Here is a 72,089-nt window from a genome sequence, read left to right as displayed (position 1 = left end):
ATCTATTTATCTATCTATTTATTTATAGGTTGTGCAGACCTTATCTGAGTCTTTCACCCACTGTTTCTTTGGGATCCCACACACCTTTCAGTGACTGGATGTGCGTGTCATCACCTCTTTTTTATGGAATGTCATTTGTCATTAGCGGAATCACTAGCTGGGTTTCCATTACAATTTTCCACAAAATAAAAGCAATATTTCTACAATTTCAACAAAGTGCAATTGCTACTTGTAGGTGTTTCCATTTAAGAGTTTTTAGGTTTTGATGTGTGATTCTAGTAAAGTCCCATCTCACGATATGTCGTAATTCACGCAAAATACTGTATAGTTCTCGCAAGACGCCCGTTTAAGGAAGATGGAAGCACTGAGTTTCACACCAAACCTCCACAGTGTTGTCACTGTAGTGTCAGTTCATCTACTGCTATTGCAGAGACTGTCTGAAACAAAAGAAGAAGGGAACATATAATCGTCCAAAGGCAAAGTTCTTATTTATGGTAACACCCACACAGAATGGATTTCTGGGAGAGAATTGAAAATCAGGAATTCACCAATAAGTTGTGGATCCAGAATGACCCAAGCAACGTTTAATGAACTGTGTGATATTATTGAACCTCTGGTGGCACCAGACTTGTCCTGCCCTTGGGAAGCAGTTCCTCCACTAAAGCCAGTGTCTATTGGCCTGAACAAACTAGAACCACCTGTTCTGAGTACAGGGTCATAGGTCAGATATTTGGCTTGAGCAAAACCAGCGTGCACAGATGGGTGAAAATGCACAAAATGTGTTTCCATTACACTTTTGCACTCATGCTTCAGTGTCTCAAAAACCACCTTATGAGAGCGTAAAAACTTTTTTGTGATCTTTGACAGGTTTTGCAACATTTTTGTGTTTCCATTACCAGTTTTCTATCGCGCAATTTACATTTTGTGGATTTCTGAGGGTAATGGAAACCCAGCTACTGTTTGGTTCATCCGGTTTCGTTAAAGGAATGTGAGCTCTGATTGGACGTCTACATGGACATAGTAAGTGACAGTAATACACCTTAATCAGCCTTCGACCATTTGTTTCCTGTTGGAACCATTTCAGTGTGACACAAACAATGGAGTAGCTGACAAAAGTTTCACTCATATAAACCCAATCGACCCAGAAAACAGCAACATTTATCTGTAGAGAAATAACACTTATACTGTTGGATCTGCTTAGTGTTAGCTCAGCGATGCAAAGTTTGTCTCATTGGTTTGTTCTCTTCTAAAATTCTTCATGTCATTCCCTGGTCCCAGACTATTAGCTTGTGTTCAACATTTGCTCATTTAAGTGCCTTTTGTTTTAGTTGTGTCCTGTTGTCCAATAACTGGTTTATGTAAGCTTTTAGCTGATGTTCCTCTGGTTACATGGATGTATAGAATGTGTTTAATGCTACAAGTGTTACCATGGCAACACAGATGGAACGGTGTTCTCTGCCCCACTACTGTAGACATTTGGTAGTGCTCATATGTGGTGGACTCCATAAACCTCTTGCTCCTCCTGAAAATATAAACAGCTCATCTCTATGTAACAAAAACACAACAGTTTTCATTTTTGTGTGATAATACACTAATGAAAATGGAATTATAAATTTCATATTCCATTTATGCGGTGAGATTCACCTAAATTTATCTTCAAATGGTGTATGACGGACCTACATGAACACACATTTCCTGATGAAGTTAGAGTCATTTGATAAGGTAATTCAGTAATTCTATTTTGTCCACAAGTCTCTCACTCACTCTGTAGTTCATTAGACAGTTCACTGTGTTATACTGCTGAGTGTATGGTGAAAACCATTATACCCTAATCAGAAAGTACAAGTACACATATTTGAAGGGGATCATGTGAGGTATTATCTACGGGGTCAGCCCTATCTTCCCCAGTGCCAAAGTAGAGTTAACCCTAACCATAACCCTACATAGTAAGCCTGTAATGGTACACAAAATTTTCAGTTAGGTACGTTTTTGGTTTTGAAAGCCAAGGTTCGTTTTGTTTTTTTCAGTTCGGTACGGGAAGAAAGAAAACCCCTCAAAATGTCTTTAATGCATTTATTATGAATTTTTGAACATTTTCCCCCCAATTTTTGGAGACAATAGAATATAGAAAAACAGGAATAAAATAATTCTGCTGCTATAAATTAAATAGAAAATAAAATAAATTATTAATATGACTAAATGTATTTTAAACATTAGTATTGCACTTTTCCCTGAAAGGTAGTTTTGAACAAACAATAAAAATGAAATCACAGTTCTGCCAGTTCACATTCTACATTAAAATAACAACAACAACAAAAAAAATCCACATGAAGTGCAACATTAACAAGAGGACAAACTAGCATTCTGTTTAAACAAACTGAAGAGCAACATTGACAACAACATTAACCAAATTATTTATTTTAGGACAGCCAACAAACTGTTTAGGCCACTGTGTGTACTTGTGTGTGTGTGTGTGTGCAGGCTGTGATTTTTCAAAAATGGGGGGGGGTTGTCGGACCGGGGGCGCAGTTATATAGCTGGGAGTGCAGTCCATAACTAACGGAACTAACGCTGGTGTGAAACGAAAGTGAAACTAAATACTTTCAATGTCCACCTCCCAGGTTCTATATTCCCCTGTTATACAGTGTGTGTGACAGAGAGACACAGACAGAGCTAGAGTGTTTTAGAACTACTGTAGTTCATAAGGGCCAAACAACGTTCATCTTAATAACGTCTAACATAGTGATCCAAAACAGGACTGTAATGATGGTGGAGGGTCTTTGTCTCTTCCTTCCAGGTTCACATCATTTATTTATTTATTTATTTATTTATTATTTAACCTTATATCAGCTGCTATTTCGGGTCAATGTGCCCTTTCAATATGTCCGTGTGGAACTTGCGTGGATTTAAAGTTCCGCATCAAACGACGTCTTTCACTCCTTTTTCTTTTTCTCAACATACTGTGCCGTTTCGGTACAGCTGTGTACTGAACCAAACAGGTGCGTACTGAAACAGTTCGGTTCGGCATGTGTACCGTTACAGACCTACTACATAGGTATGTTCCCATATCTACAGCAGCATGAGCTTCTTCTTCTGACAATTCCACAATGCATCTGACATCTGAAAAATTCTGCCTGTCAATTATGACACATAATGATGTTGATAAAGTAAGTGCTGGGAATCCTCACTTCCTGCTAAATATAGAAAGAACTATGGAACATTTATCACAGAGGGAGTGGTGAATGAGTGAACGATGTAGGGATTCTGGACACAACACTGAGGGGCCGTTTACACGGCGTAGGATTCAGTCGACTCCGGGAAGATTTCATCGCGGATTAGCCTTCTGTTAACATGGAAACGGTGCCTAGAGTGCCTGAATCCAGAAACTTTTGATACCAGGGTCCAGGGTGGAATGTTATCGATACGCTCCGCATTTCAGCTCCGTGATAACGCGAATCGGAGCGTTCCGGGGTAAAATATGACGTCACCGCATGCGCGCGCAGCCAAGAACCGCCAGTTAACCCACTCCAGGCCAGTTGGTGGCGGTAATGCGCCTCCAAGCTGGTTTGCCAGCCTCTATGACACAATAAAGCTGCAGAAAAAGAAGGAACAACCACAACAACAATGGCCGGTTTCAGAACAACATACGTGCTGCTAACTGTGCTCAGTTTGCTGTCGCTTCTCCACCAAAAGTTAGACTTACTGCGTCTACACTCTTACCAGCGGAGACGCATTTCTTATATTCGCCAATGCCTGAGTCAATCCCTAACGTACCATCGAAGGAGGACAGTTAGGAGATCGCCAGCTACTGGTCTGGCATGGCCACTACAGCGTATTCAGCCGTCCTCGCGGACTCATGTTAACGCAGATCGTTATCATAGCGGCTTCGTCTTAACGCGGAATAATTTTATAACGCAAAGGAGAAATCTTTGCGGAATTAGATCCTAGTGTTGCCGTGTAAACGTACCCCTTGGCCCAATTCACCCCTTGGCCCTCCCCCTTAACCCTCCCCCTCCCTCTTGGCCCTTGCACTTGGCACTACCCCTTGAAATGAAGCTGCAAGAGGTGGGGTTGAAACATTCTCCAGTGAAATAAAACAACCCTTCCAGACCTGTTACATCATCAGCAGTCATCAACGCCACTATAATAAACAGATGCGACAACTTTGTTTCCAAAAGACTTCCCCATGCCATCAGCAGCTGTAACCATCTCTGTTCCATGGGCTTTGGTCGTCTGTTTGCGGCTATCAACCACAAACCACAGAAACGAGGTCTATAACACATTGAAACGGCATTAAGTGGATGATCAAAGGATTGAGTTGTTTACGGAGAAAATATGTACATTTGTGTGTTTCTTTCATCACCCCGCTGCAGTTTTTGGCTGTGTTTACCTCCATCTTGCCAACGATTTAAACAGAATTATGGGAGATTTCTCATACCCCTCTGTTTGTAGTGTGGTCCAGAAAAGTCTCCATTTCGAGGGTCAAACAGCCCTCCCCAGTAGCCCTTCCCCTCCGACTCACTGAGAATTGGGACACCCTTACCCCTTCATGTGAACAAGCAAAATGGAGGGGTAGGGGTAAAGGGTGAATTGGGACTGGGCTTTAATGATAACATATTTGTCTGTGCTCAATAAGATGTTAGAAAATTTTACATCAAAACCTATTAACAGAAGGATTACTTGACTTTCATCAGTTGATTTCAAATGTCAAAGTTTTATCCAGTTTCTTCTAATTATGTTAAGAACGTTTCCTCTTGAAGCTTCTCTGATCAGCTGTTACATGAACGTTCAACAGATAATTCTTGTGCTTCACTTGGAGTCAGAGAGAGAGCTTTATCACAGGTAAGAGAAATCAGACAGCTGAATCTGTGAGCAGATTGTGAGCAGATGGTGGATTAGTGTTTTGTATACGAGTACTGCTAAACATTACAAATGAGAAACAACACACACACACACACAAAACACAGTTTATGCAGTGCTTGAAAGAAGCTTGATCAGTGGCGCTGTGAGTCTTCAGTTAGATAAGTATGACAGCAGTCACTCTGTGCTTCCCACAGTAATCACTCAGGAGCAAAGTGTTATGTCTTCCACTGAATGGAAAATTGCCCAAGTGGAATATTCACTCCCACACACTCTGAAGCTGAATGCCTTGCCTGGGTGCTCAAGAGTCACAACTAAGGTCCCATTTGCATTTGATGGTCTCATTAAACAGCCCATTAGGGAGTCTCGCTGTGCAAACGGAAGGCTGTGTGTGGCAGTTTGTGTTTTGATGGCCGCTGGATGCGTCCTTGCATCGCTCTGCCATTTGCCCGTCAAAAGTGTGTGGTATTTCTCCTCCTAATAGAGCAGATCATTGGTCTGTCTGAGGTGCAGTGTGTTGTAAAGTCAGTGTTTTGACATTATCCTGTAGCCTCGTGTGTCTAACACTTATGATACCATCTAAGTTGAAAAGTCCATTTATGACCCAGCCACTTACTGGAGAGTGGAGCGTCACAGAACGCCAGTCAATGAGAGCGCAGCGTCACAGAACATCAACCAATCAGAGTGCAGCGCCACAGAACGTCAGCCAATGAGAGCGCAGCATCACAGAACATCAACCAATCAGAGCGCAGCGTCACAGAACGTAAGCCAAAGAGAGTGAAGCGTCACAGAACATCAGCCAATGAGAGTGCACCGTCACGGAACGCCAGCCAATGAGAACGCAGCGTCATGGAACACCAGCCAATGAGAACGCAGCGTCACAGAACCCCAGCTAATAAGAGCGTAGTGTAACAGAACGTCAGCCAATGAGAGCACACCGTCACAGAACGCCAGCCAGTGAAAATGCAGCTTCACAGAATGCCAGTTAATGAGAGCACAGCATCACAGAACATCAGCCAATGAAAGCGCAGTGTCACAGAACGCCAGCCAATAAGAGCGTAGCGTCACAGAACGTCAGCCAATGAGAGCGCAGCGTCACAGAATGTCAGCCAATGAGAGTGCAGCGTTTACAGAACACCATCCAATGAGAGTGCAGCATCACACAACATTAACCAGTCAGAGCACAGGATCACAGAACATCAGCCAATGAGAGCACAGCGTCACAGAACGCCAGCCAATGAGAGCGCAGCGTCACGGAACGTCAGCCAATGAGAGCGCAGTGTCACAGAACATCAACCAATCAAAGCGGAGCCTCACAGAACGTCAGCCAGTGAGAGCGGAGCGTCACACCACGTCAGCCAATGAGAGCGCAGCGTCACAGAACGCCAGCCAATGAGAGCGCAGCGTCACAGAACATCAGCCAGTGAGAGTGCACCATCACAGAACCCCAGCCAATGAGAGCGCAGCGCCACAGAACATCAGCCAATGAGAGCACAGCGTCACAGAACGTCAACCAATCAGTGTGCAGCGTCACAAAACGCCAGCCAATGACAGCACAGCGTACAGAACATCAACCAATGAAAGAGCAGCGTCACAGAACGTCAACCAATCAGTGTGCAGCGTCACAAAGCGGCAGCCAATGAGAGCGCAGCGTCACAGAACGCCAGCCAGATGTTCAGTTTAATGCATTTGCAACATTTACCTGGACATATGAGGCACTATATGAAGCAAATCCTGACTCACTACATGACATAGACTAACGCATGTGTGTTTTTCTTAGATATTTATATTTCAAGTTATTATTATTACTATTTGTCTTTTCTTCTTTGTGTTTGTGAGCCTGTGCATTATGTTAATTTATTTGTTTGGATGATTTTTCCTTTTGACATCTTGATGTTTGTTCACAATTTCTTGATGTTTTGTATACACATATATTTTCAATAAAGTTGGAAAAAAAAGAAGACTAATACATGCGAAAAATCTCTAGATATGCTTTGGATATAGTTGAAAGGGTAGCTCTGGATTCTTTTGTTTTGATAAAGTAAGACATGAAACAACTGTAATAGATAATGATTTATGATGGATTGAAAGAAATCAAACGCAGATTTTCTTACAAGCACGTACGGTGATGTTTGATGTTTATGAAAATGATGTCATGATCATGGTTTTAATAATAATAATAATAATAATAATAATAATAATACATCACACTTGTATAGCGCTTTTTTGGACACTCAAAGACGCTTCACAAACAAACAAAACAAAAAGAACAGAGAGAAAAAAAGTGGCTCAAGAAAATGCAAGTTTGAACAGGTGAGTTCTGAGTAGTGATTTGAAGTTTTGTATTGAGTCCGAGTTCCTGATGTTTTGTGGGGGTGTGTTTTAACAAGTATACACATTCTCAGAGAAACCAGATTTTGCAGGTATGAACATATGCATGTGGGCTGAAGTGACCTGGTTTGGGTGAGCGGTGGCAGAATACAGCTAACATGAAGGATTTAAATGCACATTATTTACCCTGACATGATGGTCCAACTTATCTGAAGTGAATGAACTTTAACCCATCTGTGGTTACTGTGACATTTTAGCTGCACAATGGGATGGGGGAAGGTGCAAGTGGAGGCAAAATGTCTTCAAATGAGAGAGTTTTTTGTGAGCGCTACCATGTTGCTGCCCTCCATTCAGGGGGGAGATTTCATCCGATAACAAAGTGGCACCTCTTTTTCTGGGTCAGTGCCTTCCATCGCATTCAGGAGCTGCTGACTCATCCACAGGGGGCAAAGTTCACCCAGGAGTCAAAGTGCACTTCACATTCTGCTATCCTACAAATAACAACCTTCAGCAGCTCAGAAATAAAGTATCTTTAGGTTTTCAATCCTCCTGAAAACCTTTTCCCCTAGAAGTAATTATATCCCGCTTCCTGGAGAGGAATAGCATCACAATTTTTGCACGTTGTCAACAAGTTATTCTCTATTTGATGCATAATTAGTCGCAGTAGCTTGCAGGCGTGTCTCCCCTCAGCCGCTGTGTGTCCTTCCTCTGTTAATAATGCAAAGGGATGGTGAAACTTTAATTTTCAACTTGAATGCATTTGCAGTAACTATCTGGTGTGCATTTCCTCTCCTCGCACAGTCAGGTCACTGCGCCTGTGTACAAACAAAGCGGAACTCTTTATACACTTAAAATTTGATAGCTCTTGTGAATGAACATAAACGATGTGATAGTGGATCCTATGAGACATCCTGACTGAAATACAACACTCAGGGAAGGCTGTGACATTTCGGATAACATTTAGAGACCTGCCTAATTAATATGAGTGCGGGTGAGTTTCCAAAGCCCGTCCACTTAGCAAATTCAAATATATTTGCCAATTAGCCTCCTCCAAAACCACTGCTCTCGTCGTACGCCTGACTTGCTCTTTTGTCATATGACCCTGCGCTGTGCTGCCCGGCGTGGCTCCTGTCACACATACAAACCCACATAATTGCCTTATATTTTATTCTGTTTTGGTAAAAGTAAGAAAGTAAGACTTAATTTATAAATAGCACTTTTTTTAACCCTTTCATGCATAGATCACTCCAGTGGACAGTTCTTCTCCAGCTGTTCTCTTGTATATTCATGGGTTTTGATGTTTTAGTTCCATATCAGCCAACACAGTGAACACTTACGCACCATCCCATACACTGACATTCAGACTATTACTGTAACTTTGCTGTTCTCGATAAACCTGACCTGCAGTAACATGTTTAAGCGTATATCAATTGTTATTTGTTAGACAAGAAGTTTTTTTTGCATATTATCTCCATGAAGTGAGTAATTACTAGCATTAGAATATGGTAAAATGTGAGAAGACATTAGATTGGCAGCATTAAAAATGTTTTTATTTCATTGTTTTCATATCACTTTCTGATATTGGGTTTTAAACATATGTTTCTTTTCTTCAAAAATTAAATGCATGGATATTTTTGTAACTCCATAGGAAAAAAAACTCGATCGCATTGTTTTTTTCATGCCTAAGGAGGAATAAAAACACTGAAGAAAAAAATCTTGACAAAGGTTCTCACAATTCATGCATGAAAGGGTTAAAACACATGGTTCACATAAAAGAAAAGATAAAACAAGAGACTGAAATGAATGTATGTGGAGTCTGTGTTCATGAAACAATTTGTACGTTCAACAAAAGCGGGGATAGTGTTGCATTAAATACTGGTTAATAATCTAATAGTGTTCAGTTAATGAAACAACAGCATTCCTACAGAAGTGGCTCTAGAAATGTTTACATGGGATGGCAGAAGGGGCAAGAGTTTTTGCATAGGGGTATGGGAGGACGGTTTGGGAATTCCCATATTTGCAGAACATAATTGGATACAAAAAAAAAAAAAAAAAATCCACAAAAATACTTTAAAGCTATTTAATTTATTATAATATATTGTATTATTGTCATTATACCCACGTGTTCTTAATACATAACAGGAACAAGACCACTGTGTAAACAAAGCGAAACTGTGGAGGTCTTACAAATTAAGTGTTGATATAAAACAGAAAATATTACAACTACTTTACAAGTAAAAGTTCTGCTCTGTAAGTAATTACCATAATTGTCCCTGAGCTGTTGTATACCAGTCAAATCAAACCTGTTCTAAATCACATTTGGTCAATTTATTGGTTGTTTCAGTGCTTTGAGAAGCTTGTGGAGATTATTGCATTTTATTTTTACACACGCAGTTTTAAGAACACAAACGTTAAGGCACTAAAGGCTCTCGACCCCTGTAGATCCGCCCCTGCATAGCTATAAATATATGATAAATTCCATTGAAAGTAGGACAAACATTCACTGGTAACAAATAATGAATCTTTGCGGCTGGAACTGATTTTTTAAATTCGCAATAAAAAATCTATACTTTATTTTATTCTATTTTAAAAGTAGTTATTTTTTGACTGCTTGCCATCGTTAAAAGTAGCTCAATACACTTTTTTGTGTATGTTTACATGTCTTACAAAACTAATTGCATTCTCATAAACCTCAGCTGTAATTTGTGCATTCTGTATAATTAGTTGTTAGCATGCTAACATTTTAAATTAAAGGGTGAACAATGTAAACACATGTTTATTGTGAAAGTATTGTCATTGTGAGCATACATTTAGTGCACACACATTTAGTGCAGCTGTGCCTAAATACAGCCTCACAGAGGAGGATGTATAGAGCTGTCTGTGGAAACTAGAGTTGCGACCCAAAATGAGTCGCCACTTGTCAGAGTAAAATACATGATAATAAAATGACATGTAAATTTATTTTCATCAAAGGCAGAAGAATTTCTAAATGTTAATCTCACCAAAGCTGTGTGAAATGTAGAGGGAAAAAAAAATCACATAAAAGATGAAAATTACAAACAGTAGATGCAAATAGATGCAAATAACGTGTGTCAAAAATGGTGTGAAAAACCCATGACAAAAACAATGTAAACTGTAAAATGTCAGTTTGTTTCATATCACAGATAGATGTGTGCTGCTGCCTGTAACTTTAAAGCATGTAATTCATCATTTTGACTATAGAAAAGTCTGTAAATATTTATTTATAGCAGTTCATGACATTTGGTTTGTGGTTTTGAGTCCCATCAATCATAAGAGAGTAATAAAATACATTTATTTTTTGGGTCTTGAGCTGAAAATATCTGGGAACCACTTATCAAGATTGTATTTGAATTGTATTAGTATTTGAACATTTTCAATTCCTTACAAATAAAACATGTTTTGTTGTCGTTATTATTGAAGTTTGTCTTTTCAGGGCATAAAAGACTACTTTTGATTGAGGACACTTGTGGCTGACACCTCAGCGCTGACATTTATATGAGTTTACCTTTTTGTTCTTGACAGCTGAACAGTTGTTTTCCATTTCTATGTGACATGTTATGGTGTGGCTGCAAACTTTCCGAATACATAAAAGGCTGACAATAGCTAGGTTAACACTCTTCCCACAGGTAGCCTAATGCTTCACGTATAGCACATTAACATTCAATCATGTTTTGGTACTGAGATATAGAAATGTAAGAGTTTTCAGTATTTTTACATTATAATAAATCAAATTAATCATAAAAAATGTTGTTACTATTTTTTTTTTTTTAATGTCATTAGAATATTATTCTTCATTAAGAGGTAATACATTATTTACAGATCTTTTGTATCATCTATTGATAATTCATGAGCAGTGATTTGAAGATGGTAGATGGTAGATATGGAAAATTGCTGATTAAAGTAAAGTAAAGTAAAGTAAAGTAAAGTAAACTTTATTGTCCCCTGGGGGAAATTCATCTTGGGCACAGTGCTACATATCACTGCTTCACAGACAACATAAAAAACATCATCACGTGGACACATTATAACAAAGACAGTTAGTCTGCCATATAAAACAGACATGGACTACACATGACAATCACAACACAGAACATATAAAGTCACCTAAAATGCAGGGAGAAAAAAATAAGTGCTTTGCTAGTGCTATATGTGCTATTATGTTAAATATTTGTTAAAGTCACTATCAATGTTTATTAAACACCAGAGCTGATGACTTAAAAATGTGAAACAGTTGATAAATGATGAAAATTGAGGTTGAGAGAAAGAAAAAAAAGAGATGTCTCCAAGCTTATGAATACTTATGAATGACGTAAAATAATAAGTGAATGGATTATTAAGTGATTGGAAAGCTGCTATTGTCATCTGACTAATGCTTATTTACCAATTCTGATTAAACAAGTTATCATGAATAGGTTCTTCCCGTGAAGTTATAGTCTTCTACAGAAGGCAAAACCACAAAATGTCACCTTCTAATGAAAAAACGAAGAATGAAATGCCATGACAGGATGTGGCCACAGACACATTGATACTTCAGAATGAACAGTAGAATTAGTCCCACGCTGTTGGAACACAGATGAAAATGGAGATATTCTTAGTTCTGCTCTTCATCATCTGCTCTTTGGGGCATTTTGACATATTTCTATGAAGTTATGTCACCGTCCGTTTTGCTCCCTGGGTGAGGTTCAGTTTGATGCTCCATCAGATATCCTGCTGACAGACACACTGCAAAGGCTATAAATGCAAACTCAGTGCTGAGTGTTTAGGTTAGAGATGGAGCTTCATTGTCATTTGAACCATCCAAAAACTAAACTAAAGCACATTTAACCCATAAAGACCCAAAAATCCACCACTGAACAAAAGTATCTAAGGATCAGAAATGTTTAATACCTGTTGATCCACTTATTCTATCTATCCATGTACATGACTGGTGTAAAATACAGTTTGTCATCTCTTCATGGTCATCAGATATGACCCATCTGGACGTTCAGAGGCTCTGTCGTTACCGTGGAAACAACGTCATCTTCAACAACATTGATTCATCAGTATAACACATAGTTTGTTAAATGACAGTGGATGGAGACACTTGGTTTATGTTCAGTTATTGATATATTTGCTGAAAAAGTCATATTTTCTCTGTTTCTGATATAATGACCTTCAACTTTATTCTGAGTTTTTAGGAACGTCTACATGATCAGTGAATTAAATAAAGGAAAATACCTGATTTTCACTGAAAAAATGCAAAATACAGAGGATAGTATTATAATAAATGGTGATAATCACTTAAGAAAGGTTCAATAGGGAGAACATTCCTTGAGGAACTGCCATAAAAGTAGCACTGGGTCTTTATGGGGTAATATGTACTGCAAAAAGTTTGGATTTTACAACATTTTTGTACAAATTTCTCTAATGTGGAGACTATTCATTTGTATTTTTTTTATTATATGGGTGATATGTGATGTTGTGACACTGCATTGGGTATTTGAGGTTGTGTTACGAAACAGAATGAACTGATTATTTATGTCCCTTTATCATATAGAATCTAATATATCTAATATGTAATATCTAATCCAGGCAGAAAAAATGGAAAAGACAACACAGATCAAACATAAAAAAAAAAAAAAAAAAAATTCTAGAGACGTGGATTTTTTTTTTTTTTTTTTTTTTTTAGGGTTGAACGTCTCTTACTCTGAAGCTACCATATTTTGCCTATTACCATATATATGCAACAGCAGGGACAGCAAATAATAGCACGGACACTATGTTGATCTTGCTCTTTACACTTGTAGTTTTCTGAGTTATCTGGGAATAGTTCATTACTGTGATTTAACCCATAAAGACCCAAACATACACCACTGACCAAAACCATCTACTGATTTAAAATGTTTAATACCTGTTGATCCACTAATATTATCAGTACATGTAAATAATTGGTGTAAAGTACAGTTTGTCGTCTTTTCACGGTCATCAGATATGACCTATTTGGACCTTCAGAGGCTCATCTTCTACAACACTGATTCACCAGTAAAACCCATGGAGTTTGATAAATGACAGTGGATGTTCAGTTAATGATATATTTAACTGAAAAACTGAAAAACAGTTTTCTCTGTTTTTGATATAATAACAATCAACTTTAATCTGAGCTTTTATGAACATCTGTATGATCAGTTAAATATTGGAAAATACCTGATTTTCACAGGAAAAAAATGCAAAATACAGAGCATTAGTTTACAAACAATGGTGTTAAATCACTTAGGAAATGCTAAATATAAAGAAACATTCATTTGGGAACTGCCATGAAAGTAACACTGGGTCTTTATGGGTTAAGTAGAGATTTCAGCTGTTTCTACTTCAGTCGCATTCACAAATGCCAGTTTGAAGGTGTTTTCATCTTTTGTACAGAGCACACAGTGTCCATTTTTATTCCAAAACATCACCAGGATACTGACTGGTCTGACCATAATCCATGTTTCCACCCAGTGACGGTCCATCCCAGACACCTCTGAGTCCACAGACTGAGTTACAGTAAACATAGGGTTGAGCTGGAATTTGTGAGACTGACAAAGGTTCCTCACAGTGCCATTGGCCTTTTATGCACTGAAGTTTATTTACATTACCTGAATATTTGAATCATATTCTGTATCATAGTGGGTGAAATATCCAAATCAATTTGGGGAACATTGTTTGAATAATCTTCCAGGATGCTTCTTTTGTACTAAATCATAATGACAATTACCTGAACACATCACCTGTTCACATCAGATTACTATTCCATTATTTTAACCAGTCATTATTCATAAATTACTCCCGTTTCATCTTTTTCTTGAATGTATTGCAGCCTGAATAGTAGGAATGGATGTATATTAACAAATAACATGAAATTAACCAGACAAAACATGAAATATGTGTGTTCATACTGTGTACAATGGAACATACACAACATATATTTTAATATGACTGTTTTCATTGTTATTTTGTATTTTCCATACTATACTAACCTCCTCTTATTTGGGGCTGTAGTCATATTTTGGTAGAAATGTCAGAGGATGTGTTTTTTAAGTGGATTGTCTGGTACTAATTGCCAGAGGAAAAGTTAGAATCAGTTTGACATTATAAATGTTTAGTGAGATTACAAAACTCTTTGTGTTGATTACATTATGACCTTTCTCATTCTAATTAGGACATCACTGTAGACAACATTCACTGCCCATCCAAAAAAAAAAAAAAAAAATAACAAACTAATATTTTGTTGGACCACCTTTAGCTGTGATTACGGCACGCATCCGCTGCAGCATCGTTTTGATAAACTTCTGCAATGTCACAACATTTATTTCCATCCAGAGCTGCATTCATTTTTTTTGCCAAGATCTTGTATTGATGATGTTGAGAGTCAGAACGTCTTCTCCACCACATCCAAAAGAGGGATGGAAGGTCTGGACTCTGTGGTGGCCAATCCATCTGTGAAAATGATGTCTCATCCTTCCTGAATCACTCTTTCACAATTTGAGCCCGATGAATCCTGGCATTGTCGGCTTGAAATGTACCCATGCCATTGATGGAATTATCTGGTCATTCAGTGTTTTCAGGTTCAGCTGACCTCATTCTGTGGTCACATAACATTGCTGAATGTAGACCTGACCAACTGAATCAACCCCAGACCATAACACTGCCCCCACAGGGTTGTACTGCAGGCACTAGGCATGATGGGTAATCACTTCATTTCTTCTTACTTTGATCCAGTCATCACTCTGGAACAGGGGTGTCCAATACGTTGATCGTGATTGATTCTGAAGGTAGTGTGGGTAGGTCGCATAGCATAAACAAGAAAAGCCCTCAAAGAGCACAGACCTCCATCAGTGCTCCCCCACCCCCCAATCACCACCAAAATTTAATCATTTCTTCCTTGTGCCAGTATCAACATTTCCTGAAAATTTTATGAAAATCTATCCATAACTTTTTGAGTTATCTTGCTAACAAACAAACACGCAAACACACGAAGCAAAGTGATCATAGTAGCTCCTGGTGGAGGTAAAATGCCCATGAGCTTATGGGCTAAAAGAAGTAACAGGTTAAGATGCTGCTGGGATTTAAACCCCCGCCCCCTGTATCAAAGTCAGTAGTGTTACCTACTGAGCTATATGTAATGGAGGTAGATCATTTTGTCATGGTCACTTTAAAAGTAGTTCACAAGCTGAAAATGTGTGGGCACCCTGCTCTGGAACAGGGTAAATCTGGACTCATCAGACCACATGACCTTCTTCCATTACCCCAGAGTCCAATCTTTATGCTCCTTGCAAACTGAAGCATTTTTTTCCCAGGCTACACAGGTGTTTAGCACCAAACCCTTGAGTTTCCTTTGCACTGTGCATGTGGAAATATTCTTACTTTCACTAGTAAATATAGCCCTGAATTCTACCGTTGATTTTTAAGCGGAGGCAAGGGGTATTGTTTTTGGTTTGATTTGTTTCTTTGTTTGTTAACGCTTTAGCAGCAAAGCTATTGGTTGAATTCATACCAAATTGGGTTCATAGATTGCCAGTGAACCAGAATAAATGTGACTACATTTTGGGAAAAGTAGGTCAAAGTTCAAATTTTTTTTTTTATGAATTTTTAAAATCTTTTTTTCCCCCATTTACTTATAATGGACAGAATTTGTCTATGCTGTCTATGTCTATGCTGACATCAGCTGGATTGATGCCAAAATAAGCTACAATACGTGCAAGGGGCGGGGTTTGTTGTGCCTGGCACCACTTGTTTACAATTTGATTTCACCAAATGTCTTTAATGGTCACCATTCACAATCATTCAAGATTTTTTTGCTGACACACTTCTTCCTTGAAGATAATGGTTCTCCTCTATCCTTCCAGTTTTTAATAATAGGTTGGACAGTTCTTAACCCAATTTTAGCAGTTTCAACAATCCCCTGATATTTTCTTTGCTTGATGTGTGCCAGTAACTTGACCCTTCTGAAACAGATTAACAGCTTTTCCATGACCACAGGATGTGCGTCTGACATGGTTGTTTAAGAAATGAGAAGCTACTCTGCATCAGTTAGAGTTAAATAACTTATGACATAATTACCCATGCAGTAATTATCCAATGGGAGGCATTTACCTGTTTGTTGAGTTAAATCCAGGTGGTGACTTTTTTTTTTTGCCTGGGTAGTGCATATCTTTTCAATGGAGGGAAATCACAAGGTGCCCTTGTCCGGCCTCCCAGTCTGCCCAGTGGATCTGCTCCCCAGCCACCAGTATCTGGCTAATATTACACTGTCACTCAGGTGTGAATCTAATCAGAAATGCTGTAGTCCAAGGAAACTCATCCCTCAACACCTCCAATTATTTGTCTATTCCTGTGTTTCTGGCCAGTATGACTCAGGGAAATACTCAGTTATGAGTTTCTGACATGGGAAATACATGTGGGAAGGCTTCCTCGTGTGGGAATGCATTGGATGACATCTCTGACCTTTGGGTGTGTGCCAGACATCGCTCAGAGAGAGCATCGTGCCGGGTGTTAGTAACACTCAGCCTGGTGCTGCCTGATGGATGAATCACACTGAATCCTCACAGTTCTGCCTCTGGCATCGGAAAGGGTCAGGAGCATAAGATGTTGTTTGAGTCTTTTCGAAACGCTTCATCATTGAGGATTTTATGTGTGACGTGGGTTAGCAGAGTTCTATATTTATTAATACATGTATCTCCCTGAAAAGCTATTTTTAAATTCCGCAAATGCTTTTTTTTAAACACAAAATGACACCTCTTAATACAGATATAGCCCTGTGTTCATAACCAAGCATCATCATCAGAATGAATCATTTTTAGACTAGATTTTTAACATCACAATGGTCTAAATAAACTCAGCTGCTCTAAAAATGACAGTTTCTGGGCTTTAAATGGGCTTTTTGTAGCAAGTACACATATCTATAAACTGCACTCAACAAAATGAATCCAGTTTCGATGTATTCAACAGTCTCTTCACACAAAAGGGGTTACAATTCACCAAAAGCTGCAGACATGTCTACCAAGAAGCTGTTGCTTCCACCTCTGTTTGCCAGAACTGAATCAGTCAAGTGCTGATGTGATGTGTTGTGACAAAGCCTTGGTTCGACTGTAACGAAGCACCGTATGTGCACAAGCCAAATACAAACACATGACAAATGAGGGAAGATGACGGGCTGTAGGTGAGATCGGTTGCGGATAAATCATCATGTAGGCTATGACAAACATGGATCTAAACAGGTGCCAGCGCTTGAAAGAACTGTGATGAATGAAAACACACATGCTCTGACTTTGTGTAGGAACATGTACTTAATTTTGACAAGGATATGGGATATATAGAGTGGTATATATAGAGTAGGTTCCCGCAGAGCTGTCAGGTTATGATGAGGGCTGAGGTTGATGAATATGTTAATGGAGATGAAGATGAAGGTGATGATGATGAAAATAAGACTCCTTGCTGATGAAATGAGAATGATGAGGTCTGAGTGATGATGACAATGATGAGTGGGAGTCTTCCACTGCACTTGTGCTGATGAAGGTGAGACTTGTTGTGGATAATTATTATGACAAAGCTGCTGAGGATAATGTGATGATAGTGACACGCTGAGGAAGACAACAATGGTGATAATTTGAAGTAGGCTGATGATAAAGAAAGAACATGAGGAAGAAGGTTTATGAAGAAGAGGATAATCACAGCCCTTTGACACCAACATGGGAGGAATGAGGGCTTTGCGAACCTAAATTTGACTATGAAATGGTTCTGAACTCAGTGCATTGATTTCTACTTGGAATCAAAAAGAGGAGGTTTCCCTTGATTTGAAGCTGGAACTATTGAAGTTGTGTCCTGTTGTTGGAAAGAGAGGATTTATGTGAAAAAACAATGTGCAGTAACTGCTGACTAAAGTGACTCAGTGTCTGTTGAGATTCAGAAAAGCTAGAAAGTATCACAAGAATATAAGGCTGGTGTCTCAAGCACAACAAATAACAAACTTAAAAAAAAACTTAAAAGTGAATGAAACAGATCTGCATTCTAGGTCTTATTCCAGAAACTTCAGCACTTAGACCTTATGAAAGTAGGCTGGTTAACATCTGTCTAATACATGCGAAGTGTCTTATAGCTAGACACTGGAAAAGTATTGATTTTCCATCATTGAATTCATGGATTGTGGAACTCTCATCGTGCACAGCTATTGAAAGGCTCATGTACACAATTAAACAGAAAACTTATATCTTCCACAAGATATAGAATTCATTTCTCAGATTTTTAGAATCAAGGCCTGATATCTCATCATCCTAACTTACAAAGTGAGACCATACCCCCCTTTCTTTTCCTTTCCTTTTTTTTTTTTTTTAAAATTATTCTTCTTAAATGTTTGACTATGTATCAGACATATGAAAATGGATGTTGACAAGTATTCAAGTCACTATTAGTTATATTGTTTATCAATTATTATTTTGTTATTTACTTTCATTGCTTCATGGCTTGTGGTTTTGAGGGTTTATGCTCAGGGGAGACTTACACAATGTTACCAATTCATGTCAGAAAAGATATGTAAAGTGTTAAAAATTCAATAAAGATATGTGTTAATAGTAAAAAAAAAAAAAAAAAAAAAAAAAAAGAATGTATACAAAAAGTGAATGAAACCGACAAAAAAAGTAAAAATAAATAAAGTTGAGCTAATTATGGTAATATCTTACTGTGTCATCGTGCATCATCTTCCATTAATGGTGGATCTCTGATTATAATGGTTTAACTGTGGCTAGTTCACTTCATGGCACCAAGATTCCAAGAATCCTGACTGGAACAGGTCTGAGAACAACAATTAACATGATGAAAAGATCTCCTACAGAGCTCAGAGCTCAGGGCTATCAGTACACTCTTCCATAATCTCACTGAACCACAAACAAACAGCAAATTATCACCAATGACTTCATCCTTACGATTACCATAACAAACTACTCATTTATCAGTTAATGTCAGGTGGTGGTTAGATAGTTGTTATCTGTGGGTTCACAGTCAGCTGAGGATCTCCTTTAAACGTTAGGCCTACAGGAGTACAGATGTAACACTGCTGTCCTTTTTTCACCTTTCAGTCCAAGAAGGGGGACAGGATGCGCAATGATGTTGCAATGGAACAAAATACACCTATTAGTTTACACTTCCAGTCAATATTTGTTCTTTATTTTCAGTGTTAAAGAAAGTGAAAAACAACACCGGCCTCTGCTCCTTCTTATGGATCTGCTCTAAGGTTTACAGCAGGGGGGTCATTTTTGTTCAGGGGTCATATGCAGCCCAATTTGACCTCAAGTGGACCAGACCGGTAAAATAATAGCATGATGAGAACTTCGAAGTTCTGTCTTTGTTTTACAGCTAAGAAGTAAAATGAAATTATGAAATATTTACTTTTACAAACTATTCTTTTGCAAAAAAAAAATTCTACTGACCTGAACAACCTGAAATTTCTTTCCCTAACATTATTATGCCTCAACTTATTATTTATATAGATCATGTGGATCCACAAATGCACAGAACTTTTGTAACAGGACATTGGAGGTTGGAGTTTGGAGCTAAAATGACTTCGCCACAGTTGACTGTTAATATCTTCAAAGTAATTTCTGAACTTTGAAAATTCATCCTACGGCCAAGATTGGAAACTTTACCAGGTCGTATGTCATATGTTTGACACCCCTGGTTAAGGGGGGTTCATCCTTGGTTCATGTAGGCCAGGGGCAGAGGTGGGTAATCCCAGCTCCATAGAGTAAAAGTCCTGCCATGAATTTGTTCCAACCACTCACTGAACCAGCCCATTTGGATGAGCACAACTCCTCATCCAGGTAGATGAAGGGATAATTAGTGGAATCACCTGTGTTAAGTGAGCAGGTAGAACTAATACATGGCAGGACTTTTACTCTACTGAGCTGGGATTACCCACCTCTAGCCAGGGGTCACCAACCTTGGTCCTCGAGATCTACAGGGTGTCCCATAAGTCTCCATACATAGGAGACATAATACATTCCATACATATATGGTTCTAACATGTATTTCTTTATATTTCTTCTTTATAATTCTTCAGCAGTGGAGGACACGCATTGAAATGTGTTCCCGACAAAATGGCAGTCATATAGAGCATATTATATAAATAAAAATGGTTTATGTCAAGAAACGTTTATTTTCCTATGTATGGAGACTTATGGGACACCCTGTATATTCCTGCACGTTTTAGATCAGGGGTGTCCAATCCTGGTCCTCGAGAGCTACTATCCTGCATGTTTTAGATGTTTCCCTCTTCCAGCACACCTGACAGTCATTATCAGTCTTCTGCAGAGCTTGATGATAGGGGGATCATTTGAATCAGGTGTGTTGGAAGAGGGATACATCTAAAACATGCAGGGTAGTAGATCTGGAGGACCAGGGCTAGTGACTCCTGATGTAGCCCTTCCACCATTATACTAAGTTCATTATAATGCAGTATTTTTTTTTTGCATATTCCTGCAGACAGACAGACAGACAGACAGACAGACAGACAGACAGACAGACAGACAGACAGACAGACAGACAGACAGACAGAATAACTGAAAAGGAATACTGAAAAGACTAAGATGATGCTATTCTCAAACTCTAAGAAGTGGCCTAAAACTATCCCAGTAGTGTCTACTTTAGAGGGAAATGTCATAGAGGTGGTTCATGTGTATAAGTATCTTGGTGTTCTGATTGATGACTCCCTCACTTTCAGGCCCCACATTGAAAACCTGGTAAAGAAGTTAAAACTTAAACTGGGCTTTTGCTTTCGAAACCGGTTGTGCTTTTCTTTTGATGTAAAAAAGCGGCTTGTCACTGCCACTTTTTTATCAGTGTTAGATTATGGAGATGTACTTTATATGAACGCATCGTCTAGGTATCTTCAAATGATTGACACCATCTATCATGCTTCTCTGAGGTCTGTTACAAATTCTAAAACCATGACACATCATTGTGACTTGTATTCCAGAGTGGGCTGGCCTGCCCTATCCGCTAGGAGGCTGGGACACTGATACACCTTCGTTTACAAGGCCATACTTGAGCTACTGCCTTCCTATATCTGTAGTTTAATTACGAGAAGAAGTGTTGATTCTTATTGTCTGCGATCGAACGAGCATTTGTTCCTCTTTGTGCCATTCGCCCGTACAGAGCTGGGAAAAAGGGCATTTGTGTACTCTGCTCCGTCCTCATGGAATATGTTGCTAAAAGACTGGAAACTGTCTGAACTGATCTCAGTGAATGCTTTTAAATCCAAACTCAAAGTGCTGGAGAACAACTCAATGACTTACACGTGTTTTTCATAGGTTGAATTGTCCTGTAAATTATTATTTGTTGTAACTGTATGAGGTAATTGTATGTTGCAACTATGTGTTGTGTTTCATGCTGTCTCTTGGCCAGGACTCCCTTGAAAAACAGGTTCTTAATCTCAATGGGAACCTTTTGATTATTTTTGCCAAATTTCACATTCATTGCTCCACATTTGCACATCAACTTTCAAACATCAGTTTTCAAAGCCCGTTTTTCCAATTACGTAGACAATTTGAGAAACAGTATAAATTCTAAAGCAAATAAAACAAAAAAAATATGTCAAATGTATAATCTTATTCAATTTGTATGATTTCTATTTATTCCTTGAGCAATTTTTTTATTTTTATTACATATTTTTATTTGTTCATTTTATTTTATTATTTTTATTTATTTATTTTTTCTTTCCTAATGTTTTTACTTACATGTATTAATGTAAAAGATTTTGTGAATTATGGAACTTTCTACCCTTGTTGTATACTATTACAGGGTGGGGAAGCAAAATTTACAATGAACATTTAGTTGTTTTTTCTCAGCAGGCACTACGTCAATTGTTTTGAAACCAAACATATATTGATGTCATAATCATCCCTAACACTATTATCCATACCTTTTCAGAAACTTTTGCCCATATGAGTAATCAGGAAAGCAAACGTCAAAGAGTGTGTGATTTGCTGAATGCACTCGTCACACCAAAGGAGATTTCAAAAATAGTTGGAGTGTCCATAAAGACTGTTGTAATGTAAAGGAGAGAATGACTATGAGCAAAACTATTACGAGAAAGTCTGGAAGATACTATTAAAGAAGAATGGGAGAAGTTGTCACCCGAATATTTGAAAGAAGGACACATAGAATAAAAACATTTTCTATTATGTAAATTTTCTTGTGGCAAATAAATTCTCATGACTTTCAATAAACTAATTGGTCATACACTGTCTTTCAATCCCTGCCTCAAAATATTGTAAATTTTGCTTCCCCACCCTGTATGTATATTTACTGTTCAATGTTAATTGTTCAGATAAATTAAAAAAAATCTCAATGGGATCCTTTTCCTGGTTAAATAAAGGTTAAATAAAAAATAAAAATAACATAATGGCGGAGCAATAGGAGCGCTGATCCAGCTACAGGAGGAGAGAGGAGGGGTGTGATGGAGGTGATGGTATTGATGATCCCTGATCCGCCTGATCCCCCCCACCCCAACTCCCCCACCCTCGGCGGGGACCCTTTCCGCTGCCCCTCCCATGAGCAGCGTTGCCACGGTGACTGCCGGTTTACGTGATGACGTCGGATGTATATGAGCGCAGGCGGCGGGATCTCGCTCCCTTTTACCGCCGTCGGAGCGGAGTCTCTTTCTTCCCCGGGACCGCTTCACTGCGCAGCGCCGTCTCACCAGTCCAGCCTCCGGCCACAAAACGAAGGTAAGGGACAGGACCTGGAAACGGCCTCGGTGCCAACGCCCTAAACTTGCTGGTCGGTTATGGAGTTAAATGAGTGTGGTGTGTGTTATGTAAGCGGCGGCAGGGGCAGACGGCGGTGCTTTGCTAATGCTAGTCCAGTCAGATAGCGGCAGCAGCCATTGAGCCTGGCTCCACCATGATGTGTGTTAACGTTACACGCGATTTAAAAAAATAATAAAACACCAATTCTCCCAAAACGCTGCTTCTACTGGATGATATTTGATAACCGCTGCATAGGAGAGACACCTATCCTATATTATTTCCGTAGTTTTGTGTGTTTTTCGACATATGTTGACACGTGTCTTGTATCTTGAAATTTTGGACTTGACCTTATTTTATTTTATTTTTTGGGGGGGAGGTGATGGTACTCAGGGTGGATAACTGTGGATTAATTCAACTCTTTACTTCAAACAGAAATACGGTGGTTTAGCTAGGGGTAGATAACAGAAGAGGGTGGAAACATGGTACCGGGGCATTGGCAGCACTTCGGAACTGGCCCATATTTTCTCGCCACAGCACCGTGTCTGTCGAAGCTGTTCCTCCCACTTGCTCCACCAAAGTAGTGCGCATCGAGCTAGTAGCACACAAGCTAGCTTTACTAGCCAGACATACCGAGGCAGTGCAGTGACAAGACCCGGCAGGCCGGCTAAAGGTAGCCTGTTTACTAGCCTCGGGTGTGCGTGTATGTGTATGGAGGAAGTGGACATTTGTTGTTTTAGCATCGGACGGAGTTTCAACAGGTTGGCTGGCTTTATTGGGCCAAGTGAAGCTCAACATGCGGCTCCAGTTCAAAGTGAGCACACACACATACACATATACACACACCCAGGGGTTTTGTGTGTCAGTGATGGTTTGCTACACCAGTGCATGCAACACGTGGTCGCAGGATCAGGAGAAGAAAGGAATGGGTCCATCTTTAGAGTTAAACCTGGAGTTAATATTAAAACACATGAGAAATCTTGTTTAGTTTTGTTGTGTTTGTTGCATTTGATTATCTTTAACCCTTAAAGACCCAGTTGTACTTTTATGTTAGTTGCCAAATTAAATTTTCTCTACATCCAGCTTTTCTTAAGTGATTCATCACCATTTATTTATAATATTATCCTCTTTTTTTTTTTTTTTTTTTTTTTTTTGTTGTATTTTAGCAGTATAAATTTGGGGTTTTCCTGTGTTTAATTTAAGGTTCGTGTAGACATTGATAAAAGCTCAGATTGAAGTTGAGGGTTATTATATCAAAAGCAGAGAAAACTACAGAAAAAGGGACTTTTTTTATTCAAATATGTCATTAACTGAACATAAACCAAGTGTTTCCATCCACTGTCATTGATCCAACTCCATGATTTTACTGGTGAATCAATGTTGTAGAAGATGACAGTGTTTCTACATTCACTACGGAGCCTCTGAACGTCCAAATGGGTCATATCGGATGACAAACTGCATTTTACACCAATTATTTAAATGTATTGATAGGATTTGAAGATCGACAGGTATTAAATATTTTAGATCAGTCGATGGTTTTGGTCTGTGGTGGAGGTTTAGGTCTTTATGGGTTAAAGCTCTTCTATTGTCATAGCTATAATATTTTTGCTCTGTATCTCATATGAGCCTATGAGTCATCACTTGGGTAGAACAGCTGTGGATGCTTTATTTCCCTGGAGGTAAATGTTCAGGTCTTTTGTTGGAGGGGTAAGAAGAAAAAAATATATATACTGACTGGTGGTGGTACTTCTATCCCTGTGCATGCATGTCTCAGGAATTTTATCTGTAAGATGATCCAGAGCAGTTTGTTCACTTACCTGCAGTTATTTTTGACCATTTAAAAAAAAAAAAAAAAAAAAAAATCAAATATCGACCCCAGGTTGAAATGCCCTGTTACCACATTATGCAACAGCAGTATATTTGACGAATGTGTGCACCTGCTAAGAGCATTCTGCAGTACTTTCCCATCAATAATTTGGTATAAAAGAAAGTAGATGGCAGATGATGTTGTTAGTGTCATCTTACTCTTCACACTGTAGTGGAATTATGAGTGTGCTCAGTTTGCATTCCTCAGTGATTATACATTTATATATTTTGTCCATTGTTGACTGCCACATACAGACTTTGAAAGTGGCCGGCCTCATTAAAAATGACAGAATCCATCTGCCTGTATAAAAATGGGACATGATTAAAGCCACAAATCAACACCGTCTGCTTCTTTCATGCATTATCCCCAATATGAAGGGAGAAACAATTTGATCTGTCACGTGACTGTGTTCTGAGCTCAGTGCACTGTCACATCAGCTCTGTAGTTGAATAATCTTGCTGTATTAGCTGAATGTAGGCCAGCTAATATATAGAGTGATGGGAATGATATGGTGTGGCTTTGCTGAAAAGGATTCTCCTTTTCATTTTAGAAGTTTTAGTGTCAACGGGCCTACTTACAGCTTAGGTTTAGGTGTAAATTTTTATCCTTGTCTGAAAAGAAATTAATCTTATTGGCCGATATTAAAATCTTTTTGGGTTCCAGAGCTGTGCTGGTGTTAAGCAGTTTCTTCCTCCGACTCAGTAGGAATTTGGCACTACAAGAATATTTTTGGGACCTTCACCATGGGCTGTATCCTGACATTTTAGATGTTCTGTGGTTGCATTGGATCAGCCATATTGTTGATGGGTTTCTTACTATAGGGTGCAGTATGAATACCGTGCGTTACAACAGGAAGGTGTTGCTTGAACTCATCACTATTAGGATAGCGTTACTTGCATCTTTCAATTATTTCACTTTGTCAGAAAACATGGAAAGTTGGGAAATACATGGTAAGATATGTAAAAGCATGGGTTTATAGTTTTAGTAAATTTTTGTCTTTTGCTTGGGGATTGAAAATGATTAGAGAACTGAAACTATTGTATTCCCATGTTTTATGAGAAAAGATGTTCTTTATATCAGTTACTGAATCTGAGTTTTAATAGCAGTTTGATTTTAAAGCTAAATTTGACAACAATAGTTTGATACACATAAGTAAAGTCTACTTCTGCTGAAAGCTGATTATCAGAAGTCTTGTGTATTTAATAATCCAGATGTTGACTGTTGGCTGTGACCTATTCTCAAGCCTGAACCCAAACTACAATTTTTTTTAAAATATCTGAAATGTTAATATAGTAATGATCCTCTGTAGCCAGCAAGACATAAGTTTTAGACAGGTGAGTTTTTGTCTCAGTGACCTATTGTATTTGTTTTCATCCTCTGATTGTGTAAATCCCCAACCTCTAATAAAGTGAGACTGTGTTGCTTGTAATGAGCAGACGGCTCCACAGTCCATAAGCCTCTAGTTTTGAGTTACAGCCACCTTAGTGATTGTGATTTCTGACACCATTGTGACTTCCAGGGAGTGATCTGTCGCCACGCTCAGTACATTTACATGCACAACATAGTTGCGCTACAGTTGCAGCTGGACTAAGCTGTCTAATCGGACTGTTGTTTTTGTCCCAGTCTACATGCACTGGAGTGTAATCGAGTTATTGTTGAAATCCTCTTTGCTTCGCTACAGTAGGTGGCGATATGTGCTCTTTCCACTTGTTAACCTACCTCATCACAGACCACAGCAGTAGTCAGTAGCAACCTTGGAAGTTGGCAACCTAGAAGTAAACTGGCATTATAAAGCACAATGTTGTATGTTTGCAGATAACATACATTTACATAACATACGACATGCCAGGCCAGTATTTGTCTCAGAGCTCTAGTCCATGCGCAAAACACCTGTTCCAGTTCGACTGGTCTGTACATGCAGGAGTAGGTCGACTGAATCGCATTATCTAGGTGTGTTCGTCCGATTATTTAAACTTCAGTTTCAGTCGAACTAACGTATTTACATGCACTTCTAAGGTTCAGTTCTACTCGGACTTGCACAATAATTAGTTTTTTTTAAGTGTCATGTAAACTCACTGATTGCCTATTTGAGTGCCCCCTGTGGTAATCCATCTCTCTTAAGGGAAGAGGCCGTTGGAGGGTGTTAGGGGTGTGTGAGTCACATTCAGGGTTGATCCTCTCTGGCTCATGTAGAGGACTTCTTTTCTAAGCGTGTGGTCTGACCATTATAAATCCACAGGCTTTGTTTCACAAAATGCTCTTTGTCCACTCGGAGCAGGAAGCTGTTTGTGTCATAACTGCCTAGGAAAAGTCACCATCAGTCAAAGCGTCATACTCAGCCAGGATAATCAGCTTATTTAGGAGAGAATATGATAGTGGTATTATGCCTCACCTTCAGTAAAATACTACTCTTAAAAAATAAATTCTATACAACATTCTTATTGGTCATAAATTTTATGAATTTAGCACTTATGCACAGGTACTGTCAGACTTCATCTTGGGTAGACCTTTTTCCTGTAGAGGCATCCGAGTTAAATTGCTATTATACCAATATTTCATCACCACCATTATTTAAATCCATCTTATCCAAATATTCTGCTGCTGATGATTTGAAATAACTAGACTCTTGTGCATGCTGCATGCAGAATACAACCACTCAGTGAAGTGTGGCATTGACTGCTGCCCAGGTTTCCTTTTATATACATTTTTGATGCATTTCCTTTTGGATGGGGGCACTGAACACAATGTATATTTATTGAAAGTGGATTACTTTAGTTTTTGTTGTTTTATTTCAATCAGGATGTCACGACGGAGAACTTTTCAAAGCCCCGACACACAGTTTAGTGGGGCTGCATGATTAATGGATTTTAAATCGAAATCAGATTTTTTAATTAGGACAATTTTTTTATAAAGGGGAAATCATCAAATCAGTTTCATCTCTCTTGTGCCTCCGGGCTGCACACTGCTGAGCCGTGCACCTGCCTGCTACCATAGGCTCCTCCCCCTATCTGTGAGAGCAGTCTTTCACAGAAGTCCATGTAATGACCACGGACCTTAGATCTGTGACGCGCCGCAGTGGTGATACCAATGTAAGCCATAGATTTATGCACAGAGCCCCCTATTCAAATAGAACTGCATGTGGATCACTCATCTTATGTTGTCCATGCACACATGACTGATGCCTGTCACTGACTTATATTGATATCACTTCTGTGGGCCCATCATGTGATGCCATCACAGATTTGAGGTAGGGAGCAGTACCTTACATTGCGGGCTGCTCATGAAAATGACATGCTGACTTCTGTTGTCTTTTGCAGTTTTACCCAAAAGTCGAAAATGGAGTTTTCAGAGGAGAAAATCTGGATTTTTTTTTTTTTTGTTTTGTTTTTTTTTTTGGCCAAAATTGTGCAGCCCTACAATTTAGCTTGATGCGTTTGTCTGGTGAGGCTGAATTACTGCACATTCATCCAGTAAATTGTGGCTGCAGTGTACCTGAGCCCAAACCTGTGTGGGTTGTGTACAGCAGCATCTCATCTTGCAGGTCATGCAGGGTCCATGCAGTATGTGAAGCAGTCTGAATGGTGTTCTTTGTATCATTTGACCACAGTTATGTGAATGAAAACATGGTTATTGGTATATGTCCCCAAATGTTGGAACAGGAGTTATTGCAGTTGGTGTAGGAATTAAAATGCTTGCAAATGTTTGATAGAAAAGACGGTGAGCTTGTCGCCGCCTTGTTTCTTCTGCTGCTAATTTTAGCTTCACCTCTGTAGTACCCCTGCAGCTTATAATAAGCACAGAGTTATTTGTAAATGCTGTTTGACCCAGATCTGGTGTGTGTCCTCCAGTATTTCTAAAGTAATTGTTCTTTTTTTCCCTCTCTCTTCAGCATCACTTGAGACTCAGCTAAGATGGCAGACATTGACAAGTGAGTACATCTTCATTTAACTCACCTTTTCTCCCTGTCCTCCCACTTTTGGTCCTTCTGTATGTTTAGTTCAGGGATCGTGGTTCACATTGGAAATAGGAAGTATTACAGTTTCACTTTCATGCTCTTGACTCGCATAATTTCTTTGGTAGTACGGCTGTCATTATTGAAATTTAATTTGACCATTGTCACAAATAATTGCAGTTAACAATATTGTCTTGTATTTATCCCTCCTACTGTACAACTTTGATAGAGACATTTATTAAAATGGAACTATAAAAGGCTATAATGGAGAGTAACGGTGCACTAATGGAATATAACTTGAGTCTACAGAAGTTCCTAAAATTTTGGACTGATGCACAAAGTCAAAATAACTCATGCAGCCCTAGTTCTCCTTTGTAACTGTAGCAGAATGGGCCACAATAAGATGTTTTTAAAGGTCACCAATGGAAAGACAAGGAAATAACAGTTTGATTATGATAAATGAAGACTGATAATCACAATTTTAAGTAACCGTGATGTCAATTATCAATGTCGATTTTCATTGCAGAATAGAAGAGAATAAACTTTGTCACTCATTGGCATGCAGCTACAGTGCTACATGTTGCTAGATGCCCACATGGTCACAAAATCAACAATGACACTCAGTCACATAGTCAGGTTGTTGCAGGGCAAAAAAAAATAACATGACTCTTAATAAAATCAGATGTGCAATGAATCCATCCATAATAAAAGCAATGACAGTAACACTAATGTGATGAATATATACATAAGCAATAAAAACACAGGTTATTAATTCAGCAAGTAAACGGACAAAAATCACTAGATATTGTTAAATAATTCAATTTAAAATGCTATTAGACTGTGGCTCAAGAGCCGTTAAACGAAGCTAGTACCTTATTTAGCAGTGCTATGGACGCTGGGAGGAACATTGAAACATTTCCCTGAGGATAATGACTCACAGGTTATGGGATCCTTTATGGCACTAATGACACTAGTTGGTAGAAACGTCATATATATGAGCATTACTTAAGCAGTGTTCCCTATGGTGTCGGATCCTTATCGGGGGCATCACTAAAGGGGTTTTGTCTGTGATGAGCAGGTATCTGAACCACTTCACTGATGTGGGTGTGGCAGTTGGTATGATTAAAATGTAGACTCCATCAGTGGCGGTGTTGCTCTGTTCACTGAGCAGTGGCTGTTTAAGATTTCACACCCATCCTTAGTGTGCATTCACCACAGTGTACCCGACCAGATCCATCACACTGTTTGAGTGATAATGTTGACTATTTGACTGTCATGTTGCTCAAGATGTAAGATACCAGGAGTTGTCATGGAGCACAGGGAAGGATGTGGCGACTCATCGTCTTCCACTGTTGGCCATTGATTTCCTCCTCGTGCTGCCGACTGACAGGAGGATGAGATGCTGTGTTGTGTTTAGTATTGAGCTCTCCTTTGCAGCATCCTAAAGTAGGGTGTCATGTTTCAGTGCACAGATCAGCATCATGCGTAGAAAGGGCTCACAGACATGCCTCATCCCATCATGTAAAAGGCAGAGAGCTACACATACTTCCATTATCAAGAAACGGCACTGTTATTCATTGTTTAGACCATGAAACACTTTACATAAAGCACCTTATCACTTTTTTTAAGTTTAAAAAGGGGCCATTCTGCTGTTCATCATTGCCAGCGTTGGCCTAAGAGAACCAGAAGTGGTTTGGTAGCTGCTGGTCATTCTCATAAACACTCTGAGGTGTCTGTGTTTTGGCTGACCTTCCATTCTGCCCCCCCCCCCCCCCCCCCCTCCTCCTCGCTGTGTCTCCCTGAGCAGCAAAGACCAGGCTGAGATGGACCCGGCAGATATGGAGGATGTGGAGGAAGTAGAAGAGGAGGAAACGGGAGAAGATGAAAACAGCAAAGGTAAGCTTCTGTGCAGAAGTTGGAGCGTGCACATTAGTGGTTCAAAATATGTGCAGTTATTAAAAGGGAAAGTGTTGCATGAATTTTGTATAAAATGTCCCCAGAGGAGCAGAATAACTGAACTCTGTGCAGCCTCTATTTGGTATTTAGACAGAACAGATTTTTGCATGACATGATTTTAGAATTGTAGTTCAGCGTGGGGAGGCACTAATCCATGTTATTTTTGGGATCTCGATGCTGTTTATGCATCCTTTGATGCTCAATAAACGACTGACAGTCTCTCATATATTAGCCTACTCTCGGCTCATTGTGGATGGATATAGTTGGATGTTTGGCCTTGTCTATTTATATCCAGTTTGATTGGTCTTTTTAAAGCCAGACTTGAAAGAACTTCTCATTCTATCTTGCCTATGGATAATCTGTCACCTCGACCACACTCTTAGGAAAGCCTTACAAGAGGCCTGTGTGCTGAGGGGAGATTATAAATGCATGAGTAATAAACAGTTGAACCTTGCCATCATGCAGCTTTTGCATCGCTAAACTCAGAGGGACCCTTGGCTCATAAGATTTGTCCAAATAAAAGGTGAAACTATGTCTGTTCACATCACAGGGCCAATTAAACAGCATCCAGGACTGTATTCAGAGGCACACACAGTTTCTTGTTCTTTAAACGTGGGGATGCATATTGCATAACAGCACCACTCAGAAACTGGCAAAGTTACCAGCTGGATTTAAGGGTTACACTGAATGGGTTGGCTGTGAATACAAGTTCACGCAAAACAGTAACACTATTTTTCAAGCATGTCATTACACTAATTCTGCAGCAACCTGACACCTATCAAACATATTTTTAGTGACGCTAATTAGCATTAGCTCTGTTTTGCTGCACAGCTTGTCAATTGTGTTTGTGTTCTGCTCTGTGTATTGTTCTAATTCACTGGTTGTTAAGTGTGTGTATCAACAAATTGCGTGCACAGATGTGTTGGTTGAACATCCATGTTGGCCAATATTAGCCTTAATTATGTACATCAACAAATAAGATGTCAGTTCATTAAACTGAACTGAAAAGATTTTAAATGGATGAGATCAGAGCAGGTTTCATAGTGTTAACTAAAATGTTGAACTGTTTTATTACTAGATTTCACGATTATGGCATTTATGATTATAGGGATTTATGATTTTATTATTTTTGCACAGGTATAGTAAGTGTGTTCTTGTTACCATGGCAATTAACTTTAATTACTTCCTTGTGTTGCTCAGTGTCTCATGGATGTGTTCGCTGTCATGTTAGTAGTTATTTATAAAGTTGTTTTTGTCTGGGGCGGGGAAATGGACAGGTGGTGTAAGAATTGACAGTGATCTTTTACATGATGACAACCAGAGTAAAAGTAAGCATAGACCACATTCAGTCACTGTAATAAACACACATTCTCTCACACAGCATCAGTTGGTTTCATAATTTACTGAATATTTGTCAGTTTTAGCGTAACAAATGATGTTACTGAGTTTATATTTGACACATGAGCAAGTGTAACAAAACGCCACTTGAGTCAATATGATTAATGGATGTCACTGCATGTTAGTACAGGGGTTTAATGGTATGTGAATTTGTCCCACTTATGTGGAAGATGTTATGGTTTTGGTATGTGCAGGTATACAGATATTGTGCCATCTTATACATAAACACAATGCAGCAACTGTAGATGCATGAGTTACAGCTGTGAAAACCTGTTAGCCCTCGACACCATGCTGAGCTGATTGGCACCTGATGTGTTGGTCTTCTACACATGAGCTAGAAAACCTGGCTGCTTCAAATCACGGCGTGGGGAAGTTCAGGCTTTTCGGTGTAGTACGACAGTGATGGGGTGCATCACACGAGGGCAGTGTGTCACTGTGGTTTGACAGTTGGAGGGTATGTGTGCAGTAACACATCACACATGCTGTTCACTGTTTACATTTGACATCTTACAGGCGGGAAGGATATACAACACCACAAGAATCTAGCAGTTACTTGCACTACTTATGTGCTCAATGAGTGGAGAAACTTGGCCACATGTCTTTGTGTTTGCCTTTTTCCAGTTTTACTGAACTATCGTGAACCAAAACATGACTCTGTACTTAAACATTTTCACTAGTAACAGCTGTAACAAAAAGCTACCTGGTCTAGTGTTACCCATAAGCTTTGGAATCTAAAGAGAACTTTGCTCTGTATTTTGATCTGTAGCTGCATGAGGTATTCAAAATGTCTGCTCTCAACTTTGTGCAAACCACTTCACACTGACATTTTACTTTTTCTTTTTTTTTCCCCCAGAGCAAACAATAGCAGCAAATAAGACAAATGGAAGTGATGCCTTAACTCTTGCCTCTGCTTGTTGTCTTGTCACACAATTAAAAAATGTATTTGCATACGATGGATTCCCTTGCAGCTTTAAGTCTATATTAAGTATCTGACACTAGAATGTGTCTGTAAATAGTTTCTTACACTCGATTGAGAGCGGTGTCTGAGCAGCTGGTGTGCTGTTCCACTGGATCCAGATGTGATGTCAAGCTCCAAGAATGGATTAGAAAGTTTCTTTGGATGTTTGCATACTCATGTTCCACTCAGTTTACGTCAACTGAATGAATTTAGGCTGTTAGTCCATCCTCTGTGGATGAGTAACTAAGTTTTGCAGTAGACTGTTCAGCCTCCAGATGGTGTTTTTAACATTTTGAATCTGGTATCCTTTAAGATATTTCCATCTAGTTTGCTCAGGATGCATAAATGTGCAGGACCATGCATGATGGAAAGTGTAGGTGATGGCATTTCCTAGTTGTTAGTTACTTGCCTCAAATTTGTATCTGCCATTTCCATAGCTGACTCCCATTTATTTAATCTGTATCAAAGTATGCAACAAATGTCCTTTGTTGTATGGAATCAGACAAGCCTAGGTGTTGGAGAGGATGCAGAGCCTTGGACAGCTGATCTATGCTCGTTGGTAACATTACAAGCAAGATGCCCAGACTGTGCTAACACAAAAGTGACTTCCAGTCTCTTTAATCTTGTCACCTGCCAGCCACGATCCGACTGAGCTTTGGTAGGTGCAAGCAATGTGTCGGACACTCAGATTGTACCATCTGTCACCTGTCTGCTTGCACAAAGGGAGAATGTTTTTTATTGCCGTCTGCCACTACTTGTGTGGATGTATCGACCACAGAATGCACACTAGTAACAAACTGGGATTCACTCTTACCACATTTATAAGAGGCAAAGTACTCCGGAAACAAGCCTGTTTAATAAAGGAATACGGATGTCGGCTGATGAAGTGATGACAGAACACTGCTCATATTCACCCCTCTCATAACACTGTAAACAAAACAAGCTGAGATGTGCAATAAACATTCATATATTGGCGTGGAGTATCAAACATGATGCTGACTAGAACAAAAGAAAGTGGTACAGCTGCTGACGTACCAAACATCAGTCTTAAGCAATACTTACAATAAGGATTCATAAAATGAGCGAAACATTTAGCCTGTGAAATGACTCCTGTATAAACTATGATTACTCATACGAGATCAGGTAGTGGTCTACCTTAATTTTTCACTTGTCACCTTGTTGTTTGTCTCCAGCTCGTCAGCTGACTGTGCAGATGATGCAGAATCCACAGATCCTGGCTGCACTGCAGGAGAGGCTGGATGGTCTGAACGGCTCTCCATCAGGATACATAGAGAGGTGAGCTGCTATGGTTTGGTGTTACTTTAATCTCAAAGTACATTTATTCAGTTTGCTGCAGCACATAGCTCAGACCAGCTCATGTTCTACTCAAAGGCACTACAGCAGAGCAGGTTCTATTTCCTGCAGCAGACAGGTTTTTGTACACAATGATTTTTACCTTGTAATGGGTTAAATACCTCTTACTGTTCATTGCATAAAATGTTTACACAAAACCAGTGTGAACACATTTCCATATAGTAAACGCTGCTTGTTTGGTGTTTTAGTTGTATCCTTATACCAGTATGTATAGACTTGGCTCTATAAGCCTCTTTTTCACTTGCATCAGTAATGAGGATACGTAAACGTAGCCTCTACCAGATCTGATGTAGACCGACTGAAGATGATGTTCACACGTACTGGGGATCCTACATGTGTTCATGAATGTCTAGTCTCAGCTTCCAAAGGGTTAATTGTAGCCATCTCAACAGAAATGAGTGGAGAAATAAGTACAGCATCACAGGCTCAACTTTTTGCAAAGCAATGTAACAGGTAGTTGGCAGCCTATTTGATCCACAGTCCTTATTTAGTTTAATTGTGATTGGCTCTGTTGAAGGAACAAAATTGGAGGTAAGGTGAGGCAGCGTAATAGTCCAAACTAAGATAAAAGCCTGTCTGACTGCTGTGTTGGAAGTGGTTACATTAAATGTTCAAAGATCACCTTGCTTTTAAATTTAATTTGGAGCAATATTTTGTCTCAAAGAAACACTTGGCAAGCTTCATTAAGTAGTGGAAAAGGATGAGGCTTTTACAGACTGTTGAATATTCAGCACCTGACAATAGAATTGGAGCCCCTTGAATGTCTGTCATGTCAGAGACCTCTCAGTTAATGTTATTTACCAGTCACTGCCAGACAGAAATCTACAAAAACACAAGGATAACATGAGGAATTAGGAATAAGCATGGGGAAACAAATGTTTCTTTTAGGGCTAGATGCTGATAGTTAAGTTGTTTGGAACAAATGGATTTTTTTTCTCCCCCACTTACCTAGTGAGACATGGTGGTGAGCCCCAAGCAGGCTTTTGCTTCTGTTATTAAATTCATGGTCCTGTGAGTTTGACTGGGGCGTTACACCTCTCAAACAATAATGCAGGTGTCCTCAGGGGAACTCAACATTGATAGAAACCTCCTGAGCAGAACGGCAAGAGCTCATGCAGTCTTGGGTCAGTCTCAGTAATGCTGGGCCCCTCAGCCAGTCCAGGGTGGCCACATTTGGTCAGCAGCAGGGCTACAAACACATTACTTTCAGCCTTCTTTTTAATGTGATTTTATATATTCAAAAATATGCTCTCATGGCTCTGTTACACTGGACTATTTATGTGGTTGAAACCACCATTGAAACTCGTGCCAGTGACTTTTTTTTTTTTTTTTTTTTTTTAAACACAGCCTACATATGAAAAGGAACAAATTGTCAACCCCTAGCAGCCAAATACGATTGAAATGACAAACTCCTGAGTCGGATATAGTCTTACACTGATCAGACATGCAGTCAGTGCTTGTAGCCCCTGAGATGCTTTATAAATGTAGTCATGTGTCTTGGCTGCAGGGCTCTGCCACCCACTGCTCCTCTTCATCACCAAGCAGCTCTTTGATCAACTTGTCAAGTATTTGGAACTCGCTAACAAACTGAAACCAGTTCCACCGACTACTCTCGTGGGGCCTAATGTGGGGTGCTTTGCCAGGACAGTGCAGGCGTTTTAATTTACCACACTGCAGAGGTGCTTGATGCTCGGCTGCCTCACCACAACTCCCAAAGCTCTGAAACTTCCAGTTAATACAGAGGATCATTTTCTGCTTGGTCAAGGCTGCACGAGGTGTCCAACAAAATAGTGCAGTGGGTCTTGGTGTGTGTACGTAATGAAATTGCTTATTTTATTTCAGAAGAGCTGTTTGCATATCCTTTTTGTTAGCATCCAACACATGGTAATGAGACACAACAGTGTTCATTTAATTCATTCACCCTTTATTGTTACAGTGTGCTGGACGGGACATAATTACTACAAACAAGATAAAAGAATTGACATTAAAACAGCAACTGAAATAATGTATAATAATATTAAGCATCTCTCAAGGACGATCTTCTAGTAATGTTTTCACTGCTGATCCTTTGGTCTGTGAAAATGGACCAAAGGATGTGGTCGTGTTATGTAAATTTCAAGGTTGCAAACAAAGTGACGTATGATTAGACAGTTGTAAATGGTTACGCGACTGACCTTGTAAACATATCGGTGTCAGGAAGAAGCTGTGCGAACATGGTTTAAGCAGCATGTGGTGGCTGGACTTGACATTATAATTAGTCTCAGTGGGTTTCCTCTGGTTTCCCCCTACAGTCCACAGACATGTAGGTGACTCTGAATTGCCCTTAAGTGTGAATCGTGCATGAATGGTTCTTTAACTGGCGACCTGTTCAGGGTTTACCCCTCCTATAGATAATGGAAAACAAAGGTGTCTGTAATTGGTCCTGAGCCGACTCCATTCACAACTCATTCACAACTCCCACTGACATTTTGGACTCTTTAAGGGATGGAGACTAAAAGCTGCCAACACTGAAAATTAGTCTTTAGAAATTTTCTATTAACATATGGTATGACTGTGTAGTCAGTCTGCATGCTGCTTCTTCAAGTGACATGAATCTAGTAGAAATGACATGCCCATTTTTAGATCCCCAAAGACTCAGTTATCCCTATATTCTCCTCACATTTTCTCTTTCCACAGTTTACCAAAGGTTGTAAAGAGACGTGTGAATGCTCTGAAGAACCTGCAGGTCAAGTGTGCCCACATCGAAGCCAAGTTCTATGAAGAAGTCCATGAACTGGAGAGAAAGTATGCAGCCCTCTACCAGCCCCTCTTCGACAAAGTACGTCACTTTTATTGACCTCATTGGTATACGGCCCTCAGCGTGTCCACATCTTCATTCCCAAAATACACTTCTTTAATGGATATGTTAGTGCTGTGGATAATAGGACGGGAACACAAAGCAGTGGGTATATGTGTTAAGTATATTATGTAATGTTGTTGATTCTGGTCCAGCCTCTGTTGCCTTGTGGGCTTCCATGTTTCTACGGATCTTGCCTGTTCTACAAGGAGGCAGCACATGTAAACTCACACCTGTAAAGGAACCTCATGAGTGATCCATTTTAGACGGTGTTTGTACCGTGTGTAACAAACACTGCCCAGATCTGCTACTCGAGTTAGTAGTTTTTTGCTTCAGGTCTTTTGTTAATACTTGTTAAGACACGGTAACAGAAACACAGGAAGGTACATGCCCTTTCTCACAGACTTTGACCCTGCTGTCAACCTCGATCAGACCTGCCTAACCTGTGTGGTTCATTTTACATCAGCTGTCCACAGGCACATTTCTCGAAGATTTGTTTGCATGTAAACGTACCCAAAATGGAAACATCCGTGCCAAAGAAAATGAATGGTCTCGCTTAATGTCCCTAATGTGAGAGCGGCGAGACCAAAACAACTTATCGCTAGCAACATGCACGCAAATAAAATGGCTGTGATAAATGCACCTGTAACATTACGCCCCTGTTGTTTGCAGAGAAGTGACATAGTGAAAGCAGCCTATGAGCCCACAGATGAGGAATGTGAATGGAAGGCAGATGAGGAGGAAGAGCTGACAGTAAGTAAGCAGGTACAGGTGACGTATAAACACCTGCATGCCTCCTAACTGACTCTTGTTGCACATAAATCTCATTCTGTTTCCATCTTTACATTTCGTGCATGCAGCTTCTACGCTAATCCAGAAGAATATAATCATCAGTGCATGTAGCTCTATATATAAAAGCAGTTTATTTATTTTTAAATCATTGATGGCAGTAGGTGGATAAAATGGTGTGGCTTTACGTGGGACTAGTCCATCTGTTCTCTCACCCCATGTTTAGTTTGAGTACAAAAGCTCTTGTTCGCTCTCAGCATTAAATATATAAAGAGGAAAATTGTTGAGCAAGCCTTATTTTGAAGAGGATCTGTTTCCCTTTGAATCAGGAGGAGATGAAGGAGAAGGCCAAATTGGAGGAGGAGAAGAAGGACGAGGAGAAGGAAGACCCCAAAGGAATCCCCGAGTTCTGGTTAACAGTTTTCAAAAATGTGGACCTGCTCAGTGACATGCTGCAGGTACGTTCATCCAGACAGCAAGAAAATGGGTCACAGACTGTCTGCTGCAGCTGTGAAAAGGCAGGCTCTGTTGCCACCTGCTGGCTAAGCTGTGAATAGAGAAATACTACACACAAACCATGCATTATGATGACAACCCAGAGATGCTTGTTGTGGCTATAGTGCTCAAAACTGTACGTTCTCTCTCTCCTGATCAGGAACACGATGAACCCATCCTTAAACATTTACAAGATATCAAAGTGAAATTTTCAGATCCAGGACAGCCCATGGTGAGCAAATCTACAGCTCATTTTGCAGAAATCTAAAAATATATTTGAGTTGTGACAGTCACGAATGCATCCTGATTTCTTTGGTGCTCTCCAGAGTTTTACGTTAGAGTTCCACTTCGAGCCCAACGACTTCTTCACGAACACAGTGTTGACAAAAACCTACAAGATGAGGTCAGAGCCTGATGAGAACGACCCCTTCTCCTTCGATGGACCAGAGATCATCTGCTGCACAGGGTGAGGGTGTATGACATGCAACATGTTTTTTTAGTGATTATCAAGGTGTTTTAAGACTAACTTTAATGATGAGTTTCCTAGCAAATAATTTGTCCATTCTAGTTTCTACTGACATAGTCTTCAGGTTTAGTTCCAGACATACTCTGCATCTCTATTTTTTCCCTCCGAATCTCTTCAGAGTGGATACAAATTGGGCCCATTAGTTTGGAAGAAATTAAAGAATTGAAATGTTTTCTGAATTGCCAGATTCTGACCTTGCTTTTTCCTGCTGCCTCCTCTTTATTGTTCCACCACAGTTGCACGATTGATTGGACAAAGGGCAAGAACGTCACGTTGAAAACAATCAAGAAGAAACAGAAGCACAAGGGCCGTGGCACAGTCAGGACAGTTACCAAAACAGTCCCCAATGACTCCTTCTTTAATTTCTTCACCCCGCCAGAGGGTAAGCACAACAGGGCAGGAATAACATAATCTGTCCTGGAGTTCAGTTCAACAGTCAGTTGTGTTGATGTAAGACTCTGTGTAATGTTTATTTTTCTCCTCTTGTTTACAGTCCCAGAAAACGGAGAGTTGGTGAGTTTTATTTGCATGATTATGCTTTATGGACTAATAATTCAGCTTTTAAGGGATGTTTGTTCTGTGTGGGGTGAAATACAAATTGAATTGTTATCCTTTACACCCCATCATAACATTACAGGTTCTTTAGAAATTTATGCAAGAATTTAAACAGTTTGAGTCTGAATTATAGTCAGTTGTCAGTCTCTGCAATTATATATTGGCAAAAGGCTGCATTTTAAAGGGGTCGTATTTTGCTAAACCCACTTTTATTAGTCTTTGGTACATTTTTTTTGTGTATTTGGACCCTAATATTTCAAAAAGTTTGAATTTGAACCCTCCAGGTGCTGCAAAGCCATCTATATTCATTTTGGCAAAAATAGAGTGATTTTCTAAAACCTGTTTTAATTCCTTATTAATTTATGTCGAACTAGATACGTCACAACATTTGCACATATAAGGTCAAGACTTCCAACGAAGATTTCTCTGAGTACGACATAATTGTCAGCAGCAGCGGTTGTAGTCCATACTTGAAAATATGTTCAAATTTTGAGCTGATTACCTAAAATGTTCAGTTGTTGGTTGAACAGGACAGAGAAGCAAAGCCAACAACCTGGAGGGGGGGGTCACGAAGTGGCTCATGTGCATTTAAAGGGCCAGTGCTCAAAACAACCTTTCTGGTGTCATTACTCAGAAATAGGGTTGAAGATGGACCTGTGGAGTTGAATTAATGAAGAATACAGACCCACACATAGCATTTACAGTTAATGTAGACCATAGTTAAATGTTTTAAAATGCATAATCCCACTTTAAAAAAACAAACAAAAAAAAAAAAAAAATCAAAATAACACTCCTTTAAAGGTCCTGCATCTGTACCAAGAGCATTAACATGCACTCTTAGGGATGTTTTGATCAGTAATGTGTGTCATACATGTGGAGTTGGTCTGTTCTACATGGGGATTCTCATTCCAGACATCTGTAAATGTGTAGATACCGACTAAACTGAGGACAACTTGGGCCTTGTTAGCTTTGAAAATGTCAGGCAGCAGGTAGAAAAATGTGATTGTAGAAGAAAAACAAAAAAGTTGCCCCTCATTGACATGTTGTTTGATATGGGCAGCTACACAATGTGCATCGGATAATAATGTGGTCAGAACTGAACAAAAGCCCTGTGGAGAATTTTTGTACAGAAGATTGAACATGTTACATTTGGCTTGTATAAAATCTAAAGTGGCGCCCCTGAACAAGTGAAGAATAGAAGTGCTGATTGGAATGTGTCAACAGGATGAGGACTCGGAGGCGGTCTTGGCTGCAGACTTCGAAATCGGCCACTTCATCCGTGAGCGCATCGTACCTCGGGCCGTCCTCTACTTCACAGGAGAGGCCATAGAGGACGACGATGACGATGTGAGTAACAAACATGGTCACAATGCTTAGTTCACAAGGAGAAATATGACATGTCGTCTTTTTTTTTTTTTTTTTTTTTTTTTTTCCCCCCAGCTTGAATGATCTGATAAGATGTTACTGTTGAGTTTGTACAGTTAAACATGTCCTCACTCTCTCACAAAACATAAGGATATTTTTAAGTGTATTAAATGTAATTAATGTTGCATTTAGTTTCACCAGCTAATGCATTTTTGTGTTTTGCAGTACGATGAGGAGGGAGAGGAAGCTGATGACGAGGTAAGATGAGTCATTTTGTGTAGAAAAGCAGAACTGTATTTTCTTCAGATCCTCAGATTGATGTAACACACACCAGTTTCTGTCAGATGTCAATGAATCGTTCTGTGTCTTTAGGAAGGTGAGGAGGAGGCTGATGAGGAGAATGACCCCGACTACGATCCCAAGGTGAGATCTCAAACGCACACCGATGCACACACCTCCCCTCCCTTTGTAAAGATCTCTGGTGTCCTAAGAGAAACCTTACTCAGCAGTTCTCAACTTTGTTGGCCCACGACGCTCTCTCCTTAAAGTGAAGCTGCTCTAACTGTCTACAGCTGCAGCACACTGTCAGCAGCCGCGATAGCACATGATTGATCTGCTGAAATTTTTAGGTTGTTTGTGCCTTTTACAAAGGAAAAATGTATGGAATACATTGGCTGTGGTGAGATTCGGGTAGAGAACTGCTGCTTGTAATGATGCTCCAGAGTTCAACATACAGAATACATACTGTCAAATGCATCTCATTTTGCACCAGCTTTGGTTTGCTTCAGCTTTTATTTTGTTATCGTAATCCTTGATTTGGCTTCCAGACTGAGACAGAAAGTTTTCCTCTCTTCACTTTAACCAGTTCATTAACTTTGAACACAAGCTTTCGAGTGGATTCAGTCCAGTGATGCATGATTTTACTAAAACTAGAACATTTATTTTTAACACATACACACCCAGTATACTGCACACATAAAGATAACCCCTTAAAAATCTGACTTTAAAATATTCATTTGCATAGATGACTTGGTTTCTGTAAAACATAAATGCATAATAAAATGGCAACTTTGGTAAGTACTTACAACCTGTGGAGCTTTACTCCAGTAACACTCAGACTACATAAAACAGATCACACAGCTCCTCTGTTTATTCACTTTTCTGCTTCACTGCCTTCCTGATGGAGGTAATGTAGCTGAAAAGCTGCAGAAACTATAAAGGACGAGCTGTGCACACGCTAAAGTACTGTAATCTAATGGACTAAGTACTGTAATGTGTCTTGTCTTAAGCACTGCCAGGCCAGTCGTGGTTAAAGAGTGGAGTGGCCTGTTTCCACACTGCATCACCCTGTAAAACCCGCACTGACCAAACTAAACATCACCTCAGCGGCTTCTTTGCTGAACCAGACCGTCTTTGACATTCTGTATTCTGCTAGTTTTTGCTTTTATTTATTTTTATTTTTTTTCTCCTGCTCATTAATGTTTCTTCATTTCCAGTCACTTTGGCATCCTTTGTCAGCTACTCTTTAAATTTTTCCTCACTAGGTTTAAGTGGTGACTGTAGAAAAATAACCCTATCCTGGTAGGTACAGCTTGTGAATTGTCAGCTTACTACCATCACACTCCAAACCTTCACCCTCCTCCTCAGTTTTGGCTTTGGCTTCCTTTCCATGCTCTCCCACATTTCCATCACCCTGCACCCCTCCCCCTATCCATGATCCCCCCCGCCGTGCTGCACCATCTACTAACCCACTGGTTTGATGTTGGTTTTTTTGGAATTTAACCCATAGTGAGCTCTGCATTTGCACCTGTATCATTTCTGTATGTTGAAGCTAGTCCGCCACCTCCTTTTTTATTTATTTTTTTTTTTTTTAATTTTTTTAAAATTTTTGTTGTCTTGTCTACAAATGCAGGCTAGTTTTCAGTTTTTGTCAGATAAGGATTTGTCTGCCATAAATGTTGTGCTTTGTTTATGGATGTTTTGGTTTTTGATACCCATTTAAGCATCAGCGGCCCATCCGTCCATGGTTTTATTCACATTCCTGTTCACATTATTCAGCTGCCATTTTACTACAGATCTGCTCCTAATGCAGGGATAATAGCCTTGGACGACTGTTTGAATCAAGGCCCAACCAATAACTGGCAGATTACCAAAATAAAAGAAAGCCAGCCGTGTGTTTTATCTCTCAAAAGGGGCTGTTATTGTCAGCAATACACATTTTCTCTAAAAGTTTGATTGCTTACTTCCAATAAAGCGAGAAAAAATTGGACTCAAGAGTTCTGCAGCGGTTAAGTGCATCACAAAATGGCACAAATGACCTTAGACTGTACGTCAAGTATGGCGCTGGGCCACAGAAGAACCCTTAATGGCTACAGTGACCCATCATTTCAGTGCCTCATATCTACTGGAAGCACATCCCAGCCAGTGAATGATGGGCTCTAAATTTTTTTTCTGTATTGATGATAAAGAGGTGACAGGAAATGAGGGAATGATGCACAACAACGCTGCCTGGTCAGTACTGTAAACCACTCAGCTGCCAGGACGATGGGCTTTTCTCTACCCTTTTTGTTTCTTTTTTTAAATCACTTTCCATGCCTTGTTTGCTTAAATATTCCATTATTTTAGGGGTCGATTGAAATGATCCCAATAGAGGTGAAGTCCCGCCCCTTCCCACTGAGTCCCAAGGGATGTTATTTCAGGAATTTTTTTTATTAAAATCAAGGGCAAGAAACAATTTGTGATGAAGTTAGCTTGTGAAAAACTTAGTGTTAGACTGTAAAGATGCATAAATAGAAAGACTACACACCTTAGAGTTGCAGAAGTGATGTCATTGCAACAGTCTCCACAAAATGCAGAGGATGTTTCTGCAGGTGCAACATGACCAGGATTTTTTTTTAAAAAAAACCTCTTTCTTTTCCACATCCCTCTTGAAAGAGGTGAAATATTCCGAAGTAACAGTGATTTGCGTCTCCAGCACTAATATTGACCAAGGATGAGGGATGCAGACCACTGAGCTGTGCCACAAAACTAGCTGTTACTTTAATGCCTTCAAAGCAAATCGAGACTTTGTTTCTTTGGACAAGCTGTATTTTAAACAAAAGGGTGGCACTGTTCAAGTAGAATCAAAATATTGACTCTCACTATTGATCACTGTTCATATTTTCTTTAAGTTATCTCCCATGGGGTGCAGTGGAAGGGGCGGGACTTCACTTTTCTATTGGTTAAGGGTTTGAACCCCCGTTGATTTAAGTTGCGTTTGTCATTGATCAAATGTAGACAAGTGCTTGTGGTGTTTTTGCTGTTTTTTAGCAAACGTGAATCCAGCATTTCAATACAATGTCTAACCAAAAGTGCTCAAGTTTTTGTTGAGACAACTTTTAGTGATGCTTGGTTTGAGTCCAACCCAGCACTTTGTCAGTCTCACTCATGTCCAAGTCTTTCCTGTTTGCTAAAAATCCAAATTTTAAAACATAATGCAAATATGGTGTACATATTGATTTCCAGCATCTTGTTGATCATTTCAGGTCTTGAAATGGCTTGGCTGTATGTAGATCATTGTGTTGTGGCCGGTGTGTGTCCGTGTTTGGAGTCGCCTCCTTCTTAAACCCCCCTCCCCATCCCTCTGGTTTTGTTGCAGAAGGATGCAGCCCCCCCAGCTGAGTGCAAGCAGCAGTGAAGCCTGGCCTGGCTGCCTTGAGGATCAACTGCACTGTAACGGCTTCTCAAACTAAAATAAAGAGGAAAAAAATGGATAAAAAAAATAGTTACTTACCGCCTTATAATGTTTTGTATTTTTCTTGGTAGAGAATTTGAAGAAAAAAAGGTTTCAAGATTTTTGTTACAAAAAACTCATGGTAATATACTGGGAGCTGTGTGGCTCAATATACATAGTATTTTACTAGACCTGTTTTTTCCTTCTCTTCTCCTTCTCTGTACAATAGATAGAATACAGGAAACAAACCCTCAAAAGCATGAACTTGTTTCTTCACTGCTAAACTAGTTTGGGTTCTTGTGAAGTCTTTTGTTGTATTTGCTCTTAGACAACAGCTGTAGTTTAGACTGCATCGCGACAAAGTCAATTTATAATCCCTGACCCTACCCCTCACCGCCACCCCGTCCTCTTCCACCTCTTCCTCGTACCAAAGTTTCCAGTTGGCCAGTTCTGGTTGTCTGAGGTGAATATTTGTATTTTTAGCGGGGCCTTTAGCACTTGTGAAGCACTGTAGCATTTCCAGCTCTAATAAGGGAGGACTGATGTTTGACCTGCAGCCAGGCATCCATTCCAGTTTATCTAATCTAGCTGAGCGTGGGATCCGGAGTTGGTGTTTTTGGCCACTTCCCGTGCCACTTGTTCTCAACTACTTTCCACTCTCGATACATTCCAGTAAGCAGACTGGCTGGCACCATCACTGTACCATTCTCTGTAACTGGACGGACTTGTTTAAACCTAATGGAGTTCATTCCACTGATTTGAAGAATTTTTTTTTTTTTTTGTCCGTTTCGCTCCCCAACACTTGATCTGTCCTGGTTGAGACACTGTAAAGGTTCAGAGAATTCTTGTAAATGAGGGTGAGACGGTTTTGGCCAGTTTGGGACCACTTACTTGCAGCCCCATGCCAGTCCTTCAGGCTCCTGTAGTCTGCAGTGGCGTCATCTTTTCTATAGCACTTTGTACTAGTGTGTGGTGTACCAGTGGCATCCTGTCATCGGTTAGCTTTCTGAGTATCCCTTGTGAGCAGCACTTTAACGCCTCCCCACACTCACCTGTAAAGGCATGGCTTGGATGGTGCTGTATCCCTGCTCTGTGGAGATTTCAACTTGTGCTGTGTGGTTTTTAAGTGCATTACCTTTCTTACCATGGGAAGCACAATTGGCCTGTTGAGAGAGGCTTTGTAGGAACAGGGTTGGGTAGATGTAGCACAGCAGATGGCGAGGAACAACTCAAATCCAAACCAGGTTTTGTAGTGTCTGTTAGCACTTTGCTTAGGTTCACAGAGACCGCCAAAATCCCCTTTTTCTCATCGGTTTGACTTTTACCTCTCGCGTCACCAATTTGTTACTGGTCAGGTGACTGGCATGTACCTCAGCCCAGCCCCCTGAGGACTCGGTTCATATTTAATCACTGTGAAAGAAAGAGGGGAAGCGTGATAAGGCCATTGTTTGGCCAGTGACCCACCACCCTCCCCACCCTTGCCTCATTCCTTTGTACCCAGAAGGCCACAGAAAAGCATGTCAGAGCAATACTTAAAACCCAGGAGGGGGACCAAGAAGAAATCGTAGCCTGCCCTCCCTCCCTCCCAGTCCATTCTTAATGCCTTTTTAGTTGGTTGTTGGGCAGCACCGTGCCCACTGTGGAGCGCCAGGGTACCTCTCATTCTGCAGGGAGTATTCAGATGATGTTCATTGGGAAAAAAGGACGTGACAGGGTTTCTGTAGGGTCCTTCGGAGCAGCTGTTGTCAAGGCAAAATGCTATGCTACAAAATACTAATGTACTCAATAACTGTGTGTATGTTCATGAATAAATTGGTTAATCATGTCTAATGCTGTCTATTTGAGTCTTATCACATTTCATTACTTTTCCCCATCACATACACTCAGTCGAATTGACAACTGTTAAATATCCTCTTCCAAAAATGTTCAAGTACCACAGTGTGCCAACAGAGGGTGCTCTTACTGTAGGAGTACACATCTATGCCCTGATGCAGATGCCTGGAGAGTAAGAACCAAGTAATAACTAAAGATGGTCGAGACTTAGTTGTCTAAAACTAATACGGTAGGAAAACTAGTATACCATCTGAAAAGTAGTATACCATCTGCACTAAAGGGCTCTGAATGTCCTTTTTTTAGACTTGTGTATTGGTGTGACATATTTCAAATGTGTAGATGTATTTAATATGTAGGTTATAGTTGTAGGATGCAATAAACTGTCAACATTTGCCAGTTAAACTGTTGTGCTGTGGAGAACATTATTTTTAGATGAAATTCTTTCCACTGAAGTTGAAATGTAAAAAAGGCACCAGCAATAAATCTCTGAAGGCCTACAGCAGGCATAATAAACATACGGCCTGTGAGCCAAAACCAGCCCACCAAAGGTTCCAAATCAGGCCTGTCAAATCAGGATGAAGTTACAAAGTGCAAAAATTACACCAAAGATATTAACAGATGAGGGTGTCGGACTCATTTTAGTTTACCAGTCGCATTCAGGCAGTTTTGATCTCCAGTAGGTTGAACCAGTAAAGTAATAGCATGAAAATCTAAACAATGATGACTAAATCTTTCACTTTGTATTGGTGTGAATAATTGCAAAAGTTAAATTGCATAATGGAAATCTTCACAAACTACCCTTTCACAAAAAATGTGAATAACCTGAAATCTCAAGAAAAATAAGTGCAATTTGAACATCAGGCCTATTACTAAATATTTTATGCTTTTATAGATCCACTGTGATCTATGGGTTGTAATCTGATCTGATCAATATCTACCAGTGTAATATCTTTAAGAATATGAGATGACACACAAACGCAGGGCTGTTTAAACTCATTTTAGTTTAGGAGCCACATACAGTCCAATATGATCTGAAGTGTGTTGGACCAGTAAAATAATGTATATAAAATGAAATACATTATGAAAATGTTTACATCTACAGTACAATCTATCCTTTAAATATGAGCCATGAAAAACCTGAAATTTCATACAAAAAATAAGTGCAATTTTCAACAACAGCATACCTCATCATTTACATGTGCATTAGAATTTACTGCTCAGTGGATTATTATCATCAGTGGATTATTATTGTGTAGTATTTTACTGGACTGACCCACTAGAAATCATATCCTACTGAGACCCAGCAGTGCATTTTTGTCCTATGTAAAAGAGAAGAGTTTCAAAACTCTGTTCACTGAGAATTATCTAATAGATTAAGTAAATAAATAATCTGATAAGACTGTTGCATCAGGCTGTTTCCAAAAAGCCTAAATGTTTCCTTACTGGGTCTCAGGAGGACGTTGGTCTGTATGTGGGCCCTGAACTGAAAAGAGTTTGACAGTTAAAGCACAGTCCACATATACAGAAATCTGGTTACCTGTGTAAGGGCTGTCTCTCTCAAATGGGGGTATGCGTACCCCCAGGGGTACCTGAAATTGTTTTAGAAAATGCATTAAATAAGTCATCATGTTCTGAATACAAAATAATTAATGCTGAGATATAAAACACAACAAATATATTTATATAATAAAGTTGACACTCCTTATTTATTTGATTTAAATATTTTTGTTTTTATATATTATTATTGTCTGTCATCCTGTTTAAGCTTTGGTAACATTTTAAGAACATTTCTATTTCATATTATTAAGATGAGTTTGAGTATTTTTTTCTTGATAAAGGTTCATTTATTCATTAATGACCGTTTAATAATTTTTTTTTTTTTTTTTTAAATGAAAGAGGACACTTTTCAGTTTATATTTTGCACACAAAATTTACTTATAAATATTTGTTATTTTTAATATATTTAAGTTAAATCTATTTTGTTTGTTTGCAAAGTTTTGAAAATAAAAACAGACGGTTTTGGCACAGGAACAAATTTCACCTAATTTTTTTTTTTTTTTTTTTGGAGCGTTGGGGGTACTCAGCTAAAAAAAGATCTATTTCAGGGGGTACTCCACTGTAAAAAGTTTGAGAAATAAGAATGAATCAGAGGAACCACACACTCCAAACAAATGAATGTGGAAGATGAAGTGACAGCTTTCCACCCAGAGTAAATCACAGAAGTAGTCAGTTATTGTGTCTCAGGGGGAGGGGGTGTGTGGGGGGGCGGTGCAGGCTCCAGACCCCTCCCGCCCGTGAATCCTGCTCACATACACCGTGACCAGCAGTCAGCCACTCAGACGGCCGGGCAGCCTCCACGATACAAGCAGAGCATCACACACACACACACACACACACACACACACACGGACCCAGCGGCGGCTCATGCCTGCACCTGCCCCGGGATAGACAACCGTCCCTCTGTCCGTCTGTCGGTCCGTCTGTCGGTCCGGTCCAACAGCCACAAGGTGGGAGCTTTGTCCGGGTGAAGATGCTGGAAAACGGGAGGAAGGTGTTCAAGGAGGGTCTGCTGGAGAAGAGGAGTGACGGTCTGCTGCAGCTGTGGAAGAAGAAGCACTGCGTCCTGACCGAGGACGGAGTCCTGCTGCTGCCGCCCAAGCAGCACGACCACCCGCAGCACCACCACCACCAGCAGCAGCAGCACCAGCACCACGGCACCGGAGACACCGGCAAAGTCAAGGAGCTGCACTTCGCCAACATGAAGACCGTGGACTGCGTGGAGCGGAAGGGCAAGTACGTGTACTTCACTGTGGTCATGACGGAGGGGAAGGAGATCGACTTCAGGTGTCCGCAGGACGAGGGCTGGAACGCGGAGATCACCCTGCAGATGGTCCAGTACAAGAACCGGCAGGCGATCCTGGCCGTCAAGTCCACCCGGCAGAAGCAGCAGCTGCTGGTGGTGCAGATGCCCGGGCAGAAGACCGTCCGCAGCTCGCCAAATGTTGCGTGACCTGCGGCGAGCGCCACGGACACTCGTGCTCCATGTGCGGTAAGACAGGCGACAAACACAGGGGCTCCCCAGGTCCGGAACCACCTGGGTATCCAACCCCCCCAGGTCCGGAACCACCTGGGTATCCGACCCCCCCAGGTCCGGAACCACCTGGGTATCCAACCCCCCTTTTTGCAAATTGCGGATCCGTTTGTGGTTTTGTTGTCTTCCCTGGATCTATGAGGACCTAGGCTCCAAACATCAGATCCTCAGTGAATGTTCTTCCACACGGGGATCAAATCACACTTAATTTGGATGTATTTGGGCGGAAAGAAAACTTGGGGAGTCCCTGCTGTTGGCCTTTGTATCCACCCTCTGATGGGGGGGTGACAGCCTGGATATACTTAGGCTTCCTGTGCTGGTTTAATGTTTCATCCACGGAGGACTCCTCTAGAACATCCTGCTTTACAGACACATCCATATCCTACTGACATTACACACAACGTGTAATTGTCAAGAGCTGAAGATGCACTGTTTGATTGTCCATCCAAGTGACTGACAGCAGGCTGAAATCATGAGTAAAATACACAGTTAAAGAGGAGAAAATCAATGTACTTTTATTTCCTCCTTTCTCCAAATCCTCCCATCCTCTATAGTGTGCTGCCACAGCACAGTCAGGTGTGTGTGCAGCTTTACAGGCTGTTAAACCCCCCCACAGCTGCTCATGTGTCTGTTTTGTGGACTGCTAGGACACCTGATACTTTGATTGGCCTTTAAAAGCTCAACAAAATACAGATTAACTTTATTATAGTCTCACTAAACAATACTAGTGTTAATACTTCATAACAGATCACTAACATGTAATAATACTGCTAAGATGTTATACCTGCAAGTTCTTCCAGATATAAATGAGGCTAAATTGCTTTGTCCGGAGGTCAGTGGGATTCAGGAGCAGACACATGGTGTGATCTTGTTGAGGTGTAATGAACAGCCCCAGGTCCTGTTGTATTGAGTCCTGCTTTCAGATGACTTTAGATTTCCTTTGCCTCTCATGTCAGGCACCATCAGTCTGCGGTCCGTCTAATTGATTGCATCCGCAGGTTAATTGGACACACAGCTGGAGGAGGAATATTGACCCGGGCTGCATCTTCCCCCGCCGCTTCACCATCACCACCACCCAGCTCCATCCTCCAGGACGACCCCCTTCTTCCATGTTGTGGTTTTCCACAGAGCTGCGTGCCCCCCCTTTTCCCTTTTCACTACAAAGACTTATATTTCACACACAAAAAAAAAGACTCATGGACAAAAAGCATGTGAGAAACCAGCTGTATTCTACCGCGGGATGGGTTAAGCCCTTATTTATTAGATGTGTATATATATTTTCTATAAAATGTTATGTTGTTGATGAATGTTCAGTGTGGTTGTGATAGGCTGGAGCAGAAAATACTCACATTTGGAGGGTTATAGCCCACATGATACACATAAACTCCAGCACAAACCAGTTTCCATGTGTGTTCTACTAGGATGGTTGCTGTAAATTGATCAGATATGATTATTATTATTATTATTAGAGGTAAAACTGTCCATGTTGTCATTCTCCGACTGAACCAAAGACTCATTTCATCTCATTGCTCCCTTTTGTGCAGTGTTGCAACTCAGAATCTACCATAGATATATGATGAGAGACCTGCTCTGTTTTGTTTGATGGTTTGATTTATCAATAGAGTTTTCATGTGTACATTGATTAATTTCCTTTGTACTGTTAGTCATTTCATTTGGCTGTAGTGTAATATCTTACATTCTGGTGAGTCTTAAAGTCTAAACTGATGATCGCTCAGTTCCTTTTCAGTGGTTTAAGACAGAAACTGTAGACAAAGAGGCAGCAAAATCATTGGCGATGGATTAATCAGATATTTAGACATAATCTCCCTAATTTTTTCAGTTGTAGATGTTATTAGAAATACACTTTTTATTGCCGTTATCAAGTGATGATGAGGTGGATGCTTCTGCTGTTGTGTTTATAGTAAATATGAGGCAGAATGAAAGAATGAATGAATGAAGCATTTAACAGGTAGCATTCATCAACTTTCAACCACCTAGTTTAAGGACTTGCATAATCTGCACACAAAGACAAGTTGTGACGCATTCTGAAAAAATAAGACTTGCAAAAAAGCAGGAGTTTATACAAAGCCAGGCTACCAGTTTCCAGTTTTAACCCATAAAGACCCAAACATCCACCATCGACCAAAACCATCTAGTGATATAAACTGTTGATCCATTAATTCTATCAATACTTGTAAATAATTGGTGTAAAATGCAGTTTGTCATCTTTTCATGGTCATCAGATATGACCCATTTGGACGTTACTGTGGAAACACCATCATCTTCTACAACATTGATTCACCAGTAAAACCAGTGGAGTTGGATCAATGACAGTGGATGGACACGCTGGGTTTAAGTTCATTTAATGATATATTTTACTGAAAAAGTCACTATTTCTTCATTTTTTTTCTGTTTTGATACAACCTTTTGAATTTACTGTGAGATCTTATGAACATCTACACGATTAGTCAATTAAACATAGAAAATTAAATGATTTCCACTGGAAAAATGCAAAACTTAGAGGATAATATTATAATAAATGGTGATAAATCACTTAGGAAAGATTAAAAAAAGAGAAAAATCCTTTGGTAACTGCCACAAAAGTCACACTGGGTCTTTATGGGTTAATGCTAAGGTTGGGTTTGCTGATATTTCAGCTTTAGCGTAGCTCATGAACGTGGAGGTGATATTCTGATCTGGATCTTTTAACCTCACTTTTGGAAGTCTGTGTAGGTTCTCATTTGCCCAGGTCATTGTTCTTCTTGGTTCAACTGGACTGGTTTGGCTTTTTGGACTGGTTTAGCTCTGTGGACTGGTTTAGCTCTTTGGACTGGTTTAGCTCTTTGGACAGGTTTAGCTCTTTGGTCTGGTTTAGCTCTTTGGACTGGTTTAGCTCTGTAGACAGGTTTAGCTCTTTGGACTGGTTTAGCTCTTTAGACTGGTTTAGCTCTTTGGACTGGTTTAGTGCTTTGGACTGGTTCAACTCTTTGACTGGTTCAGCTCTTTGGACTGGTTTAGCTCTTTAGACCAGCTCTTTGACTGGTTCAGCTCTTTGGACTGGTTTAGCTACTTGGACTGGTTTAGCTCTTTGGACTGGTTTAGCTACTTGGACTGGTTTAGCTCTTTGGACCGGTTTAGCTCTTTGGACTGGTTTAGGGTTTTGACTGGTTCAACTCTTTGACTGGTTCAGCTCTTTGGACTGGTTCAGCTCTTTAGACCAGCTCTTTGACTGGTTCAGCTCTTTGGACTGGTTTAGCTACTTGGACTGGTTTAGCTCTTTGGACTGGTTTAGCTACTTGGACTGGTTTAGCTCTTTGGACCGGTTTAGCTCTATGGACCGGTTTAGCTTTTTGGACTGGTTTAGTGCTTTGGACTGGTTCAACTCTTTGACTGGTTCAGCTCTTTGCACTGGTTTAGCTCTTTAGACTAGTTTAGCTCTTTGGACTGGTTTAGCTGTCTGGACTGGTTTAGCTCTTTAGACTGGTTTAGCTGTTTGGACTGGTTCAGCTCTTTGGACTGGTTTAGCTCTTTAGACTGGTTTAGCTCTTTGGACTGGTTTAGCTACTTGGACTGGTTTAGCTCTTTGGACTGGTTTAGCTACTTGGACTGGTTTAGCTCTTTAGACCAGCTCTTTGACTGGTTCAGCTCTTTGGACTGGTTTAGCTACTTGGACTGGTTTAGCTCTTTGGACTGGTTTAGCTACTTGGACTGGTTTAGCTCTTTAGACCAGCTCTTTGACTGGTTCAGCTCTTTGGACTGGTTTAGCTACTTAGACTGGTTTAGCTCTTTGGACTGGTTTAGCTACTTGGACTGGTTTAGCTCTTTGGATCGGTTTAGCTCTTTGGACCGGTTTAGCTCTTTGGACTGGTTTAGCGCTTTGGACTGGTTCAACTCTTTGACTGGTTCAGCTCTTTGCACTGGTTTAGCTCTTTGGACTGGTTTAGCTCTTTAGACTAGTTTAGCTCTTTGGACTGGTTTAGCTGTCTGGACTGGTTTAGCTCTTTAGACTGGTTTAGCTGTCTGGACTGGTTCAGCTCTTTAGACTGGTTTAGCTCTTTGGACTGGTTCAGCTCTTTAGACTGGTTTAGCTCTTTGGACTGGTTTAGCTCTTTGACTGGTTCAGCTCTTTAGACTGGTTTAGCTCTTTGGACTGGTTCAGCTCTTTAGACTGGTTCAGCTCTTTGGACTGGTTTAGCTCTTTGACTGGTTCAGCTCTTTGGACTGGTTTAGCTCTTTGGACTGGTTTAGCTGTCTGGACTGGTTCAGCTCTTTGGACTGGTTCAGCTCTTTGGACTGGTTTAGCTGTCTGGACTGGTTCAGCTCTTTGGACTGGTTTAGCTCTTTGGACTGGTTTAGCTCTTTGACTGGTTCAGCTCTTTGGACTGGTTTAGCTCTTTGACTGGTTCAGCTCTTTGGACTGGTTTAGCTGTCTGGACTGGTTCAGCTCTTTAGACTGGTTTAGCTCTTTGGACTGGTTTAGCTCTTTGACTGGTTCAGCTCTTTGGACTGGTTCAGCTCTTTGGACTGGTTTAGCTGTCTGGACTGGTTCAGCTCTTTGGACTGGTTCAGCTCTTTGGACTGGTTTAGCTGTCTGGACTGGTTTAGCTCTTTGGACTGGTTCAGCTCTTTGGACTGGTTTAGCTGTCTGGACTGGTTTAGCTCTTTGGACTGGTTTAGCTCTTTGGACTGGTTTAGCTCTTTGACTGGTTCAGCTCTTTGGACTGGTTTAGCTCTTTGGACTGGTTCAGCTCTTTGGACTGGTTTAGCTGTCTGGACTGGTTCAGCTCTTTGGACTGGTTCAGCTCTTTGGACTGGTTTAGCTGTCTGGACTGGTTCAGCTCTTTGGACTGGTTCAGCTCTTTGACTGGTTCAGCTCTTTGGACTGGTTTAGCTCTTTGGACTGGTTTAGCTAACAAACTGGAATATGTTGGAAATACTGGACGATGACACTCCAGTGAGTCTAAAAAAGTTCTCTAATGCACTTGTTTTTTTAACAGGTGGATATCATGTCATGTCTACAAACACTGTTTTTTTTTTTTTTTTTTTAATCTAAGGCTCAAACCGATACTAGGATCACCTTTCTGTGGTAGATGGAGTTCACCTGGATACAAGCCCAGGACCCAAATATTACACAAACGAGTTAACAGCCAATGCACAGACAGTATTTACAGCTCCTTCTCCAGCTCCAGGTTACCACCACTACGATCGCAGACTTTGTTTTATCCAGTTTAATATTCGGGCTTGCGTTACTTCTCTGCAAACGAAGCTGTAGAGTTTAAATTTAAGAAAAAACGGAGTCACTGCAGCTTTTCTGACTGTTCTGCCGGCGGAGATACCTCTGAAAACACAGCTGCATCTCTAATCTCCAAGTTACAGAACCGCAAGGAATGACTCTTTTTTTTTTTTTTTTTTTTTTTCAAGGCAGCATTTCATGACATGTAATGATTTCAGAATAGTTTTGTTGTCTAGAAGGGATGTGCTGATGTCAGGAAATGTTTTCTTTCAGTGTTGTTTCCTGTGTGCTGGGAGTGTGTCCCACCGCTTCGCCCTCTTACCAGTACATCAGCGCCAAACCAACACATACCTCTGTGTTGTTGTCATCTCCCACACAGGGTAATAGCGGGGCCCTTTATCTAATTTGACTGGTGTGATGCTCCTGACATGCCTTCCTGTTGCCATCATCACACACTCAGTTATAGCTGTGCCCTTTGTAGCCACTGTCCAATTTCTTATTTCAGCGTGAGATCTATTTTCATACCTTGAAAAGATACATTCCATTAAAAAAAACAAAAAAAAAAAACAACAAATGATAGACTCTCTCGTGTGGTTTCTTTCTTTCTTTCTTCTCTTTCAGCAGATGAATGTTGGGGGGGGCTGTGGTTTAGCGGGGTCATTTCAACGACTGGTTTAAGTAGCTGCCGCTCTGTCGATCACTTGCCTTTCATGCTTTACAACCGCTGAACCTTTCACCCCCATGTTTCCTGGTCTAAAAGTAGAGGCTGTGTGGAGAATTAGGTTTCGCTGCCAGTTGTTGCCACTCAGATAAACTGCCAGAACGTAATGTCAAAAGCACACGTGGCTCCGGCTATTCTCCTGTCTAAAGCTGACCTAATTTAATTAAACTCGCTGTATGATGGCATCCTTTCTGACACATGAAGGGTTCAGAGTTGCAGCACAGGAACGCTGGTGAAGTCTATCTCTGAAAACTGAAAATGTGGACCTTAGAATCACCTTCTACCCTTATCCTTATCAATGCCGACGTTCCTGTTTTCTGCAATTTGTAGAGATTGAAAACAGCCACACTGGACGCAAGCTGTGAAGCAGCTAGAAATAATTAGTACTTAAAATCTTTTCAGACAGACAGAAGTAACCATGTCCATATTGATCTGGAATCACAGGAATAGAAGGCTTACAGGGTGGGGAAGCAAAATTTACAATGAACATTTAGTTGTTTTTTCTCAGCAGGCACTACGTCAATTGTTTTGAAACCAAACATATATTGATGTCATAATCATACCTAACACTATTATCCATACCTTTTCAGAAACTTTTGCCCATATGAGTAATCAGGAAAGCAAACGTCAAAGAGTGTGTGATTTGCTGAATGCACTCGTCACACCAAAGGAGATTTCAAAAATAGTTGGAGTGTCCATAAAGACTGTTTATAATGGAAAGAAGAGAATGACTATGAGCAAAACTATTACGAGAAAGTCTGGAAGATACTATTAAAGAAGAATGGGAGAAGTTTTCACCTGAATATTTGAGGAACACTTGCGCAAGTTTCAGGAAGTGTGTGAAGGCAGTTATTGAGAAAGAAGGAGGACACATAGAATAAAAACATTTTCTATTATGTACATTTTCTTGTGGCAAATAAATTCTCATGACTTTCAATAAACTAATTGGTCATACACTGTTTTTCAATCCCTGCCTCAAAATATCGTAAATTTTGCTTCCCCACCCTGTATATTTAACCCATAGGTGTGACTTTTGTAGCAGTTGAATTTTTCTCTCTATGTACCGTTTCCTAAGTGATTTATCACCATTTATTACAATATTATCCTCTGAATTTTGCATTTTTTTCAGGTGAAAATCATCTTTTTTCCTCTGTTTAATTGACTGATCATGAAGATGTTCATAAAAGCTCAGAAAATGAGACTTTTTCAGTAAAATATATCATTAACTGAACATAAACCATGTGTTTCCATCCACTGTCATTGATCCAACTTATGGGTGAATCAATGTTGTAGAACACAGGTGTCAAACATGCAAAAATGCAAAAATTACACTGAAGATATTAAACAATAAAAAAATATTAAAATAATTTTAAGTCAATTCAATCTAATGTGGGTCAGACCAGTAAAATACTATCATAATAACCTACAAATAATGAAAACAGCAAATTTTTCTCCTCATTTCAGTTTTTAAAAAAGTTAAAATTACACAAAAATGTTTACATTTACAGACTAGCCTTTTACAAAAAATGTAAATAACCTGAAATGTCTAAACAGTATTCTAATTTTACTAATATTCTGCCTGTTACTAAATGTTTTGTGCATTTGTAGATCCACTGTGATCTGTAAGTTATAATGCACATGTATAAATAATAAACTAAGGCATGATATTGTTAAAATTACACATATTTTTTTACAAAGAATTTTCAGGTTTGTATTTGATCATGTTGTGTTCAAGTACACTTCATAGATGTAAACATTTTCATTACGGAATTTGAATTGTTTTTTCACTCAGAAACATAGAGCAAACTTTGGAGTTGACATTATTTATAAATTATCCTATTATTTATATTATTTTACTGGTCCGGCCCACTTTATAAAACATTAGGCTGTATGTGGCCCCTGAATTGAAATGAGCTTGACACTCCTGTTGTAGAAGATGACGGTGTTTCCACGTTCACTACGGAGCCTCTGAACATCCAAATGGGTCATATCTGATGACCATGAAAAGATGAATAACTGTATTTTACACCAATTATTTACACGTATTGATAGGATTAGGGGATCGATAACTTAGATCAGTAGGTGCTTTTGATCAAAGGTGGTAAATGGTAAATGGACTAAACGTACATAGCACATTTTCTACACCTTCATTGGGCCCAAAGTGCTTTACAATTCCTCACATTCACTGATTCACACACCAGTAGGCGGCTGCTGCCATGCAAGGCGCTGCCAAGTTCTACTGGGTAGAGCTAGTCTAGTAGTCTACTTAGGGTTCAGTGTCTTGCCCAAGGACACTTCGACAATTGGAGCCAGGATTTGAACTGTCAACCCTTTGGTCACTGGACAACCCGCTCTCCCAACTGAGCCACAGCCGCCAAAGGTGGCTTTTTGGGTCTTTATGGGTTAATGTAGGCATTGTAATGTAGACTACTGCTTTTATTATTTAAACTGGTTCTGGTCCAAAAAACCCATATTGAGCCACAACTAAAGCACGGGTGTCAAACAAGTGGCCCATGGGCCAAAACCAGCCCGTCAAAGGGTACAACCTGGCCCCTGGGATGATTTCATGAAATGCAAAAATTACACTGAAGATATAAATAATAAAGGATGTTAAAATCACTCTAGCTCAGGTTCCACATACAGACCAATATGATCTAAAGGCGATCCGAACCGTAAAAGTCTATCATCATAACCTATAAATCATGAAAACTGCAAATTTTCTTTGTTTTAGTGTAAAAAAGTTAAATTACATGAAAATAGTTACATTTATAAACTATCCTTTTTACTGTAAATGTGGATAACCTGAACAAATATGAACAACCTGAAATGTCTTAAGAGAAATAAAAGTAATTTCAACACTATTCTGCCTGTTACTAGATGTTTTGTGTATTTGTAGATCCACTGTGATCTGGAAGTTGTAATGCCCCTAATGCTTAATGCACGTGTAAATGATAAACTGAGGCAGAATATTGTTAAAATTGCATTTGTTTTTTTTAAAAGAGATTTTCTGTTGTTCGTGTTATTGAGATTTTTAAGGAAATTTAGTAGATGTAAACATTTTCATAATAAATGTAACTTTTTTCATTGTTATAATTTTACGTGTCCCTCCCACTAAAATGAGTCATACACCCCTAATCTAAAGCATAATGTCAGGAGTTCAGGATGTAAAAGGAGAATTGGCAGCCATATCTTCTAACAGAAAGTATGTTATTTACTGTGTAGACCTTCCACACACTGAAGTAAATATCAATGAGGACATGATAAAGTTACAGCCCTTCTTGTTGTTGTCATTCCTCCAACATGGCAGTATGTCCCTTTGAACTCCCCGCCAGCAGCTGCTCTTCAAACATTACATAAGAAGCCTGTGTAGCGCCGTCTTGACATGAGGATTGACCGCCAACTTATTCCTCACCATCAGAGGCTTCTTTGATCTTGTACGGAGACGATGAAACCTGGTGCATGTGATCTGTGCTGACACAGGAATCACCACCAACGCAGATTTGTTGGGTCACTTGTTTCACTGTGGAATTAACTGTACAAAGATCAACTCTTAGATGTTTAATTCTGTCTGATATGAAAAGAAAAAAAGGGTGAATACAGCTGCATAGAAATTCAAATCAAAAAGATTATTTCAAGGGATTTGTTTATTATGTCTGTATTCCCTATTTCCTCTTGACCTACAAAGACTCAGCGCTACTTCAGCGGCAGTTCCCAAATGGATTTGTCTGTCTATTTAACCTTTTTTAAGTGATTTGTCATCATTTATTACACTGTCCTCTGTACTTTATTTTTTGCCAGTGGTAATCAAATATTTTCCTGTATTTAATGTACTGATCATGTAGTTATTCATAAAAATTCTGATTGACTCATAAAGACCCAGTGCTACTTTTGTGGCAGTTCACAAATTAATTTCGCTCTATTTTACCTCTTTCTTAAGTGATTTATCACCATTTGTTCAAATATTGTCATTTTTATTTTGCATTTCTTAAGTGAAAATGATTTTTTTTTTTCTATATTTAATTCACTGATCACATAGATGTTCATAAAAGCTCAGACTAAAGTTAAGGGTTAAATTAAAAAAGAGAAAACTGAAGAAAAAGTTTTGGGGTTTTTTTTTTTTTTTTTTTTCAGTAAACTGAACATAAAACCAGTGTGTCCATCCACTGTCACTGATCCAACTCCGTGGGTTTTACTGGTGAATCAATGTTGTAGAAGATGACGGTGTTTCCATGGTAACTACAGAGCCTCTGAACATCCAAATGGGTCATATATGATGGCCATGAAAAGATGACAAACTGTATTTTATATCAATTATTTACATGAATTGATAGGATTAGTGGATCCACAAATATTAAACAGTTGACATCAGTAGATGGTTTTGGTTGCCAGTAGCTGTTTGGGTCTTTATGGGTTAAAGTTGAGGGTTATTATATCAGAAACAGAGAAAACTGACGAAAAAGTGACTTTTTCAGTAAAATCTCTCATTAATTGAACATAAACCAAGTGTTTTCATCCACTGACATTGATCCAACTCCATTTGTTTTACTGGTAAATTATATGTTGTAGAAGATGACGTTGGTTCCACCTTCACTAGGAATCTGTGAACGTCCAAATGGGTCATATCTGATGACCATGAAAAGATAATAAACTGCATTTTACACCAGTTATTTGCATATTTTGATAGAATTAGTAGATAAACAGTTTACATCAGCAGATTGTTTCCGCTGCCAGTGGATGTTTGGGTCTTTATGGGTTAAATTTAGAAAGCATCAATAATTTCCCATAAGCCATAAGTACTAATATGCATTTTTATGATTTTTTGTTTCAATGTTTTCTACAATTCACAATTTAGTAGATTTTTCTCTGTTTGTATGAATTCAAGGACAAACATGGCTAGCAACAGCAAAAATCACAAGCAGCTCCAATGATGGTGTCAATATGCATCATTTAATAATAATAATAATAATAATAATAATAATAATAATAATAATAATAATAATATACACTGTTGTCCATAAAGTTGTGGTAGAACATATTTATCTCTTCTCATGAAATGATTGTAACAATGTGATTTTCAAGTGTAACTGGGACTCAGTATGTAATCATTGCATCTGATTAAAGGTGATTACTGAACGCTTCTAGGACTCAAAAAAGAGTTTGTTCGAGGTGCTCTTTGGAAAAACGGATTCATAAAGTAGATGACAAACAGGAAGAAAACTCCAAGACACTCTCTATAAGCATTAAAACACCTTAATTCTCATGGCATGGTCATGTATAGACCTAAAAAATACTTCAACACCTTTCGGCTTCATCAGGAAGTCAAACAAAATGACACACATAGAGTTTACTAATGTAACATATGCAACATGCTGAAGTATAAACTGTACTGATTAAACATATGATACGCAGCATCAGGTAACATATGATCTGATCCACTGCTGTGTGTGAGACATACCGGCTACATTACACTGTACTCTAGGATATTACACTAAATTAGATTTATTATTATAGTTGTTTTCCTTTTTTGTAGCTAAGCAATCTTATGTCCTCATATTGTTCAGCTGAAAACATATCATGCGGTACTGCCGATGTACTGTCTTGATGTACTATAATTGGTTGCCATGCCAACCTTTGCAGCGCCTCAGAGTGAGTTAATAGCCGGCCCTGTTTTATTTTAGCGTTTGCTCCCTTGTTGTTGTAAACTTTTCAGACAGACTCAGACACTGGTGAGTGCAGTATAAGGCCATAATCATCCAGGATGTTGGTTGTCTGGATTAGATGCACTCAGCTGACACCTTATCGAGCCACATCAGCATCACATCCATAATCATGCAGGGCTCCGACAGCGTGGATGCAGAAGTGTTTGTTTCCCCCTCCTCTGATCAGTTCCTTATTCAACGCACTTTGTGAAGAGATAACAGGCCCACAAACAAAGGCCCACTATTTTGGGACATCTGGCACCAACCCGACTCCACGGGCTTCATCAGACGGTGAAACAGCTCATCAGCACAGAGAACGGAGAGCAGATTGTTCACACACTCACTGCTTTGTTTCCTTCCAACTGTGTAGGCGGAGGATAGATAGGTATAAGATTGCTTCATGGAGGTTTTTTTTTCAGGCTCTGATTCAGACTCTGGGTGCCTTATCTTTTCCCCTTTGTTTTGTGAGGATTTCTGATAAAGTTTCAGAGCTCCACTGAGTCATATTTTAAAATTGTACCTCATTGTTTTGCAGCAATATCTTATGCAGAACAGAAAATGAACAATCCATACTTCAGATTCACACTATCCAGCATTATTAAACCATTATAGTTTATGTGATTAGCCATTAGCGGGCTGTGCAGTGTGATATAGGGAAATAAAAAAGGAAAAAAAAAAAGCAGAAATACTTTGCCATCTGCTCAGTAGTACACACACCGTGTTATACTCTCTATGTAAATGACCCAAATGATAAGAAAGAAATGGAAATCTTGAGCAAGCCAAGCTGTCTTTTTGAGGAAAAATCTCAAATTGTCAATTTGCCCATTTCACTCAGTGTGTAAATGCGTGGGAGCAGATTGGAGTTCTGTTATGCAAAGTCCCAAACGTGTCTTGGAGGCAAAGCTGCCTTGGTGTGCAAGGTCACCGTTGGCCATCTGAGTGATTCATAGATGTAGTAGTGTTTCATTTAAGAACCTCTTTTTTGGATGAGATTTGTATTTCAGATATTTTGTTTGACTGAATCTTTTTTCTTTTTTTTTTTTTTTTTGGCTAAGTTATGTAAAAAAAACCTTATAATTAATATCAAAGATGTACCACTTAATGTTGACCCTACAGCTAAAGGTCACCTAACTGTCCAAGTCTCCTCAGATCTGCAGAGGCTTAAAGACATCATTTTGCTTCTTGATGTGGTTTTACCGTCCACAGTGTTACTACATTGCTTTTATTACCTCTGCAAAGGAGGTTATGTGATCACTCATTTGTGTGTCTGTCAGCAGGACTATGCCAAAATACAGCACGGATTTTCAAGGTACTGGGTTGGAGGGGAGTGCATGAGGTGAAGGACAAACCTGTTAAATTTTGGATCAGATCCAGAGGAGGAGGCTGAGTCCAACACAGGCTGTTGGACTGAATTACAGGTCTGTGGAATGGAGGTATGTGTGCTTTTCTCTCTAGGTAAAGTGTTTTTTTTTGTCGGTCGTCTCCCTTCGGGTTTGAGAAGAAGCTTAACCCTTAGGGATCTGAGCCTATTTTGACCGTTTTGGAGTACTTTTGATTTTTCCTTTTTATACTATATAAAGAAATGTTTACTATACTCATCTCATCTTTTTTTTTCAGCACAACTTCATCTATCTCGTCCGTCTATTATTTTTTGACTTTAACCTACTATATCAACACAAAAGGACAAAAACACAAAAGATACAACCCGATTTGAAAAATTGATATAATTTATTGCATAAATAACACAAAGATGCTTAACAAACCTTTTCAAAGACTTTAAAAGTGAATATTGGATCCAAATATTAGGTATATGAAATCAAAATTGTAATAAATTAAAACTATACTTAAATATTTGACATAAAAGAATATCTTTACATAAGCGTTTTCTCTGGTTTTCTCATCCCCACCCTCCCACACCTGGTCCTCCCAGTTTCCGCAGGTGGGGGTCGTCTTCACCTTTGCCTGTAAAGCTAATGTGGTCTGTGGATTAGAATCCGCAGATTCAGTCAGTTTTTTTCCATTTTGGAAAAGGACAAAAAATGACGAAGATATGGTCAGAAAAATAACACCCCCCCACACCTCATTTTTCTACTTTTACTCACGTTTGTTTGCTCTGGTTTCTAAGCATTGTATCTCCGGCTGTATTCGCTCTATCAACAACAAATGAAAAGTGGGAGAGTGTTTCCAGTCTGCACTTTCGAACGCAATCATCCCCAGTGGTCTACGTGACCGACTTCTGATGCTACAACGTGTTGAAAATGTCATGTGATTCAGTCATGGGTCCGTGACCGTGGACCCTTAAGGGTTAATATACAGGTGAAGTGTTCTGTGTAGAATCTGGAATTATGTGAAGTCTTCATGTGTTGGTTTAACTAATAGGTTAATTGGTTAATCTAAATTGCCCATAGGTGTGAATGTGAGAGTGACTGGTTGTTCGTCTCTATATGTCCAGGTCGTTATTCAGTCAATCAATCAATTCATGTTAATTTGTCGAGCCGGCTTCAACACTTAAAGTGACCAAAGTGCTTTCCAATAAAACCAAAGCATATAATAATCAACAATAAAAACAATATCAAAACAATAATAAAAAATACAATACAAAAACCAAGGCACTCTCTTGTAATTTTAAAATGTCTTTATTAATTATGGGATGTCTCAATGGACCTCACTGAGCCCCAACATGTTTCAGCCTGCTGGCCCTCTTCAGGGGGTTTGTCCCAAATAAAGGCATTTCAAATTTGTAAGAGTGCCTTGGTGTTGGTATTTTTTGTGCACTGACAGTCCCTTCACCAAAGAGCACCTCTTTTACCGTTTATCATTACTATTTTTCATTACTGCCTGGAGGTCCATGAAGCGTTCCTCTTCACTGTTTTTCCAAATATAAGTTTTAAGCCTGAATTTAAAAAGGCCAAAGTGGGTGTATGTTCTTATGTCCAGGGGCAGCTTGTTCTAGAGCCTGGGCCCACCCACACAGAAGGTTACTGAAAATGAGAATCAGTTCACAACTAACTTACCTGGTCAACTCTTTAAACCCTGATGTGTCATGGCTGACACACCCTGTGTATATGCAGTTTGGATGGCTGTAACTGTTTCACTGTTTGTGCATTTGGAAAGACTCCAATGGTTCCTGAAACCTGAGACGTTGCGCTTTATAGGTTTTATTGGGACATTACAGTAATTTCACTCATGCCTGTACTAGAAACTGGAGAAGAAGCCATTTTAGCAGAATTATAACATGCAGTAAATTGTAAATGATTGCTAGATTTTGGGAGATCTAGAAAAAAAAGTGCTCTGGAATAATGGGCAAACGGGCTCACTCACAGCACGTTTTCTAACCTTTTAGTTAATCAAAATAAGAAAAAAAGTCAATTTTAGGCTTAGGGTTTAAAGGGTTAAATATAGGTTAAAAAAACAACAAAACAAACATTCAAGTAAAACTGCAAACTATATCATATTCTTACAAAACAAGCGCACAAACAATAAAAAAACCGAATAAGCCCAGTGGTCTACATGACCAACTTCCGATGCTACAATGTGTTGAAAATGTCACGTGATTCAGTCATGGGGCCGTGACCGTGGACCCTTAAGGGTTAATATACAAGCGAAGTGTTCTGTGTAGAATCTGGAATTATGTGAAGTCTTCATGTGTTGGTTTATGTCTGGGTTCATCTCCATTCATTCACCTCCAGACACTTTAACTGTACCCAAAAAGAGGCCATTTTGTGATTGTTTGGACAGATATTGGTTTTTGTGCTAATAGTTCTGTTTCACATACAGAGCTGAGTTAAAATGACCATTAATTGCTCCTGCTTTTCATCAGGGTAGTTTTGGTTCTGGCATAGATGATTACAAGTAGTTCAGAAGGCTCTTTACCGTCTGCCATCATCACATAAGCATCATAATGATTCATATGAGTATGAGTGATTATATGAGTAAAAGAAGTCATTGACATTCACTGTTTATAGGTTTCATCTTTTCAGCTATTCTACCTTGAAAGCTGGATAACCTCTGCAAAAGGTGATTCTGGGGTACTTTAATAGCAGCCGTGGGCAATGTTTGTATAAATGAAACCAGACTTTGTGTACGTGTGTGATAGACTGTGTATGATGGAGTGTTTGTGGACTGTCTGTAGATTTGGCTCTCCTACAGCTCCCTGACCTTTGACCCTCTCTGTAGCTGCTGGCTTTAGTCCTAGCTCACCTAGCTTTGCCTCTGTAATGCGTACACAGACTCACTCACACTGCAGCACCTGTTGCCAAACCCCTCCAGCTGAGGCAGCGCCGGTCAGCCGGTTCACTTCAGCCTCTTTCAGCGATTAGAGCAGGAAGTCAGTGATAAGAACAGAAAAGTCACCTTGGCTTTGGCTACTTCTAAAAACTCCATAAACCCTGACCGACAGCTCAGCTAAACTGACTGACACATGACTAAAAACTGCACTTTATGACAAAATAACTTGGTTGGTTTTACAAACACATCCAATAGGCCTACAGATATGTGCTGAATATAGTTTTTATTCAGCAGTTCAGATCTGCACTGGTTCTTTTCAGCTTAAAGTTTTTTATCTGTTTTATCTGCTTATCTGTTTTATCTATTTATCTGATTTTGTTTGTTTGTTTTTCTCATGCCTATACTTTTTATTGCTTCCCTGCTGTAATGCTTTTAATGTTTTATGTCAGTGGTGTCATTCTCATTTTAGTTCAGGGGCCACATTCAGCTAAATTTAATCTGAAGTGGGCCAAACCAGTAAAACAATAACATAATAATATATAAATAATGTCGACTCAAAACTTTTCTCTATGTTTTACAGTGAAAAAAGTGAAATTACATTATGAAAATGTTTACATCTACAAACTATCCTTTCAAACAATGTGAATAACATGAACAAACTGAAAAAAAAAATGTAATTTTAACAATATTGTTCTGTAGTTTATCATTTACACATGTACATTATAACTTACAGATCTCAGTGGATCTACAAATACACAAAATATTTAGCAACAGGTGGAATATTATTAGAACTGCACTTCTCTTAAGACATTTCAGGTTGTTCATATTTGTTCAAATTATTCAGATTTTTTGTGAAATTAGTGTAAATACATGAAAATATTTCCATTTACAAAGAATAAAATTTGTATCTGTGAATATTTATAGGTTATTATGAGACTGAATTGGTCTGAATATGAAACCTGAACTAAAATGATTGTTAATATCTTAGTGTAATATTTATATTTCACAAATTCATCCAAAAGGGCCAGACTGGACCCTTCAGTGGGCCGGATTTGGCCCCTGGGCCGCATGTTTGACACCTGTGGTTTATGTAAAGCATTTTGAATTGTCTTGTACATGAAATGTACCATATTAATGTACCTGCCTTGCCTTGGAATCATCCAGAATTTAGGTTGAATTCTTATTTAAAGGGTAACTGTTGTGAATTTTCATTGCTAACTATTTTAAAAGATCACATATAACATTAGCGGTTCTGTTTGGTAACTTGCATCATAGCCCGTTGTCCAGTATGCACCAGTACTAAATTGCTGCTCCATCAGTCAGTCATGGTCAGTCACATAGATGACAAAATGGAAGGAAGTCCAAGGCACTCTCTTTAAACATTAAAATGCATTAAAATTACCATGGCGTGGTCATATCTAGACCTTAAAAAACACTTCAACGCATATCGGCTTCAATTAGGAAGTCAAAACCTAATGGTCAGTGACATGCTGTCTCCTTCACAGGCTCTTCCAACACCAGTAGTGACACACACTCTTTGTATTGTCCGATTATCTGGGATGTGATGGACTGGTCACTGACCCCAGTCTAAGATGACACATATCATTATCATCACATTACAGTGTTTTTTTGTTGTTGTTTTTTTAAGTAAAGTTGTGAAACTCTTGTCTACTAAAGAGGACAAAAATGCATAGCTGGGTCTCAGGAGGATATGAAAAAAAAAAAAAAAAAAACACTGAAAACTAATGCAATTATTATTAAATACTGCAGAATCTAAATCCAGTATGGCTGTCACCACAAATGAAAAAGTCAGACTCAATACCCTGTAGACATGACATGCACAAAAGTACACTAACAGAACCTCAGTCCCAGGATAAAACCCATCTATAAATACATAATAGTATTTAGCTGAATGGTAACTGACATAGAGGGTCTATTAAACACTATAACAGCAAACAAAACATCTAATATAATTTACAAAGTGGGTGTGAATTTGCATGGCATCGTCAGTCCGTCGGAAAGACTTTAAGTAAACACAGCAGGTGTGGGAAACCATGTACACACAGGTTTTTGTTTTTATTCTTTTTTTTGCTGTGTTCTCAGCAGTTCGAAAATAAAACCATGAGGTCAGCAAGTCCAGGACCAACCATTTTCTATCACGTGTTTGTCCTTTTATTCATCCAACCGACCAGCTCTGCAATGTGTTTTATCCACACACACATTCACACACTGTAAATATCCACTCCTTATGAGTATGAATACGCAGATGGTGTGAGCTGTAAACTCCTAAATACAAATATAAGCAGACAGATGTGTGTGCAATGTGCCAACAAATACAGTCACGTAGACAAGTAGACTTATACACAACCACCTACGCACACAGGTGACACAGCGTCTGCCAGCGATAACAGCAGTCGAGCGCCAAAGTGAACTCAACCTCCACCTCGCTCCCTCAAGGTCACCGATAGGCTGGCGACATCAGGCGCAGCTGTCTCTCAGCCAATCGCTGACCTCGGCCTGTGTCCTTTAAACCACACTTCCTCTTTTGCATGAGATAATGCCTTTGTTACACTGGGATTATCTTCTCCCAGGAGCCAAAACAGCAGTTAAAATCAATGCAAATAGGGACGGCGCAGCACTTTGCAGGCAGATTGATCTGGAACATTGAGAGTTTGCCAGAAGCTGTTTGGCAACTAGATAACACTGTTTTTTGTCAGGTTTCCTTTGAACAGCTGCTTTTCAGGATATTTCCTCTTAACCCATAAAGACCCAGTGCTACTTTTGTGTCAGTTATTATAATATCATCCTGTGTGTTTTGCACTTTATCAGTATAAATCAGGTATTTTCCTGTATTTAATTCACTGATCATGTAGATGTTCATAAAAGCTCAGATTAAAGTTGAGGTTATTATATCAGAAACAACAAAAACTGCAGAAAAAGTAACTTTTTCAGTAAAATCTATCATTAACTGAACATAAACCCTGTGTGTCCATCCACTGTCATTGATCCAACTCCATGGGTTTTACTGGTGAATCAATGTTGTAGAAGATGACTGTTTCCACGGTAACTACGAAGCCTCTGAACGTCCAAATGGGTCATATCTGATGACCATGAAAAGACGACAAACTGTGCTGATTGATTGATAGGATTAGTGGATCAACAGTTATTAAACAGTTTAGATCAGTAGATGGATGTTTAGGTCTTTATGGGTTAATGTACCCAGTTCAGAAATCCATGTGAGTTTCTTCATAGCTCTTGTTTCAAGGCACCACACAGCCATAGGGACGATTAGTTTCAGCCACTTCAAACTCCATGTGGTGGTGAACATCCATGGGTGACACGATGGTGCAGTGGTTAGCACTGTCTCCTAACACCAAGAAAGTTCTGGGTTTGATTCCAACACCAGGAGTTTGTGTGGAGTTTGCATGTTCTCCCTGTGTTTATGTCGGCTCTCTGGGTTCCTCCCACCATCCAAAGACATGCACTAATAGGTTAAGTGGTTAATCTAAACTGCCCATAGGTGTGAATGTCAGAGTGAGTGGTTGTTCGTCTCTATATGTCCAGGTCATTAGTCAATCAATCAATCAACCAATCAATTCATATTATTTTGTCGAGCCGGCTTCAACACTTAAAGTGACCAAAGTGCTTTCCAATAAAACCAAAGCATATAATCATCATTAAAAAACACTAGAAGCACTCGGAGAGTGCAGACCTCCGCCAAGGCTGATCAGTGGCCCCCCCCGTGGGCCCCCCCACGCCAAGGAGGTTATGTTTTTGCCAGGGTTTGTTTGTCTGTCTGTCTGTCTGTCTGTTTGTCTGTCCGTTAGTGTGCAACATAACTCAAAAAGTTATGGACAGATTTTGATGAAATTTTCTGGTCTTATTTTCATTCTTCGTTGATTCTCTTCTTTTTTTTGGAAAACAAGCTGATTTTAATTAAGCAGAATCAAAACCCCTTTAAAACCCCGTGCCCAAAGTAATAATAGAAAAGACCAGAGTGGACCGGCGAAAATAAACATAAGCACGTTGCGCTGGACAGGCCAATCAAATACAGGGCCGTAGAAGCTGCCAGCGCACCGCTACCCTATCAAAAAATCAAACCACAAAATAAGTCCTAACGAAAGAAAAGTGAAAACAGGACATCCGGATCCACCTGGCCAAAGAAAAAGAGGAAAGCTAACAAAAGGCTAACAAAAGCCCCGCTGGTGTGTAGCAACTTGCGTGGACTGGAGTGGAGGGGATGCGTGACTCGACGTGCACGTTCCGGACGCTGGCATCGCTGGAGGAGGAGGAGAGATCAGGAGGTGCCAGTGCTGGTTCAATTTATAGGCTTTGCCGGTGGGAAAACCAATTGGCCACCTATTTAAAAAAACCACTAAATACGCAATATTTTACAAAAACGTTATAATAACAGAGAAAGCAATAATCACCCAAAAGTGTAAAGTAAGAATTATAACCAAAAAACCCACGAAAGACAAAAGGGGAAAAAATAAAGGTGCATCAGAACATAACATAGGTTAAAAAACCAAAAAACAAACAAACATTCAAGTAAAACCGCAAACTACACCATATTCTTACAAAACAAGCACACAAACAATAAAAAAAAAAAAGAATAAGACAAGGTCTGTGCAGATAACAAAGGTCTTGGCATCATAAAACACTCAGTCTGAGATAAAACCTTATTGTAGCACAGAGTTATTTTAACAGTTTCCAAAAATTACTGTTGGATCTGTTAACACGCAGACAGAGAATAATAGGGGAGTCTAAGGAGATGACACAGTGAGAGCTGATATACTGTTTACTTCAGTGTGAAAAGTGGCCTGATTGGAGGCAGGAACTGTGCATGAGGTGTGATCCTTCATCCTCAGTTGGATTTCTGGGTTTGAGAAGACATTCAGTCCAGCTTCCAGTCAGAAATATATACAGATCTGATCATTTGCAAAAATCCATGGATGATTTTGGTGAAAAATTCTGCAAACACTTTGTGGGATAATGTGAATTGTTACTTTGCGATGTGAATTACAGGGATCTTTTCAGTGTGCACAGAAGGGTGTTGTGATGGTTTTGTAAATGACACAATACCAGCAGAGGTAGAATGAGTTGACACATGCTTTATTCAAAACAGATACATGAGTGAAACAGCTCTGGTGAAAGCAGAAGTATTGATTCAACTTCTTTAACTCAGTAAAAGTAAGAAAGTACAGACTCTGAAAAGTACTCAAAGTGTAAAAATAAAAGTAAAAGTTGACTTTTGAAGGATATTTCGATCAGGTGTTTGTGTGCATAGTCAGCTGAACCTCACATCGTACTGATATAATGTGGAGGCTGTTGTAATGGGTACACAAAAATAAAAACAACCGTAAAAATAACGAAGATTAAATTCACTCAGTATTCAAATCCATCAGGTTTCTTTTAATATCTGCAGAAGAATTAGGGCGCTTTCTCTTTCTCTTTCATTTTATTATATCTTTAACATCATTTTCCTTTCATTATGTTTTTGTTGTGTATGACATATGCTGGTGGACACACTAGGGTTTGTTTCTACAGGAGTTATTATTCCACTTAACCCATAAAGGCCCAAACATCCACCATCACTGATATAAACTGTTCATCCACTAATCAATCAATACATGTAAATAATTGGTGTAAAATGCAGTTTGTCATCTTTTCATGGTCATCAGATATGACCCATTTGGATGTTCAGAGACTCTGTAGTGAACGTCTTCTGCAATATTGATTCACCAGTAAAACCAATGGAGTTGGATCAGTGACAGTGGATGGAGACACTGGGTTTATGTTCAATTAATGATAGATTTTACTGCAAGAGTGAATTTTTCTTCAGTTTTTGTGTGTTTTGATACAATAACCTTTGACTTTACTCCGAGCATTTATGAACATCTACATGATCAGTCAATTAAACATAGGAAACTAGATGATTTTCACAGGAAAAAATGCAAAATTCAGAGCATAATATTGAAATAAATGGTGATAAATATTAGGAAAGGTTAAATAAAGAGAACAAAAATCATTTGGGAACTGCCACGAAAGTCACACTGGGTCTTTAAGGGTTAAATGTGTTAAAATGAAAATAGTCCGTGTCATGTCGGCTCCCAGACAGTGTCTGGATTTTTGTCTGTCTTGTCTGTCTTTGATGTTGTCTGTCATTTCCTGTTTTATTTTGTTAAGTTTCCCTTATGTGTCATGTCTGGTGTCTTTACTTCCCCTCCTTGATTGTTTCACCTGCTCCTGATTACCTGACTCCACCCTGATGTGTTCCACCTGTGTCTAATTGTCTTCCCTCCCTCTTGTGTATTTAAACCCTGTGTCTTCCCTTGTTTCTCTGCCAGTTTGTTTGCTACACTCGTCGTGCTTACTCACCAGTGTTTTTGGATCCTGTCAGTCTGTCTGCCTGTTGTGACCCGTTTTTGTCTTCTGACCACTGATTCTGCCTGTTCCTGCTCTGCCTGCTCGTCTGGTTCTGACCTGGTTCGTTCATCCGACTTCTGATTCTGCCTTTCCCCTGATTACCTCAGCC

The 72,089-nt window shown here is 39.5% G+C and overlaps 2 protein-coding genes across 6 annotated transcripts; both read left to right on the top strand.

Moving 5' to 3' along the window:
* The first annotated feature begins 22,819 nt into the window (after nucleotides 1–22,819).
* On the top strand, nucleotides 22,820–46,580 carry nap1l1 (nucleosome assembly protein 1-like 1). 3 transcript variants are annotated; one of them, XM_030148931.1, is made up of 16 exons: nucleotides 22,820–22,949; nucleotides 28,724–28,762; nucleotides 30,594–30,682; nucleotides 34,292–34,394; nucleotides 37,149–37,290; nucleotides 37,981–38,073; nucleotides 38,427–38,555; nucleotides 38,753–38,824; nucleotides 38,919–39,058; nucleotides 39,355–39,500; nucleotides 39,612–39,631; nucleotides 40,898–41,020; nucleotides 41,264–41,296; nucleotides 41,411–41,461; nucleotides 42,583–42,619; nucleotides 44,676–46,580. In XM_030148931.1, the coding sequence occupies exons 2-15, from the start codon at nucleotides 28,746–28,748 to the stop codon at nucleotides 42,586–42,588; spliced, it is 1,164 nt and encodes a 387-aa protein (XP_030004791.1). In that variant the 5' UTR covers nucleotides 22,820–22,949; nucleotides 28,724–28,745; the 3' UTR covers nucleotides 42,589–42,619; nucleotides 44,676–46,580. The 3 variants fall into 3 exon arrangements, with proteins under 3 accessions (XP_030004791.1, XP_030004790.1, XP_030004789.1); XM_030148930.1 differs by lacking the exon at nucleotides 42,583–42,619 and having other exon boundaries at nucleotides 37,981–38,061; XM_030148929.1 differs by lacking the exon at nucleotides 42,583–42,619.
* A 2,343-nt stretch (nucleotides 46,581–48,923) lies between these two features.
* On the top strand, nucleotides 48,924–51,728 carry phlda1 (pleckstrin homology-like domain, family A, member 1). 3 transcript variants are annotated; one of them, XR_003936789.1, is made up of 3 exons: nucleotides 49,092–49,665; nucleotides 49,732–51,266; nucleotides 51,297–51,724. XR_003936789.1 is itself a non-coding variant. In XM_030148928.1 (2 exons), exon 1 carries the CDS (start codon nucleotides 49,114–49,116, stop codon nucleotides 49,591–49,593), a length of 480 nt encoding a protein of 159 aa, XP_030004788.1. In that variant the 5' UTR covers nucleotides 48,924–49,113; the 3' UTR covers nucleotides 49,594–49,632; nucleotides 50,673–51,728. The 3 variants fall into 3 exon arrangements, 1 of the variants encoding a protein (XP_030004788.1); XM_030148928.1 differs by having other exon boundaries at nucleotides 48,924–49,632; nucleotides 50,673–51,728; XR_003936788.1 differs by having other exon boundaries at nucleotides 49,732–51,724.
* The last annotated feature ends 20,361 nt before the right edge of the window (nucleotides 51,729–72,089 follow it).

This window comes from Sphaeramia orbicularis, chromosome 12 (genome assembly GCF_902148855.1).
Source record: "Sphaeramia orbicularis chromosome 12, fSphaOr1.1, whole genome shotgun sequence".
Lineage (NCBI taxonomy): Eukaryota > Metazoa > Chordata > Actinopteri > Kurtiformes > Apogonidae > Sphaeramia > Sphaeramia orbicularis.
The sequence above is the reverse complement of the archived record's forward strand: the minus strand, read 5'-3'. Positions and strand labels throughout refer to the sequence as shown.

What these genes read in the sequence shown, in the direction of transcription:
- nap1l1 (XM_030148929.1), top strand. An exon ending in AGCTGACAGTAAGTAAGCAG is followed by an intron (nt 38,074 to 38,426) that starts GTACAGGTGACG and finishes CCTTTGAATCAG; the next exon opens with GAGGAGATGAAGGAGAAGGC. An exon ending in TTTCTTCACCCCGCCAGAGG is followed by an intron (nt 39,501 to 39,611) that starts GTAAGCACAACA and finishes TCTTGTTTACAG; the next exon opens with TCCCAGAAAACGGAGAGTTG.
- phlda1 (XM_030148928.1), top strand. Translation starts at nt 49,114, where the DNA reads ATGCTGGAAAACGGGAGGAAGGTGTTCAAGGAGGGTCTGCTGGAGAAG.